We start from the raw sequence: 72,089 nt of genomic DNA, 5'->3' as shown, positions 1-72,089 counted from the left end.
ATTTAATGAATTACAAATACTCTCTAACTTTTTCTAACTTTCAATTCTCTGCAAGAATAATAATAACTAGGGGCTCTGCCCCCTGCTCGCTTCGCTCGCCAACCCCTGTGTTTGGTTAATCCGATATACAATCTTAAAAGCTTTTTTTTTCTTTGGAATTCTTTCAATTTCATTATTTGCACTTTTACTTTAAAGCTTCATTAAAAACAATATTTGGAATTACCTTTTCTTCAAGATCGCATTGAATTTTGATTCCGTTTTTGGAGACACAACATAAAACTGTCCCTGTGATTTGTTAATTGTCGTAGCAAAAGCTATTCTCACGGGAAACTGTAAACATTTTAATACAAATGGCATATCAAGATCTCCTTTGGTGTCTAATGTTATTCGTGGAATATATACATTACCTCTCTCGTCGCCTGTTAAAATTTACCTCTCTTCTCCGTGATCATAAATATACACCTGACCGAATTGTGTTTTCTTTGAAATTAAACTTGTCGTTGCTTTAACTGTTGCGGGACCACAGATTCTCATGGCGTATGGTCCATTATTGTGTAAATCTATGTTTTGTGCATTGAATGATGCAAAGGCAAAAAAACACTTTGTTTTCTGCTCTTTGCCTTTTATTTCTGACCTCGCTTTGTCCTGCTATTTTTTCAATTACACCTGGTCCTGATGATTATTTCCTTTTGTTTGCGCTAATGCAATCTTTACTATCTTTTTTTTGATACTCTAGCGACTGACATAATAAAGTGTCACAAAAATTTTACTTGAACAATCGTCGACTTCGTAACCCCAAACACAACTTTCTAGCACCCTCTCCAAACCCTCATCCCATGGGTTTCGCCCACACACCACCACATCAATCAATACCACGCTATCAGTCTTCCGTGTTGTACTCCGCCCTCCCTCAGTCAAACCTAACAGTCACTTAAAACAAAAAGGCTTCAACCTGGCTGGGACGCTACAATACTTTCGAATTTTACTGCTCTCATATTCTTTCCCTTTCTCTGCATGTGTATCGCGCCATCGTTTGTTTAAGCCTTTCGAATTCCACTGCTTTCATAATCTCTTATCTGCCTTTTGCTCTCTCCAACACTTTTGGGTCTCTCTTCTCCACACTGCTCTTTCTTCTTTGCTAAGTCATTGACGTTTCATCTAGAATGTATTGTTCTTATACACTTTATATGTGCTGAGAGCACAGGAACTGTGTGTGCCTCGTGCCTTTACACGACTGAGTGTTTTGCTGGCCGTGCTCTTATTTGATATTGTTTGCATCTTGCGGGTCATTTGAAGTGTCTTCTGAGAACTTCCGAGAAGATCAAGCCTTGCCGCCCTGCTTTTCCTTTTCAGGATTTTTTTTATAATAGAGCGATATCGGTAAGAGCAGTGTTTCAAAGCCCAAGTGATGTCTATTTATGTTCTCTGGTACAGTTTTGATTTCACTAGCATTACTTCATTAAGACACAGTTTCATTCTTTTCTGTTCTCAGAATCCAAGCCATTTTACTGAATGCTAATTGTGTATTGCACAGGAAAGGTCTTGTTACAATTAACTTATGTAATTTAGACAATTTGTTTAAGCAGAAAAGGGGTAATTTTATAAGACTGTTAAAATTTGAAAAAATGGAGTGTGAGAATATACTAGGCAAGTAAGCCTATATGTCTGTCTTTTTTTAATGGCTTTAGACGTGGCACCCAACAGTGACCACTGGCAAAAGCTTGGGCACACCCAGAGGTCTGCCAGGTCAGGGCCTTGGAAGATCCTGGTTAAAAGGGATTAACTGAAAATCTGCAGGGAGGCTGCTCTGAGAACTGTAGGAATGTCCTGCCTTGTTTACATCGCCTACTGGTTCACACCTGCAGGTCATGGGGCCTTCAGTCAATCCACCCCCTCATTACAACAGGGTCGAGAGCTAAGATGACCTAATTAAAAGCTCATTACATCACAAGTCAATTCCATTAGCATACCAAGCGCTGCCATTAATCTGTTACCACCAGGCTTTTGAATTCCATCTCTTTGCCCCCGAGGCTCCTTCTCAGAGGTGCTCAAAGATGCCTGACAACTATTTAATTGAAGCTGAATCTAATAAGACAAAATATATGCAGACATCAAATTATTAAACACTGACAAGCACAAAAGAGCCCAGAGTGAAAAAGTCTAACTCTAAAAGCCTTGAGCACACAGTCAATTACTTGTTTGATGCCCGTTTACATTTGAGAAGCACTAGAAACAAAGCCTGCCCAAGAAGAGTAGCCAATATGGTCACCTCTCCAGTCTAACTGAAAACTATGCCACGTTTTGAACTACTGTTGTCTGAATTTTATGTTGGTCTATATTAGAAACATTTGAGAATATCCTGAAAGATCTGCACACTGTGATCTACATCAGTCCACCAAGGTGCTGCAGTTCATGCGTAATTGCTCAAATTAAACTTGCTTTTGGAAGGTGTCCCCACAATCTCCAACTGGATTAAGCCAATGTGTCGTTACGTAACTTCTAGTCGGTGGGTATGTCAGATTTGCTGCCTTTGCTGATCGTAAGACCGGACAATTTACATGACTGAAAATCACTGGGCAAGTCACATTTAGCAATTGCTGCTACCACTCCAGCACAGTCCTGTTCATGCTTTTTTCTAATAGCTGTACGAGGGGTTAACAGGTACAGCAAGTTCAGCCGCATCCTTGTCCCTTTTCTTCTTTTTCCATTCTGTCGTGGTATGTAAAACATGAGATATCAGACAGACGAGCTTCTCTTCTGTTTGTGAGGTTCAAAATACCAGAGTTCATTATTCTTCATCAATGCATGACATGCATTGTACTTTTGTATGAACATGCATTGGTTGTGAGCTCTCATGCATACAGAGCCCACCCTACAACTAAAGACCTGTTTGATTTTATTGCAGACAGTCGCAGACAAGTTGGTCTCAGTCATTAGGAAGGTTATATTATGCAACTGGTTTGATGGGAGTACACCACCAAATGCCCCCAACTCACGAAGATTATATAAATGAAGTCTATAGCTGGACATGGATTTTCGAGTTAGAGCTTCATGAGGGGGCCACAGGAATCCTAAGTGAAATCTAGGAACTGCGTGTGTGTTTTTTTTTTAACATTGTACGCTAATTCAATGGGGGCTGAGCTGCGATTCAGTTATAAATGCTGCTCTGATACCATATGGATCAAGCCATACTATGGTGTGAGACTTGTTATCCCTGACAGTCATTGTCTTTGGCTTTCCCTTGCACATCTCTCCCAGGGCCTTGGCAGAGAACCAAACCCATACACAACTCCCACTTGATGTCCAATCCAAGACTTAGGCATGCAGGATTAACTGTTGACTGAAAACTATCCCTCTGTTGAAAGCAAAACATTACAGAAAGAACAGGAGGAAACATGCTGCGCATGTCCAGAAAGATTCACTGGAGAGACCTTTGATGAATTTGCAAAAAGTGAAAAGATTAAGAAAAAGTAAAATCAGTGTAATCTGAGCCGTCTGGGTAATCATGTCAGTGCTCCACCACTCAGCAATTTCAGTTGCTATTTGATCACAGCTTTATGTTGTATTCTACTTGGGTTCTGAATGTCTTGTGGTAGATTTGTCTGTCAGTATGAGAGGAGCTCTGGATAATACTAGGGCTTCACTTTCCTGCTCAATGACAGATTACAGGCTTATTTAGCTCACTAGGAGATTTTTTTTTCTTTCTTTAATGAGTGTATAATGAAATCAAGATGGAAACCTCCTTTGATTTTTTTTTTTTTTCCTTCTCAAAACAGCAAAGCACTAAAGAATATGTATGTTCACGAGTATGTCTTCCTGACCTATTAAAAAAGGCCGGTCACAGACTGGTAACTAAAATTTCAAAAGGCTACCAAAAGCCACAGTCCCTCAGTAACTGGTACAAATGGCAACTGGTGTCCTGGTAGCTAGGAAGAGAGCTGGGGAGGTGGTGAAAAAGAAAACTGAGCAGACATTAAAATGTCCAGTCCTGGCCCCATGGATTAATAATATGTTTGCAGAAACCTGCATAACAACAACCAGGACTCAAATATTAGATAAAGCATGAAGGGGCTATCATGCTGATAACAAAGAAAGAAGTTGTCATAATCCTGGTTTCTATTACTAGTCCTGGTTTCCCATAGTCAGTTTTCTTAATTTTATATGTTACAAATAAGAGACAAGAGAAGAATACTGAGATCCCAGGAAAAAAAAAAAACCTTTGTAATACCTGAAGGAAACAGTGAAAACTGTGCGCATAAAATGAACCCTGATGAAGATATTGTCATTGGCAAGACAGTTCCTTCTTGGCTCTAAAATCTGTACTAACCCCTACTCTCTGTTCTGTTTTCTTTTCTGGTATACTTTTGGTGGTGACTTGCGCCACCACCATCTACTCAAAGCACTGTGATGTTCCAACAATGATGGATGGATTAAAAGCCGAAGTCTGTATGACCATCAGCATCAAGTGACTCCGTGAGAACCGTAACTACAAAGAGGACTATTTCATTTATGTGAGGTAGAATGCCCAGAGGGGACTGAGTGGTCCCGTGGCCTGGAACCCCTGCAGATTTTATTTTTTTCTCCAGCCGTCTGGAGTTTTTTTTCTGTTTTTTCTGTCCACCCTGGCCATCGGACCTTACTCCTTTTCTATGTTAACTAATGTTGTCTTATTTTAATTTCTTATTTTGTCTTTTATTTTTCTTTTCTTCATTATGTAAAGCACTTTGAGCTACTTTTTGTATGAAAATGTGCTATATAAATAAATGTTGTTGTTGTTGTTGTTGGTGGTGGAGGAAATCAATCAAACTGTAATAGTAACTCTCGGTTTCCTCATTCTGCTACTCTGTGTGGTTGCAGCAATTCCTACAAAGCACACACCAAGTCCTTGCAGGTGACAATGTATTTTAAACATATGTCAGCTTCTACTGTCCCTGTAGTCCCTATGAAAGACTATGCTGATGAAGTTTGTTACCTTCCTGTGTCTTTTCCCTCACTCTCATTCTCTTTTGTGATGGTGGTCTCTTCTGAGTATTTCTATCTTAGCAGATGGTCAGTAATTTGTGAGTGTGAAATAGTAGTGGGACACTGCCTTGTTGCTTACAAGAAAACTGATAGGCCTATCAAGAATTCTGGTTGAAGACTCAATCCCTTTCCTATAAAAGCTGACTGAAGTTATGACACTATGAAATCACTGAGTTGTGATGGTAAGGAAGTTGAAGTACTAAGGATAAGATGATGGTTCTCAGGCACTGAAATGTTCTTTGCAGGGCTAAAGGATCAATTATTTTTGATCATATCTCATAGTTGGCCTGGGAAAGCTTGCCAAACCCTCATAATGCGTTGGAAAAGAAATTTTGTTCTAGTTATATGTTCTTTTTTTTTAGTCCCACTTATCCAGCATAGAGTCTTACAGAGGTAAAGTCAAACTGGGTAGCAGTAAGCAGAAGACAAGACTTGGATGCCAGACTATTGCAGGGTACAATCACACACCCTATTACAGTAACTAACATAACAAAATATTACAAAATGTGGAAACTGATAACATATAATTATACTGGATAATGGATATTATTCTTATGGCAGGCTATATATCTAGCAATAGGCAGAAATTGCTCTTCAGAAACAGACTGGTTTATTCATCTTCAATTTATGAAAAATATTTTAATTACACTTGATTGTCACATAGTGATTATTCAGTTCTAAGTGGCATCAAATGGTGCTCGGGTGAGTACGTAGTCTTAAAGTAGTGCTCATAGACACTTAAAGAATAAAGTAGAAGGCCCAAAAAGAAGGAGCCAAACAAGTTCAAGAAGGGGTCAAATATGTTGTCTTTTTTAGAAAAGGGTGCAGCCTTCTGAGAGGGTCTGCTGTGACGAGATGAATATAACTGCTCACCTTCTGTCCCAAATTTACATCCTACACAAAGGTTACACTGCTTCATTATACTTATTACATAATAAGACGAACTATATTGTATTAGAAAGAAAATTTCCGTTTCATGTAGGGAAAGATCTCCCCATTGTATGGCTTGTCAGCTTCTTCATCTTACAGAATGTCTCTCACTACTGTAGTAAACACTGTCCTTATAGTTTATGAAATATCTTGTCTTTACAGTAATAGGCAGGACCTCTTCAGTATATGATGAATCTGCCTCTTCGGCAGTAGAAAGATTGTCTGAAGTAGGTGGTGAATCTATTCAATTAAAAGTGGAAGAACCTCACCAGTGTATGGTGCGTGTGTGTCTATTTATGAAGTAGTGACCAGGATCTCTTGGCTGTATAAAGTGGCTGTCCCAACAACAGCAGACAGGACCTCCCTTATTTTCAGTGAATCATCCATCTTGTAGAGGACAGAATCTCCCAGGCGTACAGTACAGTGTATGTTTTCACTCAGAGTTTATGGATTTAACCGGTCCACAGCTGTGAGACAGAGCAGGGTTTGGACTGCTGGTCCCTAATGTGCTGGACCTCTTCTGTGTATAAAATAGCTGTGCCTAGAAGTCAGAAGCACTTGATGGTAAGGAATGGCTATCTCAACGGTCCCAGGCATGACCAACCCAATTATAAGGAACATCCTTCCCAACAGAAGTGGTTAGAAAATATCTCACCTTACACAATGGTTGTCCACACAGTAGTAAATATTGGTGTATTGAATTTCAGGTCTCCAGACAACACCATTTATTTATATAGCACAGTTTCATACAAATGATGTAGTTTAAAGTGCTTCACAACATGTCAAAGAAGTAATTACATTGAAAAGTTAAACAAATTAAATTTAGATCAGAATGATAATGTATAAATAGTATAAAAAGAATAAATGAATAATGCACACTTACGATACATAATTAAAAGAAACAGAGTCCTTAAAATACAGAATTTTTTTTTCACTTACTAAGAGACAGTCTAGTGATAAGGTCAGATGGCCAGGGTGGACCAAAAAAAAAAAAACAAAATTGCAGGGGTCAAGTCAAGTCAAGCAACATTTATTGTCATTTCAACCATATAATACAGTACATAGGACCACAGTGCTGACTAGAACACTTGAGTACAAAAAAAAAATACAAATAACAATGTAAAGTGCAAGTATGTGCAAACATTACACGACAGTGCAAAGACAAACAGTGATACTAACAAGACAGTGCAGCACCGACCAAAAAACATTTATGCAGAGGCGGCCTTTAGGGGTGGCGACTAGGGCAATTGCCCCAGGCCCCACACCTGAGGGGCGCCCCGCGATAGGAGATTCTTTTGTCATCGTCAGCTCATCATACAAATATGCGGGGCCTCTGCAAGACATTCAAATCCATTATAGACTGAAATAAAAAGTACGTGGTGGATTTCTTCGGAATAAGGCACCATGTTTTTTAACAATAATAAGGCGTACAGAATTATAGGCGGACAAGCCCATGAGCGTGGTGGTATGGTATTTAGCCTACACTTATGGCTCTCGACCCCGCATATGACACTCGTCCAAGGCCCGCCTACTCCTAAGGCCACCTCTAATTTACGATATCTAAGGGCACAATAAAGTAGCAGGTTTTGCCAAATATGACAATATCTTAATAGAAAGAATGGATGTAAGCAAGACACTGGAAGTAAAAACAAAGTAACAGTATAATAATAATAAATACATATGATAATAAGTATAAAGACATGACCTAGTTGAGTGGGAAGGTGTATATGTGTTTTCAGTCAAGTCCCTTAGTGTTTGGGAGTCTTATGGCTTGAGGGAAGAAACTATTACACATTCTAATAGTGAAGACCCGAATGCTTTGGTACATTTTTTCACTCAGCAGGAGGGTAAATAGTTTATGTGAGGTGTGTGTTGGATCCTCCACAATGTTGGTAGCTTTGCAGATGCAGTATGTGGTGTACATATCCAGGATGGAGGGAAGAGAGACTCCAATGATCTTCTCAGCTGTCCTCACTATGCGTTGCAATGTCTTGCAATCCATGACAGTGCAATTCCCAAAAAAGACAGTTTTTCAGCTGCTCAGGATACTCTCAATAGTCCCTCTATAGAAGGTGATGAGGATGGGTGGTGGGAGATGAACCTTCTTCAGCCTTCACAGGAAGTAAAGATGCTGCTGGGGTTTATTGGATGTGCAGCTAGTGTTGACAGACCAAGTAAGGTTCTCCGGCAGGTGAACAGCAAACAATTCGGTGCTCTTGACAAGCTCCATGCTTGAGCCATCAATATACAGCAGAGAGTGGTTGCTTCCAGTAATTCTAAAGTCAACTAATATTTTCTTTGTTTTATCTATGTTCAGAGACAGGTTGTTAGCTTTGCACCAGCCCGTTAACTGCTATATCTCCTCTCGGTACACTTACCTGTTGTTCCTGCTAAAGAAGCCCACCAGAGTTGTGTAGTGAGCGAACTGGACAATGTGGTTCCAGCTGTGCATTGCTGCAGAGTCGTTAGTCAGTAAAACAAACAGCAATGGACTAAGCACACAACATTGTGGAGCACCAGTGCTCAGTGTGGTGCTGGAGATGCTGTTACCAATTCAGTCAAGAAATCTATTATCCAACTGTAGAGGGAGGTGTTCATGCCCAGCAAGTACAGTCAAGTACTGAGTAATGAGTGTATTAGTTGCATGTAAGTGTCTTTCTTGTACAGGTGAGACAAGAGCCAGATGGAGGGTGATGGCCATAACGTCATCAATGAAATGGTTTCAATGGTATGAGAACTGCAGGGGTGAATGGCGAAGCAGGGTCTTGATTTGCCTCATGAAGAGCCTCTCGAAACACTTCATGATGATGTGTGTGAGTGCAATGGGATGATAGCCATTGAGGCAGGACACTGAGAACTTCCTCAGCACAGAAACAATGGTAGTAGTTTTGAGGCATGTTAGAACAACACTTTGATGATTTCTAGTCCCACTTATCCAGCATGGAGACTTATGAAGATGTCAGTGAGAACATCTGCCAATTGATCAGCACATTCTCTGAGTACTCTGCCAGGAATATTATCTGGTCCAGCAGACTTCTGTGGGTTGATTCTGCTTAGGGCTTTCCTCACGTCAGCCATTGTCAGACACAGTACTTGGTCATTGGGAAGAGGGATAGTCTTCCTCACCACCACATTGTTCTGTGCCTCAAACAGTTCATAGAAGTTTTTGAGTGCATCTGGAGGGAAAGCGTCACAGTCGCCATCACAGGCGAGTGGTGTTGTCCTATAACTGGTGATAGCCTGGATGCATTCCCACATGCGGCGTACGTCACCATTGTCCTGAAAGTGGCTGCAGATTCTCTGGGCATGTACATGCTTTGCTACTCTTATGGCCCAGGATAGTTTGGCCCTCATTGTTCTCAGGGCTGCCTTGTCACCTGCTCTGAAATCAGAATTCTGGGTCATCGGTAGTGTGCTCAAAACAATCTTGAAAAGCAGAAATGGCTCCTGCTGCCCAGGTTTTCACCTCCCTCAGAACCGGTTTGGATCACTTGACGAGTGGTCTTTATGCTGGAATTAGCATAACAGAGAGGTGGTCTGAATAGCCCAGGTGAGGCCAGGGTTCCATCCGGTATGTGTCAGGAATGTTTGTGTAAACAAGATCCAGCGAGTTCGCCCCTCTCATTGCAAAGGCCATATACTGAAGGAATTTAGGAAGCTTTGACTTGAGATCTGCATGATTGAAATCTCCAGCAATGATAAATTGTCAGCCTGGGTGTGTAATTTTCTGTTCACTGATAGCACTGTATACTTCACAGAGTGCTTCTTTAGCATTTGTGCTGTGAGGGAATGTAAACTCCAAATATAAATACAGTGGGAAATAAAAAATGGCTGCATTCAACAGTCAAAAAGTCCACCACTGGTGAGCAGTAGCTAGACACTAACACTGACTTCTTGCACCATTCTGTTGATGTAAACAAACACACCACCGCAAACCTCACTGCGCTGAGTAGCCATCCTATCAGCATGAAAAACAGCTCACCCCTCCAGCTGAATCGCGGCATCCGGGATGCTATCGCAAAGCCACGTCTCCATAAAAACAAAGATGCAACAGTGTTTAAACTCACGCAGGGTAGTCTGCCAAAGTCGGATGTAATCCAGTTTATTGTCCTGGTAGCAAACATTTGTGAGTAGAATGAATGGGAGACCAGGCCAGTTACTGCTTGCTTTTAGACTTGCACGGACTCCCGCCTGCTTTCCGCATCCTTATGCACCACTTTTGTGTACTCCTCTTCCAGCCCTCAGTATCAAGCGACACCAAGGGCTGAAGGCCTGGTTCTCGCAACAGTCCAAGGTTGCGTAGCTTCTCCAACAGGTCATTCTTTGGGCTGAATATTGGACGATTTCAGTACAGCAAAAGAGTCTGATGATAAAGGACACAAGCACTGGATGTTCTGATGTCTAATTAAAACAGAAGGTCAGGCTAAGGGACAAAAAGTACAAAACAGCACCATTTTGTGTCCAGGGAGGCTGATGCAAGCTACTGCGCTGCCGCAGTTCTCTGAGCTTGAATCTTGGGTTCCAGACCAAAAGAACACCCAGCCCCGACTGAGCATTCTGCCTAACATAAATGTTCCTAAGTACTTCGTTATTGTATTTTTTTTTAGACTTCAACTTAGAGGTTTCAGTACAGTGGGTCTTCTAACAAGTGGGCATAATCCACTTTCATTCAGACATCACAGTTGGCTGCACACAACTTTGATCAGTTGGAGAGGGCGTAGAATGCCACCACAAAACAATCAGAAAAGAAAGTAAGACTTCATCAGTGTTTTGGAGCATCCATTCTTAATGTGGTAAATAGTACAGTAATCCCTCCTCGATCGCAGGGGTTGCATTCCAGAACACCCAGCGATAGGTGAAAATCCACAAAGTAGAAACCATATGTTTCTGTGGTTATTTTTATATATTTTAATCCCTTATAAATTCTCCCACACTGTTTATAAATATTCTCCGCACAGTTATACAGTAAACCCTCGTTTATTGCGGTTAATCCGTTCCAGACTCTACCGCGATAAAAGAATTTCCACGAAGTAGGATTCTTTATTTATAAATCTAATATTTTCGCAGTTAGAGCATAGAAAACCTGTTTACGACCTTCTAAATGCGTTTTTTAACATTATTAGAGCCCTCTAGACATGAAATAACACCCTTTAGTCAAAAGTTTAAACTGTGCTCCATGACAAGACAGAGATGACATTTCTTTCTCACAATTAAAAGAATGCAAACATATCTTCCTCTTCAAAGGAGCGCCATCAGGAGCAGACAATGTCAGAGAGAGAGAAAAGCAAACAATCAAAAATCAATACGGGCTGTTAGAGCTTTTAAGTGTGCGAAGCACCGCGAGGGAAGCGTATCGTATGTCATTGAGGAGTTTTATTTAATATGTAATACGTGCTCTGATTGGGTAGCTTCTCAGCCATCTGCCAATAGCATCCCTTGTATGAAATCAACTGGGCAAACAAACTGAGGAAGCATGTACCATAAATTAAAAGACCCATTGTCCACAGAAATCTGCAAACCAGCGAAAAATCCATGATATATATTTAGATATGCTTACTTTTAAAATCCGCGATGGAGTGAAGCCACTAAAGTCGAAGCACGAAATAGCGAGGGATCACTGTATATCTAAAATGCATGGAATATATTTCCTTTAGAAGTGAGAGGAAGACCTTTCCCAGTGTGTATTGTGTATGTTCCTACATTCCTGGGACATATTTTCATTGTATTCAGGGTCTGTTCCAAGTAAACATGACCTCCCTGGTGTTTTTAATTTTTTCCCTATAACAGTAGAGAAAACTTTCCTGCCTTACAGAGTATCTGTCACTTCAGTAGTACAGAAACCTTGTTAATGAGGTGTTTTCATCCTAAAATTGTGGAGAGAATTGTGACATGCCAGTCCTTCATATTCAGGACCTCTCCACCATAATGTTGCTAACTATAGAAGATAGGCCATCCAAGCAATACTGGGCAAACCTCTGCAGTATATGAAAATGCTGAGTAAGCACTATGGAGAAAAATCACTCTGGTGTATAAAATGACTTTCCCCACAGATTTTCTAAATCTTGTTTACTGATCTGACACCTCAATGACAAGTTAAGTACCAAAAAGCATAATGGAGGCTCTTGCCAATTCCACATAGCCTGCCTTCATGTAAATTAAATGTCATTATGGTCATCTCTTTTATAACAAAGCACCAGTTGAAAATATTAAGGCTGTATCTCACGTTGGAATGCCAGGGCTGACTGATAAATTCTACAGTTATGCATTACTCAAGGACACAAAGGTAATAATTCTTTCAGCGTAATACAGTATGTCCATTCACAATTAGGCCATCTGATGCCCTTTGTAAGAATGAATGCAATTTTCCTTGTTGGACTATTTCACCTGCACTCCAGCAAAAGTAAAGTACATTTTCTAAGCTAAAACCTGCTATTCAATTCTTAGACTGTTTGTGTCCAGGACAAAATACAAATGGATATCCTTGTCAATGGATGTCAGAGGGTGCCAGCTCTGTGTCTAAAGTAAGTTTAGCCATCATGGGGCTGGCTATGAAAGGCAGATACGAGCATTAGAATCAGCAAAGCAGGTGAGCATCTCTCACAATATTTTCACGATGCTGCTTCTTTAAATAAAATGTCCTTCTGGCTCTTTTAGAAGAAGTAAAACTTTTAAAAGAAAAATTGGCTTATCTTGGTAGGAAATAAAAATGATGGATTACAAGTTAGTTGGTCATTCAACTCACCATGTGTATGTTGTATTTCATTATAAATCATCTACCTCCTGCAGGGGTGTTGAATTTAGCTCTATTAAGCTTTATTTGATTGTATAGAATGTTAATTGCTTTTAATAAAATCAATAATAAATAAATAATATACCACCTTATAATCCCTAACAAATTACATAAGTTCCAAATTCAACATGGATCAATCAATGATACTTTGATTTATTTTTTTTGCAAAAAAGTTTTGAAAGAACATTTTAAGAAGAAAACACCTATGTCTTTTTTTATTCTCAACATTTTTGAGCAAAGAAACAAACTTTTAAATCACCAGCGGAAAGGCCTGATATGGTCACTTGCCAATAAACCATTCTTCTTCCGTATCATACACTTAATGGATAGTTTTACTTCTGTCATATCAGCATTGATGGATTTTATGTAATAAATTGGATATTCTTACCCTTAATGAAAGCTTAAAATGTGTTTGCTTCTGTCCAGTGAATATTGATTTTAGCTTTGGTATTTATACATTGAGACCATGGAGCATAAATGTGCTGTCTTCAAGAATGTCAGGGTATTGAATAAGTTGGGGTGTCTCAGTTCAATCCTGGAGGGCCACAGTGACTTCAGGTTTTCATTTTGACCATTTCCCCAATTAGTGACCACTTTTTTGATGCTATTTAACTTGTTTTCCTTTAATTTTAATTGACTTGCTATTTAAGACTCGGACCTACGACCCTTTAATTGTTCCTTTTTTCTTAATCAGCAGCCAAACAATAATGAGATACAAAACAAGTCAGCACATGACCAACTGACCCGTGCCCATCATAAAAAAACTGAAAAAAAAGAAATCTGAAAGTCTCCGTAATGTTGATCTGTTCACGTCCACGAAACATTCTGATGATGCTCTTCAAAACGAGAAAATCAACATGTTTGGAAATGTCTTCAGTGGCAGAAGGAGAGCACCAACAAGCCATAGAATTAAATAATGTGTCCAACTAACAACAATAATTGGCTTCTGATTAAAAAACTACTTGGAGTAAAAGTTTTGGCGTCTGAGGGCATCTGTTGCCTTGTTTCACATCTCATTTTTGTTTGGCTGCCATTTAAGGAAGAAAATTAGCAATTCATTGGATTGAGTCTTGAAAAACAAGGCTATTAAAATGAAGGTAAATGAAGTCAATTAACTGGTCACTAATAAAGAAAGAGGCAGGAAGAAAAACCTGCAGCCACTGCGGACATCCAGAATCAGAGTTGGACACCCTTGGAATAAGTTGATTGATGCCTTGGGTCAAATATTTTTATCTTCTGATTGAAAACACATTGGCCCCCTTATAATTTTTTCTCATAGAGTTCAACAAATTCAGGAGTGTAACAGCATTTTCAATTTCAGTCCACATCATCTGACAGGGACTCTATTAAAGGTCTTTTTAGCTCATCCACCGATCTCAGTTGTTTGTCTGGACCATTTTTAAAATATGGACTGCGGTTCAAATTCCAGGTGTGGAACGAGTCCTAGCAAACAAAATAGTTGATTCGTAATACACATAGTCTGCAATTGATTTTGACCCAACAAGCAATCCTGTAGGGTTGTATAGAAGGACAGAACCGATTGGAAACACATAATGTTGGAAGCAGAACTGTCACTATGGCAGGATTGTGGATTAAAGAACAAGGCAGAGGTAAAAAGGAGAGCCTGGAGAACGCTGGTCGGCTGCCCGTTCTACAAAAAAAAAGCCTTGAAAATTCTAAGCTGTTTCCTGTAGAAAATTCACAAATCTTTCAATTTGCACTGATATTTCTATCCAGGTTCATATGATGGTATATGCAGTATCACAAATGAGGTTATTCATTTATTGTTCCTAGCATTTTGCAAATTATTTCTGTTTACTGTTTCTTGATGTAACCCACAACTTTGTATTTCATGTATTCATCCTTTATTTGCTATTTAATGTTTTTGTAGTGGATTCTATCCAGCGTTATCTATTGAGCCTTTACTGTGCTTCTACTCTTGTTCTACCATTTTTCAATATTGAGCACTAGGGAAGGGGTTCTGTAAATAAAATATTGGATTATTATTATTTTTATTAACTCTTTCAGGGCAGATGTCGACTTTTGTCAAAAGGAGGAGTTGACAATGGTAATCAACTGTAAACAGTGACATAGCCAACCATTATGTATTAGTTGGACTCTCGTTACTAGAAGGAAAGTTAGCTTCATTGGTTTTGACCGAGATTTCCTGCGCTCCCATGAGTAGCAAGGCACAAACAATGGCAAAAATGGCACTGACATCTGGCGAGTGTGGGAGGACTGCTACTTAACAATGATAAGAGGTAGAAACCAGAATGCAATGTACTGTGACCGTGACCGCTGCTGCTGCCCCAGCCACACAAAGACAGCCTGGCAGCAAGCCTGCCGCACATTCTTGGCAAACTGGCAGCCACAGCATGCAGCAACAGATGTTTAATGTTGAATATCTCTGTTAAACTATTGCTTTTCAGAAAACTATGTTTTTAGGAAAAAATATTTAGCCTTCAAAGAGTTAATAGTAACTTTATTTTACTGTTCAAATAATGTTTGATTGTCCTATAAACACCCTTATCCCAACAGCAGGGATGCAGCAAAAAACATTGGCATCATTTAAGCTTTGCCATTACAGACAGACAGCCACACAAACTAACTGAAACCATAAGCAGTTGTTCTAAAAATTGAAATTGGACGTAAGATATAAAAAGTATGCTCTGCAGAACAAAAGTGCTTGGATTCAGCTGGGCTGAGGTTTTGGGGAAGATCAAAAAATAAAGTGAGAGACATGAGTAGCAAAGAGTTATACGTGTAACTATATGCTGTGTCACTGTATTAGACAGATGCAATGTCGCCACACTGTAAACACAACTGATGTTTGGCCTCAGTCTACAATACCTATTTTGTCTCCTTCTTGCTTGTGGCTGGTCTAGAAAATGCTGTTCTCCTCTACAAACAAGATGCACGGTTTTGTTGTAACTTCTTAAGACTGTTCTGCGAAAATCTTTTATCAGTAGAAGGAAATAATCTCACCAGTTGGGTCCTGCAAAATTGATCAGTCAAATTGTTAAAGTCCGAATAAAACCTTTCATCACTTATGAAAAACAGTGAGCAATGAGAAATGGGGAATGGCAAATCTGGGCAAATGAGGTGAAGGTCGGTAGTGGGGTCACAGTTATTTAAAGAGCCTGAGATGCTTTCCAAAAGAAGCACCTTGAATTGTTAGGCTTTCATTAAGGTGTTGAGTGAAGGGCCTCGTTGGTCATACTTCCCAAGCCTCTCAGATAACACAGTGCTGGCTGAGAGGCCGTAATAGCAGAGAGAGACAGAACTGTGCACATGGAGAAGGCAGAGGCTTCTTTCACTGCTGCTGCAATGAATGACTTCTGACAAGGCATTTCTGATCTCATGATAAGGCCACCCCCAAAGCTCTACAAGGCTAATCTTTCTCTGCCGGACTGCCTGAGACACATAGTGAGGGACATTAAACAGAAGGCATCCAAAAATGTTATCAAAACACAAACAAATCAACACAAAAGATAAACTATTTGCTCTTTTTATCTCCCGCCTCTTTATTGATCTTTTTTTATTTAACCCCTTGCTGTGCAAGATGCACATGTATCTTGCAAACTTTCTATCTGACATGTATCTATCTAGAAAGATATTTGCACAACACCTACATTTTGTAATTCTATCTCTCAAGTTCACACCATATTCATCATGTAAACTGAGATTTACTTGTCACCTGGAAACATCCACTGGTGTCTCCAGAATTATGTGTGTGACCCTGAGTTCAGGAGAGGAATCTGTCAGGAATTCTGTTGAAATTTGTTAACCAGAAGAATGGAGTGCACATTTGAAAGGTTTCAACATAAATCCCATATGCCTCTGTGGTCCCTCTTTGGGTTTTAAACACTAAATCTAGTAATAAAGTATCCCTTTTGAGCAGCTCCAAAGAGTTCCTACCAATCTACTAGCTGTTTGTTGTATATTTTAGGTAGTGATTTGGTTTTCATATATAACACCTGCTAAATCAGAAGCTGTAAATACCTCTTCCAGGCCTTGATGTAAGCCTTATAGACTCCCTCCAACCTGCCCAGAAAATCCTATAGCCTACCTTTCAAAGGCTCATGCTGACATGACTGTCACGTTACTCAGTTCCTGTCATCTCTTCATTCCCCTTTGATGTGAAGCCCCCTACCACGTGCCCACCACACGTCTAACTCCCCTTTTTCAGGAAATTGTTCAATTCATCACAGGCAGTGGAGATAAATAAAACAGAGCAGGTCTTGGCTCTGTCAAAATCTGAGCTGGGAAGTCTCCTTTTAGCCTAGGAAGCTGATAAGGACAAAGCTGAGTTCCATCAGCTGCCACTATGCCCCAGGTCTGCCAGACATAGTATGGTCTGTTCATCCCATAATCACTTAAAAATCTTTTGTCCAAAGAGCTCTGTTGTCTGGGAAGTGGTGGCTTACTCTGACAAATGAGTATGGGTTGGCCATCAATGTCATTTTACTGTTGGGAAATCTAAAAGTATATTTGAAGGAAAAATCTGGACTTTTACACTGTATGGGAGATTAACCTTTTCAGCTGACAGATCGCAGGTTATAGGCCTTAGTCTGAAAGTGTCATCAACCTGAAAAAGAGTCCAGTGCGTGCTGAAAGGTGAAGCTGGATTTAGAGAATTTTTCTTATTTAGAAAATGCAGCTTTTGAATCCCATAGGAAAATAACCTTGAGCTTAGTGATAATGATGACTCTGTAACATTTTCTGTGTGTTTTGAGAAACTCTAAAATGTCATGGCACTAAGCTAAGAGAGATTAAAACAAGTAAGTCAGGTGTTCCATGTGTAAGAGAAGGGAGGGGGAGAGCACCTGTCTTTTATAAGCCATTTTTCAAAAAGACTTTTAGGTCATTTTAGTTCAAAAGGGTTTTTGTGACACATTAGTAAAGACCTCAATTCAGTTGCAGAAATGGACACTTACAAGAAGCCTTTCTGTCTGCTGCTTTAGAAAATTGAAACAGACGCTTAATTGGAGCTTTCTCTTACCTACAGAAAACATGGAAAAGAGCTATGTCTCTGGCATTTCATTTTTCTATTATGAATTTATATTTTGTAACTTAGAAGCTAGACCATTTGGGGTATCTTGCTAATATGAAGAATTAACCAAGACTGTACAATTATTTGTATTGCTCATATTTTCTGCTATTGGCTTGATGCAAATAAATATCGTTTTTAAGTGAAAGCTTAAATCGATGCTTCTATTGGATTACTATTAATGTAGCCAAGAAGCTAGATTGTTTATTCCTTCTCTAGCTGCAGTCCCCTAAGGGCACAAGAGTATATTCTTGTGAAATCCTTCATTGGTGGTAAACTTGGTTTGAAAGTAAAGACAGTCTCAGTGAGCAAACAACCTATGGTTGAATATGTGGGATACAATAAGGACAGTGAGACAGATAAGAGATTACAGATAACAAATGTATGGCTGGTTTTGACATTACTTCCTAACCCCATTAAGAAAAGAACCTAAGAGGTTAGTTGTAGCTATTTGTGTTTTGTGGCACAGAAGATCTGATATAATTATAAAATATATACAAATGGAAAAACAATATAATTTTAATATAACCTAAAAACCTCAGAATAAATCTAGAAATACCAGTGTAATAAAGGAGACAAAAGCACATAAAGGTTTGGGGTTTTGCCGGCCCTGTATACTGTAAATGTTGCAAAAAAAATTAATCTTTTCCGTAATTTTTCAGGTCAGCATTCACACAATGTACAACAGACAGGTGAAGAGGGACCGGAAATTGCAGAGTAGGATGCTGGGAAGGAACCGAGGTGCAGTATGGGAGTCATGACATCATCTTTGGTGGACTGGGGAAAAAGCGAAAGTGAAGGTGCTTGGTTTAGGGAAAGTCGCGTGGATTATGGCGACGTTATTTCTCTTCTGCGAAAACAAAAGAAAGAACGGTTAGTACCTAGTCTTCGTCCCCTGACATGGTATGTTACGCTGCTTATTGGGTCTCTCCGTGGCTCCCTATGCGTGTGTGTGTGACACCAGAAAAAACACCTCATTTTTTGTTTCCCCCTGTTTAATAGCATTCCACTTCTATGCAAAAAATAGGACCAGAAAAGTTCTGTATAAGACTGTATGGTAAGGGGTGTAAAATGAAACATAGAGGTCTCTAATTCCATTTCAGTTGCCTTTCCAAGTATAACTGAATGCGCTAAAGTCTGGTGTTCTCAAGTACATGTACCCCTGCTTTATCTTTTTGTGGCCAGCAGCCTATTCCCATGTAGCACAACGGTCCATATTTGACTTTGCTTCAACAATGTGAGGAAAGTGTTTTTATTTTGTCTTATCAGTATATTTCCCTTGGCAGAGTCTTTTCTTTTGTAATTTCATTTGTATTTGATTTCATCTTTATTCTCTCCATATTTTATAGTGTTCAATTTCTTGCCCCCACAAAGAGCTTGAACTTTAGTTAACAACTTCCTTTTGACTCTCACTTTATTTCTTGCTGTAATTCTTCTTAAGCACAAAACTCCACACGGAATAATGGCCACCATCAAACAATGTGCTTTCTTTCTGTTGCTTAGTTTACCACACAAATATTTAGGTTAGGTCAACATATTTTTCAAAATAAAATTAGGAAAGAAACAATTTAATGTGTCTCAATGGTTCTTTGAAATAAAACAAATCTTTGCATTTATGCAGATGTGCATAACTGTTGGTATAAATTAGAACAATCAGAAACTATACAAATTAAAGGAGGTCATTGACTCTATTAAGTTCTAATGTTAGTTAGCAGCTACGCTGTGCCAACAACTTAACATAAAATGCACAAAAGTCAAATTGATAGTCATGGAGAACCAGAGTGTTTAAAAGCAGCATTAGGTGCAAGGCAGGAACCAGCCCTGAATGTCATTAATTAAATTAACCAGCACATCGTTGGGAAGGTGGAAGGAAAAGCCAGAGCACTCAGACATACATTAGGGGAACATGCTAATTGCACATACTGCTGAATAAATTAGGCAGCAATGCTAACTACTGCACCACACGACTGTCCCAATATCTCATTCATATAGTTTTTATCACTTCAACTGCTTTACTCAGAAGCTTGTTTCAGATTCCCAAGATTTTTTATGTAAATAACTACCTCTTGAATGCACGTGCTGTTTATTTTCCAGTGATGTCCTCAAGTATATGACTCACTATTTGAATTAAAGATTTTCAGATGGATTAACTTTCTTCATGCCTTTGAGAATTCTGAAGATCTGGATCAGGCCTTAACTAGTCTTCTAGACCACATGAGAGTAGAAGCTCTGCAGTTGAGTGTTGCATGGTTTTATCTTCAATACTAAGTCCATCAAATCAGTACCATCTAACCTGAATTAACATTCATTCATTGAGCTTATGCATATTCATACAGTGTGGGTTCAACTGACTGTGTGTGTTCAAATGACTGCATAAAGAATACTTATGTTTTGTGTAGTCTTGTAGAATGAAGGTTTGCTGATACATGCCAGGCATGTGACTCTTTGCACACTCATGCATTCTCCATTTTCCCAAACTTGCAAAAAAATAAGGTGTATAATTAGACCATTACAACCAGACCCTCCACCAGGGGCACCTGTAATAGACATTTACTTCAAATTAAAACAAAAAATATATCACCAGTTCAGAAAGAAGCATGCAGTTTTAAATGTTGCTTATTGAACATTCGCTTTCTTGTCAGTAAAGCTGTTTTGGTAAATGAAAGGAAATGGGGAAAAAAGTACAAAATCTGATCTGTGTCTTCTCACTGAAACCTGGCTTAGTAAATGTGACACTGTTCCCCTAGCTGAGGCGTCACCAGATGGATACTCGTTCCTTCATAAGTCTAGAGATTCTGGTCGAGGAGGAGGCCTTGGAATAATTCATTGTAACAAAATGCAAATCACATGTAAAAATTTAGGCGACTTTACATCCTTTGAGGTATTCTTTTTAAACATTACAACAGATTCCAAAACAATTATAGTGCTAGTCTACAGACCACCAAGGCCATATTCATTGTTCATGACTGAATTTAGCAACCTTCTATCTGATTTGGCTATAAATTATGATCACGTAGTGCTGATGGGGGATTTTAATGTACACATTGATGTGGAAACTGACACTTTTAGCAAATATTTTATTTATTTGTTAAATTCAGTACGATTTTGTCAGATTGTCAAAGGTCCAACTCATAATCATAACTACACATTAGATTTAATTATAACTTACAAAGTTGAAATTCAAAATTTAAACATTACTCCATTAAATGTAGTTATTTCCGATCACTACTTAATTACATTTGATTTAGTCCTGCCCTTGCCAACGCACTCACAGATTAAAACAAAGACAGTGAGACATCTAGATTGTAATTCTGCTTCAAAATTTATAGATACCTTGAGTAAGTCAAATGTAATTGTGGAAAACCATTTAGATCAGTTAACATCAAATGTAAACATGGAAAACAATTTAGATCAGCTAACAACACATTATAATGTGACCTTGAGAGATGCTCTGGACACAGTGGCTCCCCTTAAAACAAAAGTGATCAAAGCACATAGAAACTCTCCCTGGTTTAATGAAAACACTCGCGCTCTTATATTAGAGTGTCAAAAAACTGGAGCACAGATGGAGAACAACAAAGCTACATGTCTTTCAAATTAAAGCTCGCTCAGAATAGTATTCTACAATAATAGATAGAAATAATAAAAATCCTCGGGTACTGTTCACAACAGTGGCTAAATTAACAAATGGAAATTCAGATCTACATTGCAAAATACCAACAGATATTAGCAGTACAGACTTTATGAACTTCTTCAATGAGAAAATTAAAAATATAAGATCTCAGCATCACAGTACAAACCAAATACTAGCTTAGCAGACCCTGCCTCACATTGCATTCAGCACTTTAGTAATTTTAATCCTGTAACTGAGCAGGAAGTCTTAACTTTAATTACTAAAATGAAGCCCACTACTTGTTCCCTAGATCCAGTGCCAACAAAACTAGTAAAAAGTGCAATGGATGTTCTTGCAGCGCCTATTCTAACCGTTATCAATAGTTCATTACTGCATGGCACCGTACCTGATGCACTAAAAGTGTCAGTCATTAAACCTTTACTTAAAAAGTCAGACCTAGACCCACACACACTAAATAATTATAGGCCTATTTCAAATTTACCATTTCTCTCTAAAATACTAGAAAAAGTAGTCGCCAGTCAGCTTCAGTCACACCTTACGCATTACAATTTATTTGAGAAATTCCAGTCTGGTTTCGCACTGGTCATAGTACAGAAACAACACTAATGCGGGTTGTAAATGACATTCTGATATCCTCTGATGAAGGAAACTCCACTGTAATTATGTTGTTAGACTTAAGTGCAGCATTTGACACCATTGACCATTCTATTTTACTGCACAGGCTAGAAAGCGATGTTGGGCTTACAGGCCCGTGCTCTTGGTTCAGTTCTTATTTATCAAATCGATTCCAGTATGTACAGAAATGTGCTGACAGTACTCCATCATTATACACAGAAGTTCAATATGGTGTCCGCAGGCTCAGTACTGGGACCTTTACTGTTTTCACTTTACATGCTTCCACTGGGATCTCTCATTAGGAAACATAATGTTAATTTTCACTGTATGCAGATGACACCCAGTTATACCTTTCATTTAAATCAAATGAAGTTTCTCCGATGTTGTCTTTAATTAGTTGTGTTAGTGAATTAAAGGAGTGGATGAATGAGAACTACTTGTCTTTAAATACAGATAAAACAGAGATGTTAATTGTTGGAGGGAATGACGCTGATCACAGCAATATTTTGTCATCATTTAACTCAGTTGGAATCCCATTTAATTTTACTGAATCAGCCCACAATCTAGGAGTTATCTTTGACTCTAGCATGTCATTTAAAAGAGCATATTACAAAGTTGTCCAAAACATGTTTCTTCCATCTTAAAAATGTTAGGAAATTAAGGCGCTTTCTAAATAAACAGGATTCTGAGAAATTAATTCATGCATTTATCTCTAGTAGGATTGACTACTGCAATGCGGTGTTCACTGGCTGTTCAAACTGTTCTCTATACAGCCTCCAGTTAATCCAAAATGCTGCTGCAAGAATTATTACAAGAACAAGAAAATATGAACACATAACTCCAGTTCTTAAATCCTTACACTGGCACCCGGTTAAGGTTAGGGCAGATTTCAAAATCCTCCTTTTAACATATAAAGCATTAAATGGCCAAGGTCCAGCTTACTTGTCTGAACTTATCATGACTTACAAACCTGAGCGCACATTAAGATCTCAAGATGCCGGTCTGCTTATGATTCCAAGGATTAATAAAATAACAGTGGGAGGTCGAGCTTTTAGTTACAGGGCCCCTAAACTGTGGAATGGTCTGCCTGCTACTATAAGAGATGCCCCTTCGGTCTCAGCTTTTAAATCCCAGCTGAAGACTCACTACTACAGTTTAGCATATCCTGACTAGAGCTGCTGATTAACTGTACAGACTGCATCTCTGTTGTTAGTCATTAGCACTAAAACATAAGTAACATGATAGTTATAATTTGATACTAACCCTCACCTATTCTGTTTCTCTTCTGGTACTCAAATGTGGCACTTGGTGCCACGCCCCACCTGCCAAGTTGTTTGCCTGCCTATGGTAAAGTCATCCCTGATGGAGGATCACAGGAATCATGGGGTAAAGGGGTCCTTTCATCAGATTGCTGGCTCAGAGCTGCTTCAGCTGTGGAATGGCCAAATGGGGGAGGCAGCTTGATGGCTGAGGTCTAAACAAATCCAAATCATATTATGTGATATCATCTACTGTTAAATTCTGCTCCATAATTCTAATATTTTTATTTTTATACTGTATTGAGGATTTGTTCTGTTTTGTGTATTGTATTGTATTGACCCCTTCTTTTGACACCCACTGCACGCCCAACCTACCTGGAAAGGGGTCTCTCTTTGAACTGCCTTTCCTGAGGTTTCTTCCATTTTTCCCTACAAGGTTTTTTGGGAGTTTTTCCTTGTCTTCTTAGAGAGTCAAGGCTGGGGGGCTGTCAAGAGGCAGGGCCTGTTAAAGCCCATTGTGGCACTTCTTGTGTGATTTTGGGCTAAATAAAAATAAACTGTATTGTATTGTATTTACCAGTGAGAAGGGAAGCTACGCCGGACATAATCACACAGGTCAATTTAGAATCTCTGTGTTTTTTCCTCGGGTTCTCTGATCTTCACTAAAGAGACACATTTGTCTCCTTGTACAAAAAAAAATATTAAAGTTAAAATTACCTGTCCTAAATATTCACATTTCCTTTAAAATATGTATTAAAAGAGAAAAGAAATTGATTAAACATGCATGCATTCTCTCACGACTGAAGCAGTGTCTCCCTGAAGTTAGTGACATACCCTATTATTATCTGTTCCGAAGGTGTTTGTTGGACTTCTGACCTTCTGTTTCTACAGAGGGGTGTCTACGGGTCTCCTCAGTGTCATGGAGTTTGCTCATTGAAAAGAAAAAAAAAACCCACAATCTGCTGTACAGATCTGACAATTAAAAAAAGAGTTGTCACCTGCACCCTTGTAACGTCAAGCCTGCTTGCCCATCCAAATTACTGATTAGATGATAACAGGGTGAGCATTATGCCTAAATCATGAGAGCTTAGAACATAGCTTTGATCACCAGTTTCCTATGGTTTTCTTCTTTTTTTCTGTTTGCTTAGAGAACAGCAGTAACAGCTGCTTTAAAAAAGGAAATTACAGCCGCTGCATAAGAGTCACCCCATCCTCTCAAGTTTCCATTTCCAGCTGTGCCCTCCAGTACGCGATAAGCCTGAAGAGCTTTTAAACATCCCGTTTCAGATTGTACGCTTATGGGATATGACCAAGTTATTTTTGGTTTGTTTTCCGCCAAAGCTTTCAAATGAAGCAACTAGGAAGCTGTGTAGCCTGCTGGTTAAACACAAAGTCTTGAAACTAGATGGTTCAAAGTTCACTTCCCAAGTGCTAGCGTGATAGTGATAGGATCCCTGAACCTTCCTGGGCTTTCAACTTCACATTAATTGTAGAGAAAAGCCAAGCAAACTGACACCTTTTATTGGCTAACTAAAAAGATTACACTATGCAAGCTTTCGAAAGGCAACTCAGGCCCCTTCTTCAGGCAAGATGTAATCAAAATAAGTATAAAAATTCAGTCAAAGCTCCAATATCAATCAAAAGCATTTTTGACAGCTACAGTATACAGTATATTTGCCTATTATTAGTGTGGAGATTACAGATTGTCCCAGCTATTGAAAAGTTGGGTTAATGAACAGTTTTATAGCCAGGTGCAAATCTGACACGTCTATCACTTTCTAAGGTCTTTCACAATCACATAAGATGGCCTGACTCGGTGGCAATGGCCGACAACAATCTTCCAACCCAGCAAATAATCCTTTACAACAAGCACAACCAAATGTGATTGAGCAGACAAATGCTGGATGGATAGATAGATAGATAGATAGATAGATAGATAGATAGATAGATAGATAGATAGATAGATAGATAGATAGATTCTAGCAAAAGTCATCAATGAGCAAGATGGAAGTACATTAGAAAATTGAATAAACTCATCTAGTTAAAAATGAATATTCATTATAAAAGATGCAATTGATAAAAAACAAAAATGCAAGCAGGCTGAAGTCATGTCTAAAGATCAACCGAGACACAAAAAGGAAGTGGTCTTACCCAAATATATTCAGAAAAAGAAAACTGAAGTAATTAAGATATTTTTGATATTCCTAACCCAGTTATCCAGGGCAGGGTTACAGAGGAGCTGGAACCCATCCCAGCAATCAGGATTTATCTTTGATGACTTCATCTTGGGGTGGCATGGTGGCACAGTGGTAATTTTTATGTTTTCAAAATTTATGTAAAACATAAGTTATCAATACAGGGACTTCACAATTTCAGGTTGGGAACTTACTGGGTCTTCTCCCCATACTTTCATATGTGCTGCCAGGTACTGTTGTTTCATTAACTGAACAAGAATCTAATGTACATTATAAATTAAAATTTGCAACTAACATTGGTGCTGCATGACTCTGGGTATGACATGATTGTCCCACCGGTGCTCCTACACTGTTTTTTATAGTCCACATACCTGAGTATGCTGGTCCCCTTTCAACTGAAGTAGATGCTAAACACTCTGATCAGAGTTTATCCTGGGTGGTCGTTGGGTTTTCTAATATTTTCATGGTTTTCTAACATACATTTCTAACATCAGATTACAAACAGAAATCAAGGAATCAAACACAGTGTGAGAATGTGGACAAAGATTACAGGAGAATGAGACATCAAAAAAGGGAAGATGTGCATGCTCCTAGAAGACTTTTTAGTGTGCTCTTGTGTGCTTTCCTCTTTCATTCCTACCCACGCTCACCGGATCTTCAGCCAGGAGGTAAGTTGAGGCAAGTCACTGCAAATCTGTTCAAGAGAGTGGGGAGCCCTACACATACAATTGATTTTCATTTTGCTCAATGAGTCACGTCATCTGACATTTAGTTGTTTATTTCATTCATAGTTTATGTGTTGTGTCTTCATTTGTTGACTTCCTCATATAAACCAAACCTCAAGGTTGACGTCTTTTTTACTGCAAGTTTGTCAAGTGTTAGGCGTTGCCGTCAGTGCATATATCCGATCAGCGCACACCGGCAGTCTGGCTTACCGGCTTGATGCTTGCTGTCTTGCTTACTAGGAAACTGTTCAGCTGAAGTGGGCTTAACAGCTGAGTGACTGCTTCCGGAAGTATCTGGCAAGTGTGGCCTTGGTTCCAGGTCAAAGCAAACCTGACCTAGAATGAAGAGTGGAGGAACTTAAGGGGTTGGCTGGGGGTTAGGGCCTCAGAGAGGAAATGGGTCAAGCAACTGAAGGAATAGATGCCTTCCCTATTCAGTTGTAACACACATGGCTGCTGCCTGCCCTTTGACATCACAGCCAAAACAGCATCAAGATGTTTTGCTGTCCACTGCATAATTGGCCCTGGCAGTTAACAATTTAATTTAAAGGTCATGTATCTTTTTATCTGTTACATTTTCTTGCAATTTTCTGTGATAATTGTGTGTTATGTTTTGTTCAGTCATACAATTAATGTCTTTAAATTTAAAACAACCAACTACTCTTTTATATTTTGCTGATATGTGGTCTGCTGTTTCCCAGTTCCAGTAGAGTGAATTCAAATCTCAGCCAAGTCACTGTCTGTCTGTGGTTTGAAGTGACTGCCATCCCTTCTACTGTTTGTTCTAGTTGTGCTCCAAATACTACCTGTGTTCTACAACCTTTTAATGGACTAAGCAGGTACAGAAAATGGATGTATATATAGACAGATCTCTAAAAGAATATATTATCCACCCAGTATTTTACTATAAGACTCCACATAGTCCAATTCATCATTAGAGTACACAATATTAATAGTTTGACTGACTCCAGAGTAACAAGGCAGGACAGGTATTGCTGTTTCATAGACATATGGCTCAAGGTTCAATACCCACCCTGATAATTGTCCACATGGTGTGTTCATTTTTATTTGAGTCAAAGTTTGTTTTCTCTGGCATCCTAAAGACAATCACATTAGTTAGCTGGTGACTGTAAACTAGGCTGATGGAATGACATCTCGTCCAGAGGTTGTTTCTGCCTTGCATCTACTACAGCATTGACAGGGTCAAACACCCTCCAGGCTCAGAAAATAAATGAACAGCTACATTTTAAGTCTTCGGTAATTTCAATAAAGTCATTATTTTGGACTTCAACAACAATTCTGTTGTTTTAAATTAGTATATAGACTACCGCTTGGTTTCACAAGTTTAAGCACTTAGCAGCAGGGCTGAAACTAGTACAGCCATCATGTTAGGTGACTTTACCAGTGCAACAAACATTTAATCCCTAAATCTATGCCTTTCATCACATTTGCAAAATATTCTGTTGTTTTTTCAGATGGCCCATGTAGACTGGTATAAGCCCTATGAACCAGTAACTCGTGAAGTAGGCACCATTAGCCAGCATCATCAGGCTGTTTCTGCCCCCACAATGAATAATGTACGCTAGCCATCTGCCTGTATGAATTACACCACTGGGCAGTCCCAACTTCAGATTTACATTAGTGGTTTAAGGGGCTATACATAATACAGCTAGAACTTTCAATGTCTTTACTAGGTCTTTCACACATACAGTTGAAGTGAGAAGTTTAGGGTGAATTCTTTAAAACTCACTTTATAACCACACCTCAGATTTTATACTAACAAAGTATACATTTGGCATATCGTTTAAGAAATCTACTTTGCAAAAGTAATTTTTCCAACAATGTTCACAGACAGAATATTTCATTTCTTATTGACTATATCACAATTCCAGTGGGTCAGAACTTTACATTATATTACAACACATTACATATGTTAACCTTTGGTAACATTGCCTTGAAATTGTTTAACCTGAGCCAAATGTTTTGTGTAGCCCTCCACAAGCTTCTTACAATAAGGGATTTTGGCCCATTCCTCCAAACAGAGCTGGTGTAACTGAGACAGATTTGTAGGCATCCTTTTTTGCACACACTTTTTTAGTTCTGCCCACAAATTTTCAATCGGATTGAGGTCAGGCCTTTGTGAAGGCCATTCCAATACCTTGATCTTATTGTCCTTAAGCCATTTTACCACAACTTTGGAGGTATGCTTGGGTTCATTGTCCATTTGGAAGAACCATTTGTGACTGGGCTTCAACTTCCTTGCTGAGCTCTTGAAATGTTTCTGCAGTATATGTACTGTGACAGATTGGTGCCGCTATCGTCCCCTTGAACCCTCGGATCAAACGTCAGACACCAGGTAAAAGTCTAAAGTTTGGATTTATTTTAATAATAATGTGCACAAAGCACGCTGCTCTCCACAATTCTCATACATAATAAATAAAATCATAATAACAATAATCCTCCTCTCTCCCAGATGCGTTGACACCCTGCCACCCAGCTCAGCTCATCCATCTGGGATTTCCCAGAGTCCTTTATAGCCCATGACCCGGATGTGCTTCTGAACCCTCAGTCCATGTGATTTCCTAGCAATTCCGGGTCAGATCAAAACTCTTCTTTTTCATCCCGGAAGCATGTCATTTCCTCTGTACATGTGACTAGGACATACTTCCGGGTTATAGGGCAAATATAAGTCTTTGAGCCTCCCTGCAGTGTTCCCTTGCAGCCCCCATGGTATCCAGCAGGGCTGTGAAGGAAAACTCCAATATCCATGATGCCCTGCTGGAATTCGGGGCACCTCCATGCTGCCGGAAGGGCTCCATGTAGCGGCGTGGGGGTATTGGCCGGGATGAACAGCCGGCCATTGTCCACAGTACATAATTTTCCTTCTTTATAATGGCATCTATTTTGTGAACTCCACCAGTTCCCCCTGTAGCAGAGCACCCCCAATACATGATGCTCTCTACTCCATCCCATCCACAGTTGGGATGATGTCCTTTGGCTTGCAAGCCTTACTCTTTTTCTGCCAAACATAACAATGGTCATCGTGGCCAAAGAGTTTGATCTTGGATTCATCAGACCAGAGAACATTTCTCCAAAATTAAGATCTTTGTCCCCAAGTGCCATTGTCTACCTGTTTTCTCCAGCATGTACACAAGATCCTTTGCTGTTGTTCTGGGACTTATTTGCACTTTTCATGCCAAAGTACATTATTCCTTAGGAGACAGAATGAATCTCCTTTCTAAGCTGTGTGATCCATGGTATTTATAATTGTGTATTATTGTTTGTACAGAAGAACATGGAAGTTTCAGACATTTGGAAATTGTTCCCAAGGATAAATCAGATTTGTGGAGGTCCACATTTTTTTTTCTGAGGTCTTTGCTGATTTCTGTTGATTTTCCCATTATGTCAAGGAAAGAGGCAATGAGTTCGATGGTAGGCCTTAACATACATTCACATGTTGACTCCAATTAGGCTAAATGGCTATCAGAAGCTAATTGTCTAATTGCCTAACGGTCGACATAATTTTTGGGAATTTTCCAAGCTGTTTAAAGGCACAGTTAAAAAGGTGTATGTAAACTTGCAACCTACTGGAATTGTGATATAGTCCATAAAAAGTGAAATAATCTGTTTTCCCTTTCCCTTTCACTTTTTCCCTGCACAAAGTCTTAAATGATATGCCATATTTACAGTTTGTTAGTCTAAAATCTGTGTAGGGATTATAAAGTGAGTTTTAAAGAATTCACCCTAAGTGTACGTAAACTTAAATTGTAATTCTACAGGTGGTATAATTGCTAATCATTACTATCATTATTACTACATTGTTATCAGTACCAAAACCTTTAAATTGATTCTAAAATGTACTGAACCCCATAACATAAATACTGCAAACACACTGGGCTGCATTTCCATACAGGCATGAAGCTGTCCCCACAAAATGCTTCCAGATTTGTGCTCTCTATTGCCACCTAGTGGGCAATGCATGCTGACACTACTTTTTACTTAAGAGGGCTGTAGTTGAGGAGTTGGTTCAAATCCTGCCCACAGATTTTCTTTTGCCTTGGACAACTCTTTGTGTATCAGCTGTTACGTGTGGGGTCCATAAGGGTCTTTATGGCAAAAGAAATGATCATAAAAAGCAGTTTTTCTTTGTAGTGATTGTCTGGGATTTTTCATAGGGTAAATGGCTTTCACAGATCAAAACATAACTGTTATAATTTTGGGTGTGTATGCCCACAGAATTAATATGTTTCAGTTTTGAAAGTCATGTTTTTAAACATATGATTTATTTATTGTTTGAAATCACTGTGTCATGATTTAGTTTTCTATGCAGATGTTGCCATTTAGTTCATGGTAGCCTGGGTGCAGATAATTTATTTATTAGCCTGTCCTGTTTCCTGCTCATTGTGCATAATATCACTATGGCGTGTCCATTTAGAATGGCTTCATGGGATCCATGGTGCTCTAGTTTTGGGATTTAAACATTAGAGAAAAAAAAACTAACATGTTTTGAATTTACAATCGGCTTTTCTAATAGTCTCTCTGGTATTTTCACCTTTTACCTACCACACATTTGATTTTTGCCTTCTCCTTGCCTTTACCATTTGTTTTTTCTTTAGCAGAAGTGTTTTTTGGTTCAAGGAATTATTCTAGTTTGGAATTTTCACCATTCCATCCCTGGTCAGACTCTTAATTCTTGTGTGTGTGTGTGTCCTACACATTCCTAAAAGTAAGCAGGAACTGTGACACCAAATAACAAAAGACTGGCAGTAAATCAATGAGACAAAACAAATTCAAAGTCAACAGACACGTGGAAATTGAAACCCTAAGCAACTCCTTAAAGTAAACTGCTTGAGAAACTAAAGTCTCTCACTAGAGTCTCCTTCTTCTACTCTAACAGAGAGCAGTCCAGGAGTGAGCCTGTGGTTCATCCTCACAATGGAAGCCAAGACTGTGTTAACACATCCCATGTTATCTCCATAAACCCTTGTGATGCCCAGGGTGCATATAGCCGCCCCAACCCAACACAGACAGGCAGAGAGATGAGTTTTGAACACAACGCCCTGTATATTTACAGTTCACAGCTCACACAGTAAACCAGCGCCAACACAGTCCCTTTTGCCGCCAGTCCTTCCTCCACTATTCTTCAGGTTTTGTCCTCTTCCTCCTGGGTGTGGCGGAAGTGTGGCCAAATAGGGCCCTGAAAGCGTCCATGTGCCCTCTGGCAGTAACCTTGGGCCCCAGCAGGGTTGAACTTCTATGCTCATGACCCGTGGCCCCGCTGGTAACCAAAGGGGCTGAAATGGTCTTAAAAATACACTCTCACCCGGTCCTTTCATGCTCCAGGTGTTCCAGCCGGATAAGGGCTCCACTGTCTGCCACACCCCCTAGAGATGCCTGGCATTACAGCAGTTAAGCTTCCAAATCACAGCATTTAATGATGCCATAACCATGAGACTCAACAAAGAAAACAACAATAACAAATTAGAAATACTAAGATTTCCTCCCTTTATTACCTGCCATTTTGTGACAATTGTGTAGACAGCGTTTAAATATGGGACTTCAGAGCTCTGAGTTCACACTGTACTTTGTTTCCTCAGCCCTGAGTGATGACGTCACCTCATGTTGACTTCACATAATCTCCTTGGAGCTCCCAAACGTTTACTAATACAAAAACACTTTACTTGCTCGACACAAGTGCAGGCTTTACTTATCCCACTGAGGCGCATGCAGGAGTTGAGGATAAACGATCATAATGCCTCGGCTGCCGAGTCATACTTTAATCGACTTGAGTTTCACAGAGCAGGCCTCTCCGCCATCACCCTCCCAGCTTGTGTGATTAGACTCCTTTCATGAGACAAATGTAACTTTTCTGAATGCTCTAAATCTGTTTAGGCACATTTAATAGTGTCAATTATTTCGAGGCCAGGCAGGGGCTTCAAGTTTCTTTAGTCACGGACCTTAATAACATTCAGCTGAATGAGAAGCAGATGTTGACCTGCTTGGTCTCTTTGAAAGGAGAAAAAAAGATATTTGAGCAGCTCTGCTTCTAATTTACAGACCTTTTCAACATTTGGAATTTTTTGTAATTAAACATAAACCTCCATGTCCTGCTTCCACCTGTCAAATATGGAGATGATGAACACGGTAATGGGTTCCAACAGCACAGAGCAGATTTCGGTTACTGCAAACCAGGTCTCTTATGCCATTGAATCAACTTTTGTAATACTTTACTTAAAGTTCAAATTGTTCTCTTTTCAATCTATAGATAATTCAAAAAGATGTAAAATTTTAAACAAAGACAAGAAATACGATTACATTACCTGAGTTTTTTCACTGGGTTATTATTAGACTCTCTTCCACCATTTAATACTGTGAGTCACCTAATTTCCTGTTTTTGTGCTGAATATACTAAGACTCATATGCTGTACTAGGATTTACTCTGTAATAATCAGATTCATACTGGAGTCTTCCGAATCTTGGAATGATGGGTGTCCTATCTGTCTTAGTTCAGTCTTAACCTACGTCCACAACGCTACTATGTTTTTGTTCAAAAATGCAGACATTTTTGTTAGTTTTCCCCTTTCATACACTATCCTGGTGTTTCTAACCCTCTAAAAACAGAGAATTTTGAAAAACCAGACGCTAATTGCATTCTGATTTGTTTGTACGTATTACGTAGCCCTTCCTTGATTGAATCCCACTCATTACCCCTCATGGAAGAAAGTCATATTCCAATACAGTGGACTTAGAAGAGTTGGAGCTTGTTGTGTGTCTTACCTGTAAGTATCTACAGTAAATGACACTTTGTACAGTTTGAATGTGGTATACTGTACATGCAGAAAAGGCAAATGATTAACTGGTTATTACAGTATTGTGATAAATCCTGTGACCACCTACAATCTTTTAATTTGGGTAGTAGTATCTTTAACATCTTCTACAACTCTGTGATGGCCAGGGTGATTTTCTATGCTATGGTGTGTTGGGCTGGTAACATCACTTCAAGAGAGGCCCATCAAATCAAGAAGCTAATTAAAAGGCAGACTCGGTTATAGGATACACTCTGTCTCCCTGGAGGTCGTGGCAAGGCAGAAAATGAAAACAAAACTGAGAGCCATTATGAACAATGCTACAAATACTCTCTCTGACACACTAACACTAAGGACTTTCAGACAGCAAACCATTCAGCAGACGTGTGTGAAGAAACGCAACTGGGGCTCCTCTATGCCAACAGCAATACTTCACTGTGATTGGGACAGCCAAGTCAGAAGTTTTTCTTTCTTTTTAGCCATTTTGCTGTGTGTTCAAACTATAATGTTTGTGTATAAATATTTATTTTATTTATTGAGATTCTATAAAAAGCCAGATTTCCCCATGGGGACAAATAAAGTTCTATCTATCTATCACCATCCCTTCAAGAATTTTACACTGATGCACACAAGCCAAGTGTCGGCACACATCAACAATATAGGCATTTCAGGTGTGGACGGAGATACTTTCCCAAATGTCGTGAAATTGCTAGTGTGGGTGGAGATCATTTTTATTTAAAAACACCATTTTAGAACATAGTAGTGTGAATGTAGACTTGACTGTTGTTTCTTTTCTCATAGCCCACAACCACTAGACAGCGTGCTTCATTGTTTCTGGCTTCCTTGTTTGTCTCATTTGTATTGCTGCTAATATGGTCTTTTTTTCTCCAGTCTCCCTAAACAAATAACTTCAATGGGTGTGGAAGAATTTACAAAACTGTGTTCTTTCTCTGCAGTTTCCCAAGCTGCCCTTCAAATCTTGCCCAACAGTTGGTTTGGATTTTAATGAAAGTGTCATTCTTTTACTTTTGTATGAGGTGGCATGCCTGTTCATCTTCCAGTATTCTGAAGGAGACATCAGTGTAGACTTTTGAGTCAATATTTCACTCTAATATGAGTTCTTTTAGCATTCAGGGAGGAAAGTGGGTGTGAATTTATCAGGACCATGCCCTTACTTAAATCCACGTGGAGTCAGCACCGTTGCCCCTTCAATATTTGAACAGGAAAGTGACAATGAATTTTTGAGTCTCCTATCTTTTTTCAATAAGATATTGTATATTATGAGTGGATATGTGTCCAGTACTGATTTTAAGGTGACCATTCCACTTTAATTTGAAGTAATGGGACTTCTACAGTGCTTGAGAGGGATGTCTTTAATTCATGTTGTACATCACATCTGTCAATGCATTTAGTATTTTAAGATTTTTGAATGCCTACACTTCACTTTGTGTGAGTTTCTCCTATGTCTGATTGTCTTCACTGTCCCTGCAATATAACATTTTGGGGATTATGGAGGTTGATGCCTTAGGGGAGTGTTTGTATTTCACTCTTTATTTCATTGATCAAGTCCCTTCAAAGTTTTGAGAGGTAAATGGTCCTGGATTTTTCAGGAGCATTTTATATTTCAGTCAAGTACAGTAAAACACCTCATCTTTTGGGTTTGTGGGAGAACACAATAAATATTGGTTTAACTTCCTTTTAGGTACGGATTGGACAAATACTTAACTTTCAAGAACTGTGATTCATTTTGGTCAATTTAAACCTCCTCATAGGACGTCGCTTCACAACTGACAGGTGAAACTACATCAGCATTAGACTTCCAAATAGCACGGGCATTGGTTGTATATTGCTAACATTTTTAGGTGGGCCTGGATATCAAATTGACTTAGATCTGACACAGCTTTCCTTCTGGTTTATTATAATAAATATTTGCTTAATGATGGAATTTGATTTACCTTTGCTTGACTCCAATCTAGCTTTTTTAAACTTGTTCCTCTATAATCTAGTTCAGGGTTGTGAGGGCTAGAGTCTATTTTGGATGGGTCAGATGCTAAGCAGAAATAAACTTTGGATTTGCTGAAAGTCCATGCCTGACTCATGTATATACGGTATACCCAATTAGAATTGGGCCAATTTAGAATCTCCAGTTAACCTAACATGCACATCATTTGGAGACTAAAGATAACCAAAGTACTTAAAGAACATGCAAGCTTTACAAAGAATCTGAAGTCAGTCTTCTGTCAGCATGTCTTGCCACTGTGCCATGAGAAACTTGTTTTCAAGTTTTCAAGTTGCAGAGTTTACATGGTTTTCCTGTGTCTGGGTGTTTTTTTTTTTCTCTGGACATTTTGGTTTTCCTCCAGTATAGTAATGATAATAATAATAATAGTACATTTTATTTATATGGCGCCTTTCCCATGCTCAAGGCACTTTACAGAGGTTAAGAAAGAACGACAGGGTATACAGTATATATAGCATTGTACTAAACCAAATAAATACATAGAGAATTGTAAGATAGTGAATTCAGACAACATAATTGATGTTCTAAATGATGTATGTTAGCTTCAGTGGCAGATCCCGGCTGACCCAGTGTAAGTGTTCGTGTGGGTGTGAGGATCTCCTGATAGACTCTGTACAAGGTTAGTTCCTGACTTGAACCTGATGCTGTCAGGAGAGGGTCAAGACCCTTGCAAACCTGAAGTGGATAAAACAGGGTTGAGAATCTTATGTATTTTTTTTAGTAAGGGTTACATTATGTTTTGGCACCATCACCACCACTTTAGGTGTTAGATAGGGTAGCTACTGTGGGGATAAAGGTCCACACTAGCAGGTCGAAGTTATTTGTGCTTAAACGTGCATAGAACAAACTTGATACTACCTGCTGTTATTTACCGGGATGAAATGCTGGCGGTGAGTTTTTTGGTGTCCCAACTCGACTTTAACCACTGCTTGACCTCCCTCATGTGTAAGAAAATAGTGTCAAATGTAATTCCTTTTCTATGAGAGCATTTTTCTCTCATAGTAAAGGCCTAAGTGCACTGTGGGCTACAATATCAGCATATGCCTTATTATGGTAACAGTGTAAGAGGCAGCAAGACTGCAAGCTGGTTTCTTCTGTAATTCATAAGTGACTTGAAATGGCCTGTAGTGATAGCAATATAGAAAATATCTAGCATTCAAATGTTACCTTCTTTTCTTTGGAAGAATCGTTCTTGCTTTCTGTCTATGTGGCATATTCCATCCATCCATTTTCTAACCCGCTGAATCCGAATACAGGGTCACGGGGGTCTGCTGGAGCCAATCCCAGCCAACACAGGGCAGGAACCAATCCTGGGCAGGGTGCCAACCCACCACAGGACACACACCCGGGCCAATGTAGAATCGCCAATCCACCTAACCTGCATGTCTTTGGATTGTGGGAGGAAACTGGAGCGCCCGGAGGAAACCCACGCAGACACGGGGAGAACATGCAAACTCCACGCAGGGAGGACCCGGGAAGCGAACCCGGGTCTCCTAACTGCGAGGCAGCAGCACTACCACTGCGCCACCGTGTCACCCTGTGTGGCATATTGTAATAGCTAATTATTATTAACACTATTACTGACCAACAGCTAAAAATTCTCTTCAGTGGAGCTGAGTAAAAGATACAGTTCAGAAATGGTACTAAACACATTTGCTCTATCCTCTGATTGCTAAATGGAGAGTCTCTCTGGGTAAGCAGCCCGATGCTTAAGAGGCTCAGTGAGATCACGGTGCAAATCTTCAAGAGGGATTATCCCTCTCTTCACTATACCACCTAAGGACAGCTCCCAACCCCCATACCGCCACCCCCAGAAGGCGTATCTGGCAAAGCGACAGGTACAATAATTGGCTCATTAGCCCGGGCAGGTCTTTGAAGGGGCTTGTGTCTAAACAAACAGAGCAGTGTTGAGGAGATGGGTTTATGACATCAGACAGAATAAGAGAGATAATGAGACTTGGAACAGCTCCCATGGGGGATGGGGCAGAGGGGGGTTAAGGGGGTTGTGGCTCTCTAATTACCAGACACAGAGGTTGTCTCTGAGTAAAACCAGGGAATGGCTCTGGTCAAGTGACCACCTATTGAGTTTCAACATAGCAGAGCCTTAATTGCCTTGGCTATTGACCTACAGGATCTGGAATTGGAGATACACAAACACATTTAACTCACAAAATTGAAAGCCTGCCAGCCACTTTACCAGTCCCATAGATTACATATCAAATTCAGTGTGGGGCAAGACCACGTCAGACAGGCATACAATAGCTGAAGCCAGGTGGCTATTAGGTAGAATTTTTTTATTAAAAAGTCAACACTGATATTATGACATTCAGCTCAATTCTTTTTGCCTTTAGTTGCAGTCTCATTAGCTCATGAGCTTTTGCGACTGCTTGACTACAGTGTTTGCTGCACATATCATGTTAAGGGCAGCATCGTAGCACATTTGTTAAAGGTGCTGTTTCACAGCTCTAGGGGCCTGGATTCAAAGGTTAATTCCTTTTTCTCTGTATGGAGTTTGCACATTCTCCCAGAATGTAAATCAGTTCATGAAACAGAACAATTAACCAAAAAAGTAATTGTTTGGGACACACTTAGACATCTTTATTTTTCCACTGTGAAAAACATAACTAGGCTACAAAGTCTATGTCTCACTGGATTATGGAACAAGAATTTACCCATGTTCCCCATGTGTGTGTCTCCCTGGATATCCCAGCTTCATTTCACATCTCACAAACATCTCTCACATCTCTCTCTGGCCTGATATGTACTTATTAGCATGTGCTTGTATGTGCTCAGTGATGGTTAGATTCTGTCTTCTAGTGGGTAATGCTGGGAGAGACTCCAGCAACTGCAACTCTGCCCTAGAATAAGCACAATGAGTAAGTGACAACACAGTACCTTTACAAACAGTGTTCATCACTAATAAGAGACCAAGTAATATAATACTGTTGTTTATGGGAAACTACACACATTGATTAATATAATCTCAGGCTTGACAATGTACTTCAGTAAATTATATACCATATATAAGGCCATGAGTCACAAATCCCTCAATGGCTTGCACTGCAGTACATTATGTGCTTACTATTAAAGTATCCCATGTGGCTTTAACATGGCAACATATGCTCACCCATGGATATTCCCAAAATATTGCAGAATACTTTATTAGTTTTATAAAACTTTACTAAAGTATCGGTGTGAGCATATTGCAGGTTAGCAGCAGACATGTGGCTTGATCCATTACAGTTTCACATTTTGAACACATAAATTATGAAATGAAGTAGGTTACTTTTGAGTCTTATGTAGCTTTCCTGAAATGCTGGTAGCTAAGATAAGGCCTGTCAAAGGCAGAGCTGTAGAGTCGTAAAGGCATTCTTCATCATCTTCATCACTGGTTTAACAGACATTTTATGGGTATTGGCCAGGTAGCTATTTGTCCTCCATATCTTTTCTCTGTACTCTCCATGTTCCTGAGTATTATTTGGGGTCAGACCCATCCTTTTCATATAATCTAACCCCACCTCCAACCATGTCTTCTATGGCCTTTCTCTGGGTCTCATCTCCTTCACCTCCGTCTTGATGCACCTCATTACCCAATCATTCTCTGCCTTCTGCTTCCCATGCCCAAGCCAACTCTATTTTTCCTCAGCCAAAGGCATATCATGTCTTTCTCTTAACTCTGCATTCATCTTCTCCTCACTCCACAAAACTTCACACATCTATCTGATCCTGTCTCTATTATTTCATGTTATTTTTTCATCAGACACGTCTCAATCATATCTCTCACAGCTTTTATAATCTTTACCCATCAGTTCCAGGGAGACTTCATTAGAAGTCACAATGGGGCAAATTCCCATTTCCTCCATGTACTTCTAACCCTAGCTGTCAATGTTGTGCCTGCACATCCTATCTGTACTCAAAGGTGTTCTTAAACCCCTGATTAAAAGATTATTTAACCAATGTCCATACAGGCTCCAGCCTAATGGAGACAGAATGGCCACTTGACTTGTGCAGTTTAATCAAATTCGTCTTTAGGAATGCTGCACATCGTGGTGATAATGGCTAGGCAGTTTAACAAAGGCTAGTCCACATTGAGATTATGGTGGAAGGACTGATAACTGGGCATTTGAGCTTGGAGCCTGGTAAGGTTCCATTGTGGGTAACCTCAATAAGCCCTGCAGCATCATTAGTGGACAAGGAGAGTGCCTTCAACATACATGAATGACTATGAGCTGACTTTGAATGTTCTGGGCAAGAGAATAGGTAAGTGGGCCTTGGGGTGAAGATAAATTGGAGAATGAAGCATTCAGCCAGGAGCCAGCCTCACACAAATGTATATGTACAGTACATGCATATACTCATTCTGTCATACGATCTGCAGCTAATGTTGGGACCTGTGTTCAGTTTTGACTTCCAGATGTGACTCTGTGCACTGTGCATTTAGTTTTATTTATTGCTATTAACTAGACATTTGTCCTTTTTACACTTAACATTTTCTTACTTAGATGAAGAACGTTAGTGTGTTTATGTGGTTAGGTGAATCTGCCTTCTACATTAAGGACTTAGGCTTTATTCCTGACTTTGTCCCAGTTTGCATATTTCTCCCTTGGTTTGTGGTTTATTTCAGTTTTCTCTAAAAGATGAGCACAATAGGATACAAATTAAGCATGAACTGTCATAGCATATATGAATATGGATTTCTTTTGAAGGAGACCACAGAACAGAAAAAATCCCACACTGAACCTGAAAGAATGTGTATATTTTATGCAAACAGTGAAGGGGAAACTCACTAAACCTAAACCCCTGCAGTTGTGAAGTACCATCTAACCACTGAATCACCGTGTTATAAAAATGGATATCAACAAACTTACATACAGTATTTTAGTAACATAAACTAAGCATTCAAATCCAGGAAGGAGTTCCCGCAATTGCCTAGTAACTATGGCACTGGATTTTAAATATCAAGTTTTCCTGTTTAGTCTGTCTCTGACTTGATGTGTCATTTAAGCCTTCTGTGCTAGGAATGTAAAGAGCACATGTAAAGAGTTGGACCACAGCTCCCTACTTTAAAAATGCTTTTGGATGATGAGCACCTTATAAAGGTGATATATAAAATAAAGGTTGATAGCCTGTGTGGAGTTTGCTTGTTCTCTATGGGTTTCCTTCCACAGGTTAAATACACGCCTTACCAGTAGAGGTGGATTTATAAATGACTGCTGTGATAGATATCTTAGTGGAAGGAGAGATTTGGAGGTTATTGGGATCAGGATAATGGCTGTGGCTTTGGCACAATGAAGGTCTTTGGCAATAAGACACAGAAGATGGTTATGGCAACAACCCCATTGGTTAAAAAAATTGGAACACCAACAATGGACAAGCAAACCATGCTGTTGCAATCTAAACCTTGCAGTGTGGTAACCAGAACTTTCAGAATGCACAGTTTTTACACTTGATGAGCAGGCAGCTGTGCAGAATGGTATGAGCCACCAACAATTTCCTTTTACTCTACAAAATCCTTTATGGCCACAACTGATGGCAAATTACACCATAGCTCTTGCATATACCCAATGAATTTAATTTATTTTGAGGTCTTGAGGTACAACCATATCCAGAATTGTACCACATTTATGTACAATAGGGTCAGCCTTATTTAACACATCAGAAGTAAATTTAATAAACAGACAGAAGTGCAGCAGTGCCAGTATACATGGTGCTCTTTTTTCTTACTATTTACTTTGCTACTTTAAATTCCTTTACAGTATCTTAAGATTTTTGTACTGTGAAATTTCATTTAAAGTAAAATTTTGAAAGTGATATGTCCAGATCTTATTTGATGGCAGTGCATGGCCTGATCAATAAAGGAACAAAAAGGGAACAAAAAGTAAGGACACCCTAAAATGGAGAGCTGTCCTGTTCAGTGCCCATAATCAAGAGTAAACCAGAATGGAAATTAAACTTAATTATACAAAAATAATGAGCTGAATTAAATGAATCATTTATTTTTTGAAGAGTGTTTTACCATCACAGGGTTGTGCGACATTATTGCATTATACACAATCCAGGAACATTTTCTGGACAGGAATGCCTGATGTTCTCACAAACACATCCACCCTTACTCAAATTAGACAATTTAAAGTCACCAGTTTATTGAACAAATCCGAATTTGAAATGTATGTGAAAATTTGACTTCATTAAGAAAAACTCTGAAGAAAGTGACAGGGATGAAAGTTAAACTCAGGTCCCTGGAGCATTGATTCAGCAGAGCTAACTACTATACCACCATGCCACCCCTAAATTAATTAAGTAAATTTGAAATAAATAATGTTAAGGATGTCTTAACAAGTAATCTAACTTCATGACAACGAGCAGACTTAGGCATAGCTGGGTTCCTGTTAGATTGCCATCTATGGCTGACTCTCCTTTTACCCACACTCCAAATACTGACCTGATGGGCCCGTCTAAAGTGCCATCTGTGTAACTGTGTTGGAGTGCCCCACAATAAGCTCATTACTGTCTTACTCTTGTAACTGATGAAATCAATTCCAGTGATTCTGACAGGGACAACTGCATAGGATAATCGTTTGTTGGTGATCAATTTTTTGGATGAGAATCTGTGCAGAGCAGCATGATGGCACTTCAAGCGTGTGAACCCCTGACTGGTGATGGGTCAACTGTTTGTAGTTTGTTTATTTAATACGTTTTTCTATCTACTGTGAGCAAAAATTCACATCATCAGGATTTTTGGAACTGTTGTTCATTTACATTTGGTGTGATAATTGTTATGGGTGGACAAGTCTGTTGTTACAAACCTGAATTCAAATTGTGCTGAAGCACTTAACATAGTAATTTGGCCTGGAGCACTTATGATCCTGATTAGGCTGAATTCCTGCCCTGAGCCAAAGGGCACCCCTTGCTGCACCTCCCCGCCTCTCTCGTCTTTCCTAATGATCCAACTTCAGACCTAGGGTTGTATTCTTCCTCTGGAGTGAATTTGAACGCAGCAGGATAATCTCTGTTTATACAAAATACAGCTGCAATGTCCTCTCAATCCTCAGCACTGCTCAGCGTGGTGTTTAGATCACCTGCTTTTTAAGGGCCTGGCCTTTAAAATGAAACATGAAGAATTTGGGGGGACTATGAAGGTGAGTCTTCCTTAGCAGAGTAAAACAGCTCCAACCAGAGCGCCCAGACAAATGAAGCAAAACATTATGATTCTGAAACAATATCCAAGCACATAAGAGCCACTGTACATGCCATTAGTGAGAATAAAGCCTCTAGAAACCTGAAGTAAATTATTATAGTGTCAAAGTTGATATCATTTATTACATAATTAATTATTAATTAACACACAAAAATCACTAACCATTTGTCATAATTAGACACTGTGTTTTAGCTGCTAATCTATTGGACTGTGAGCCAGAATGATGCAAATTCAAAAACCAATCCAAATTCATAGTGGAAAGTTAAGCCAGTCACAGGGGACACTCTTTAGAATTATGAATATCTGGACAGATGGATGACTGATTGACAGGCACAATGAGGAAGTTATTAAAATAAATGGGTAACACTTCAGGACAGCTAATTCATTGCTGGTACGTCTAATTTGTAGGCAATTACTACTAAAACATACTTATAAACCCCAAAATGTGCATTAATGTGTAAATAACATTCTTCCTTAAGAATGGGTTTATAACATATAATAATGTGTAATTTCTGTTTCCACTGTAGGGTCAGAATCTATACCAGAAGCAAATCTCATAAGAAACAAAACCAAAGTGGATGGAATGCCAGTCTGCCACAGGGAACTCTCAATCAAACAAAGTCAATTTAGAGTCACCAATCACCTGGAATTGCCTCATGCTGGGGATGTGGGAATAGGCTAACAGAAATAAATGGATGGCACTGGCAGGGACAGAATCTGAACACAAGTCCTTGGTACTGTGAGGTTGCTGAGCTAACTTCTTGCAGTAAACAATACCAGATGGTCTTTGAAGAAATGTTATATTTGATGCTATTATGTGGTGTTTAACGTGGTCATTTCCCCATAAAAAGTACAGAATAAATACATAATTTTGAAATGTAATGAAAAATGTAAGAATGGATGGATGAACAAGGATAAAACTAGGTAATAGGAGAGTTTACAGATGTTACAGATTGATATTGAAATAAATCAGAATGTTCTACCATAAACTTGTGTACCTCGGATAACTGGGCCAAAAAGAACAGTAATAGGGAAGAAATTGTAGGTTACATAATATGTTGATATCATCTGGGTGGCTGATCAGTGCAAGAATTTCATCCATGCACCACTCTTTTGGAAGTTTATGTATACAGCAATTAAACACACCAGGGGCCTCATGTATAAATGGTGCATACACACAAAAATGTTGCGTTTGCCCGTTTCCATGCTCCTATTGTGATGTATAAAACCTAAATTTGACGTAAAGCTATGCACATTTTCACACCAGCTAAATCCTTGGCGTACACAAGTTCACCGACTCGGTTTTGCAAACTGGTGGCACCCAGCGTCAAAGCAGTGCTACTGTTCCTGTGTGGTTTCGCCACGGCTTTATCAAATACACTGAAATTAATCGCATATTGTTTATTAGTTTAAGGCATCTGGTTGTAATTAACCAGTAACAATATAATGGTCCATGGAATGGCCAAACTATTCCAAACACCATAGCTGCCTTAGCGTTGTTACTCTCACTGCACCTTCTTTCAGCTGCTCCTATTAGGAGTTGCCACAGCAGATCATCTTTTTCCATATTACTCTCACTGCACCACTCGGAGTATTTATATCACTGTATCTGAGTGTGGAATCACAGCTCTACAGAAGCCGATCAGAAAGAGAATGCTTCAGAGCCTTTCCTGTACGGACCTCACGGTTCCGAAACAGTTTCATCTCAAGAACTATAAACGCACTCAATCAGTCCATCAAGTGCTCCTTGTAGAACTGTTAGTACTTATAAGTACAATTACCTCACTGTAAACTTGCGATACACTTATAATATTGCACAATCTGAGCCACTTTATAATGCGTGTATTTATATATGATGACAATATTATTTTTAACATGAAATGCAGGAAAATATGTTTATTACATTATACAGATAAAATGTTAACATCATTTAAATAATTTATATTGTTAATAATTAAACATGTGAGGACATGGTGGACAATGGTAGCAACGACCTGGCGCCCATTCAGGGATTGTTCCTGCCTCGCGCTGTATGCTTGCTGGGGCTGGCGTGACACTGGAAGAATAGATGAATAGAATAATTAAACATGAACTACAAAGATATTTCAATGTTCCTTAAAAGTTTTGAAGAATCAGCGTTCTAAGCTTACAGATGGCTTAACATCTATTACAGAGCTGATTGTGTGGCGATTGGTTACTTGGAGAAAGAAAAGGAAGGACAGGATTTGGGGGTTAGTACGTTTGAAAGAGACAGTACTGCTGCAATAAATTATTTCATTGAAGGTTGCGCATAGCACAGCAAGCATCTTGTGTGAGGCAGGAACAATCTCTGGATGGGGCGCCAGTTCATCACAATCGCTGTGCCACCGTGCTCCCATGTTTAATAACGTTCTTTAACTCCTATCATCATGAAAATTATATCAAGTATGCACCTCAGTATTTTAATTATTCAGAGAGCTGTAATATCACGAATGTAATGGATTCTGTGCCCTGTCAGAGGTAGAGAAAGTCGGTTTAAGAAGCAAGTAGTGATTCACACACATAGAGCACATAGAAGAACACAAACAAAACAAAGCATTTAATGTGCTACTTTAGTTACAATGGTATTTGAGAAACTAGTAAATTAAATGATTTAAAGATGAAGTTTATGATATTCTACTTTAATGACAAAATAAATTACTTGATTAAAGTGGAAATTTTGAGATTAAGTTTGACATTTTGAGCTTTTTTCCCACTGTGTCCCTATTTTTTATTTCTCTGTATACTAATAAGCTTTCATATGACACTCCGATGTTGGGCTACGACTTGCCTGTTCATGGCGACTTTGATATCTGACAGCTTCTTTTTTATTTTGGGCACTGTGCGACTTTGTGAACATGAACTTTTGAGTTTCTCCAACACTCTATGTCACTCGATCAACTTCCTTTCGTTGTTTATACCACTGTTTAAACCAACAAATAGTAAGGGTTTCGTTGCCTCCACTTGGTATTCGCTGAAATTCTTCTATTTTCCCCCATGCTTTTGCCATTGCCTTTTCACAGAACCACTTCTTCAAACAATCACTAACAATACTCCTAAGTTTAAAAGCATGTTTGGGAACATAATAACATGATATTATTCAATAGCAATGCATTAGCAAATAACTAAATTAAGTCAAAAGATTAATACAAAAATGTGTTACTCTCTATGGAAATTCAATGAATTAATATCCTGCACAATTGAAGCTAACAGGTAATAAACTGTCCATGTAGCCAACCTTGATGGTGTATCTATAGAACATCAAACTTACCTTTATAAGAATGTTATATAACAAATGCACAACATGCAACTGGTCTTGAACCAATACCTTATGCCATTCAATTGAAAAAACTAAATATCTGGAGGGGTGCTGCAGGTACCCAAAAAGCCAAAGCTAATCTTCATTTTTATATGGAATGGTGATGTCATTGCACTCGTCAATGCAGCACATTTTGTCTGTTATATGGATGGTGTTTCAGTTGTGATAGAGTACTAGTGAAATTTCTTTGTTTGTTATTTTACCATGATAGTTTTTCATTTATGGAGTTGTGGGAAGCAGAAGTCTATCCTCTCAGCACTGTGCTTATGGTGATAACACCAATCCCATTTGGTACATACTCACTCATATAAAACCAGTTTAGAGTCAACAATCAATCTGATTTGTGCATTTTTAATGGCTGAAATAATAAAGTCATGGGGACCATGATAGAACCCAACTCTACTCAGACAGTGACCAAGCCAGGATTTGAACTCAGCTCTCCAGAGCCAATAAAATCAGCTCAACTGTATTACCGTGCAGTAATATTTCCATGAATATTTGTTCAAATAATATTGAATTCGTCCTTACATTTTCTGGGGTCATCTTTTTTTCTCAACATAATGGCAAAAGCAGGACTAGTCAGAAATCACCATTGACAGACACGGTTCCACCATAGGACACTGTCAAATATACAACATCAATCTATAATTGCCATTCAACTTGATCACATGTTTTTTGAGTATGAGATGATTTCTGCATGGACATAAGAAGAACATGCAAACTTTATGTACTGTAGAAGGCATTCCATCAAAGAATTAAATTAGTTTCCAACCATCATGTTTCACAACAAACGTTTTAAAATTATCCATATTTGGTACTGTATTAGGGAGTTAATAGGAAAATTACAGGAAAGTAATGCGTTGAAATGAAAGAGTCAGGCTTTCTGCCCTAGACTTTAGGTAATGGGATCATAGAAACATGATTAAGAAGTACATCAGCAATCTGATTTTTTTTTTATTAAAATGAAGTTCTGTATTTCAGTATAGTCTTGTTTATCATGGTGAGGTGTGGAATGGTGTTTGGATATACTGTATTAAGTAAGAATTTCACTGTAGTCTGCACACACTACAACACAACTGCTACAAATTGAGTGTTTTTGATTGTAGTGAGGCTGTTGTAAAAAGGCAAAACACACACAGAAACTTTACTTAATAAACATGCATTGTACAATTTACAGTTTTCCATATTCTATTTCAAGAAAAAGAAAATAGTCAGAATTAATCAATTCCTCCTTTGAATAGAACGTTTTGTGATAAGCTGTAGCACAAAGCAGTTTCCAAGCAATTAACAATATTACCAGTGAAGAACCAACCACAAATTGAAATTAACCAGGCTTGTCTTTTAAAAGTGTTTTCTAAGTACCGTAATTGCAAGCACAAAGAGCTTTACAAAATGATTAACTGTACTCTGTTCCAAGACAAATGCTCTGAAAACTTTGAATTCATCATTCTCTCCATTTACTGCCTTACTTTGAAGCTGGTGCCTATTCTAGCAGTATTCCAGTGTGGATGGTACACAATCACCAGACATAATGTTTATTTTATTAATCTAATTTTACATTTATGCCTATAGAGCCATAATAAAAATGAGTATTGCTACTAGAGGTGTGCATCTCTACTGTATTTACAGCTGTCTTGTTTTCTTTTCTCCTTTTCTCTTTTACTGATATCTCTCTCCAATATTTTGCAATGGATTTTAAACATTGAAATTAAATCAAACAGATGGGAAGCTGCAAAAGTGGCTAATTTCAAAAGTTTTTCAATATTTTCTTAGCTAAGATCACCTTTGCCTCATCAATTCCCAAATGTATTATTTTAGACATCTGTTAAAATGTGAGTCTTTTTTGTCTTCTCTGTTGAAATTGTTTTTAGCCAATTAAAAGCATCAGTATGCTATACTTGCATCTCTTATTCATTTCATTAAGCCTTTGTGATCAGTACATTGTCATCAGGTGCCGGTGCCAATGCGAGAACCATCACCCCATGGTTCTGTTGTCTTATGATTCAGATAAAGTTTCTGACACGTCGTTCTATTTTTCTCTTCTTCTTGATGTATTCATATTGTGATTTTAAATGTGCCAGTGTGTAGAGTGTGCTTCCCTTAGTTAAAGTATATTGGTGGAAGCATAGAAAAGGAGATGTCAGGTGTGTTTAGGTAGTCTATAACGGGGCATTTGATAATTGTTACATACTGCACTGTATAACACATCCACAATAGATCAGGTGAGATTAGTACAAGCCATGTAAGGTTTCAAATAATGCATATTTGTAAGGTTAACTAATTACTCACCTTTTACAGGCAATTTAACTCTTTAAAAAGGTAATCGTAATTTTATTTTGTGCCTAAATTGTTAATGAATTTTAGTAAAACAATTTTGCATAATTCACAAAACTAAACATTCAATAACAAAGTACAATATGTCAATAAAAGAAAAGTAAGGAAACAATGGAAACAAGAACAGGACCCCTGACTGGCACCCACCCGGTATTACCACACTTGGGTAAGACCTGAACAAGAGGAAAGAAAATATTTAAACCAATGATGCCTATGAAATGAGTGAGAAGCAGACAATGAACTTTTGAAATGTGAAGTCTAAGAAAGTGAGTGGTGACAAGGGTCAGAAAGGTCTACGGAACAAATGCATCATGAGTTTCCATTTAGCAGTGTTTGGGGTGGGCAACCCATTAATCATTGGATGTTCACAGAGGCTGACTAGGGAAATGAGGGGGATTTGCCAATTTTCCCAATTCATGATTTTTTTATTTATATAGTAGTATATGATTTCCCTATGTCCAAGGTTAAGGATTGGCCCCTGCCCTGCAGCCAGGGTAAAAACAGGTCCCAGCCAGTGCAACTGTGATACTGAATTAATCAGGCAAAGAAAATAGATGAATGAATGGATATTTGCTTTCTGGCTATTAATTTGTGTATTTCATACAATAACATCCTGACAATTTTGAGGATCATTCATGCGCACACGGCAGTCCATTAGTATACCAGTCACCACTGTTGTTGCATAAATTCAGCACCTTGAATCATGAATCAGCAGCAATGCTGATAATTAATTAAAACAATTAATAAGATGAAACAACAGGGATGCAAAATAATGTACGTTGGATAGGGATCTCTGCTTCAGTTTTCAGTGTTACACCAGAAATACAAAGAGATCTGTACTATTTATGAATGAGGTGCGCATATCGGCAAAAGTCAACATTAAGCATTTCCCTTTCCCTGTTGTGATTCGGCATTTTGATAGAAATAAGGATAATAGAAGATAGGTATATGCAAGAACATATTTTTAATTTATAGATAGATAAATACATATCAATAGATATAAAGACAAAAGACAATAACAAACAACACAAAAAATAAAATGACATTTGATAAATAGGACTTTTTCTCTTCTACAGAAAAGGACATGTAACTTAGAAATTCTCTCTTGGCTTATATAGATCTTTTTCTGTCCTATTGAGAAAGGTATATAACTTATGAATTCTGGTCTTTCTATTCATGTGGTTAAGGTTGAAAAATTCTTTAGCTAGATATGAAGCTTCTAAGATATTAAGCCTACATTATGGTGTTCATTTGCTAACAGCTAGTCTACACTGGCTTATCCACCCCTCTCACTCAGTTTGTACATGTGAGAGATGATGGTCTGCACTTCCTTACAGGATTTAGGAAGAAACTTATAACAGTTAGAATTTATCCGTTCACAAGGTTATTACATTTCAGCTAAAATGACACAGATACCATAATACATTATCAGGCATTGTTCTAACTACTAAATTACAATTAATAGTTCTAGGAATCAAATCAGGTATACAGTAATCCCTCGTTATATCGCGCTTCGAGTTTCGCGGCTTCAGTCTATCGCGGATTTTAAATGTAAGCATATCTAAATATATATCACAGATTTTTCGCTGGTTCGCGGATTTCTGCGGACAGTGGGTCTTTTAATTTAAAGTACATGCTTCCTTAGTTTGTTTGCCCAGTTGATTTCATACAAGGGACGCTATTGGCAGATGGCTGAGAAGCTACCTAATCAGAGCACGTATTACATATTAACTAAAACTCCTCAATGATATACGATGTGCTTCCCCAAGCGGATTGTTTGCTTTTCTCTGTCTTTCTCTGACATTCTCTGCGCCTGACGGAGGGGGTGTGAGCAGGGGGGCTGTTTGCCTAGAGGATATGGACGCTCCTCTAAGAAAAGAAAGCACGTATTGATTTTTTGATTGTTTGCTTTAATCTCGCGCGCTCTCTCTCTCTGACGTTCTCTGCGCCTGACGGAGGGGCTGTTTGCACAGAGGCTGTTTGTTTAGAAGATACGGAGGCTACTCTAAAAAATGCTGAAAGACTTACCTTCACATTGCTCCCTTCTTTGCGGCTGCTTTATCCGCGGTGCCCATACTTAAAATCCCAACAGCACGTATTGATTTTTTGATTGTTTGTTTTTCTGTCACACTCGCTCTCTCTATCTCTCTGACATTCTCTGCTCCTGACGGTGCTCGTTTGAAGAGGAAGATATGTTTGCATTCTTTTAATTGTGAGAAAGAACTGTCATCTCTGTCTTGTCATGGAGCACAGTTTAAACTTTTGACTAAAGGGTGTTATTTCATGTCTAGAGGGCTCTAATAATGTTAACAGTGTGGGTGAGTTTATAAGGGCTTAAAATATATAAAAATAACCATACAAACATATCGTTTCTACTTCGCGGATTTTCATCTATCGCGGGGGGTTCTGGAACGCAACCCCCGCGATCGAGGAGGGATTACTGTAGTCATGGTTCAGTGTAACCAACTCTTTGTTCCTATCCTGGTTAGATCACTGCATACATGTCGGAGAACTTTCAGCATATATTTCTTCCTTTAGCTTTTTGATGCTCAAACATACCCTGTTGGTCTTCTTGTTGGTAGCAATATCACATCTGCTGGACAACTGGTGATTAATCAGCTACCATATTCAACAAGATGAACATGTGGCTCTACATAGGGTCTTCCTTTGCTCAGGCACTTCTTGCTATTTTAGCAAGTTTTGGACTAGTGGCGCCCCTTAACTAACTTTTATGGACTGTCTTCTATTTTTTCCAGTCCAGCACCCTTGGAGTAAACAGTTGGAGTACCCTTTGGAGTAAAAGGAATTGCTCTGTCTTTTGTAACCAGTGCCTATGCCTATACCCTATAGCTTTAGGAGGCTTTTAACAGACATTATGACTGACATCTTAAACAGATTCCAAAAATAACAAAATTCTAAAAAAATGGCATAATCAGTATACAATGCAATATACATGGGTACCGACATGTCATAAACATTGAGGGGGATAAACAATTATAGGCTACAACATACAGTATATGATAATCCAAAAACAATAATAATAATCAAAATCCTCAAACTGGCAAAGCATAGGAGACACAGATGTGGAAAAGTAAAAATAATTACCAGCTACAATTGTAGGCTTTCAATGCATTGCTAAAGGCTGATTTAATTTTCTCAAATGTGCTTACATTAAAACTTGCATTATAATTTTGTATATACTGTCCTCAGTTGTTTATCACCATCAGTGACTTGATGATTGCACTCTTAAAAGAGTCACATTAAAAGAGTTCTGTATAACTGGAAAAACTGATGTTGTAAATTGATTTGACAGTTTGACTTTATTTGCGTACATTAGCAAGGGTACATAAACAGGAATCATAAGTAAATGTTTAGAGCTAATCATTATACTTTGATTTCATTGAATTATGTAATGATATTAGGCTAGGCAGTTCAGTTCAAGGGCCTAAGTATAATTTATATCTTTATAGTTTATGGGGCTGCATATTGAAAATAAATCGGCACTGCCACCATTATCACTGTAAGCTACTGTACCTGGCAGATTGGCAGGAGAGCTACCCAAATCTATAGTTGTTTAACTCAGCTTTCAATGATAAATTATTTTTTCCATTATGTGATGCTGATTTGATTGATTTTTCAAAATGGGAAATGCAAAACAAAAAAAAAAAGCTTGCAAATACAGTCCAAATGTAAAAATGTGTATTTTTCTAAGAGAGTCCTGTAGACACATTCAGCAGTGATGAATTCACTTAAAGTGCCTTTGAGCACTTGCCATCGTTAGCTAACCTTTTTGGTTCTCGGATACCCGCAGTATGAAGGGGCACTGAGAACTGTGTTATGCAAAATGTTAACCTTTAAAATGGAAACATTCTCACAATTTTAAAAGGTAATTCATAAATAAGGCACTGGATGTGTATGTAACTTTTCAAGTTACAATTACAATATTTTGTAAAATATAAAAAAAAAAAGTTACATGAAAATGACCAAAGTGCCAAACACCTCTGTGCCTCACCCCACATGCCAACCCTGCATAAATTTACAAAAAAATGAACAGTGAATAAAGCTGTATGTTAGAATACATATTAAAGTAGATAAAATGAATCATACACAATCTGCAAACAAATACCACACTGTTTTGTACTTCTGACAAGCTTCACCCACAATTGCCACTTAAAATGGTGATTTCATCACATGGATGAAGGTTATGTGCCATTAACCAACTTACAATACTGCTTTGGGGCAACACTTCTTCTCTAATTAGCCGAGAGCATAGAGGACAGCGGCACACCATTTTGTGAAGCAAAGCTAAAATAAAATAAAACCGCATCACAATGACCTTTTTCTGAATTCACATTTGAACATTTTGTAGTGAGCACTATATAGTTTAGCCCAGTAATTGGCTTGTTTACATACAAAGCCTAAAAATACGGATTACTTTATTTTCATTTTGTAACAAACCACAAATATGTCTCTAAAATGAAAAATGCAAACTGGGAACAAGAGTTTCTTGCCATTCTTCTCTCAATATCATGGGGTCAGCAGACACCATCACCCTCCCCAGCATCACTGAAACCAAGGAAAGTGCCAGCGCCTGATCGCTAAGCTGGTCAGAGAACTGAGTTATTTCCCTTCTTTGCCAGACAGGCTCCTGCCACTCAAGCACCTAACATAACCAAGCCTGTGAAGGGTTGTTTTGTAGCTACTAAAGGGCTACTCACAAACCCAGTAATGAACACTGAGTGATTAGTTACACCTTAACATTCTTTTTAGAATTATTTTCAGGAAATCCCGAGTAATTTTGATTTTTAAGTTTTCAGGAGGTTACATGGCATTAACGTTGACATCTTTGACACCTTGGCTTTATTCTTTTAGAAGAATGTTTACTGAAGCCATGACTTTAAATATTCATTTTAGTTTATTATTTTAATTCACTTGCCAGGAGGTTGAAGCTCTCGATGGTTTATTAAGTTAAGGATTACAAGAGAGTGCATATAAATTAACTCAGTGTCATTTTCACCTGCTATATATGTTCATCATTGAGCAGAGGCTCTTAAAAAATGCGGAACAACAGAACGAAAAAAGTTGAACGAGTTAGAGGTTCTTATCCTCCCCAGTTCATTTGGCTGATTTTCACAAAAAGTTTAAATATATGCCAGGTGGAATTTCTGACGGGCGGCACGGTGGCGCAGTGGTAGCGCTGCTGCCTCGCAGTTAGGAGACCCGGGTTCGCTTCCTGGGTCCTCCCTGCGTGGAGTTTGCATGTTCTCCCCGTGTCTGCGTGGGTTTCCTCCGGGCGCTCCGGTTTCCTCCCACAATCCAAAGACATGCAGGTTAGGTGGATTGGCGATTCTAAATTGGCCCTAGTGTGTGCTTGGTGTGTGGGTGGGTGTGTTTGTGTGTGTCCTGCGGTGGGTTGGCACCCTGCCCAGGATTGGTTCCTGCCTTGTGCCCTGTGTTGGCTGGGATTGGCTCCAGCAGACCCCCGTGACCCTGTATTCGGTTTCAGCGGGTTAGAAAATGGATGGATGGATGGAATTTCTGACAGAGCAAACAACCATCATTTTACAGAGCACCATGAAGTCACTCCCAAGATGCTTAGCAATTAGGGAGACAAAAGACATTCACTTATATGTAACTTTTACAGGCAGTCTGAGTGACATGCTTGAAGTCACAAAATGACTAGGTGGAACTTGACGTGACAAGTCTGCAGTGCCTTGGAAATTAGACACATCAACAGTGAGGTAACAGGTGCAAGATGTGAAATACCTGGGTAAACTGCATGGCTATCAACCAAAATAAGTAATTTCTAATTAAGAAACTGGTGATAATCACTATACTGAATACAAGATGTAAAGAAACATGTCACATTTCATTTTGAAATAACAGCAGATGATTTGATCAAAAATTTTTCTATATACTCTTAACTTTATATTATATTTTTTATTGGTATCTGTGGTCTGTTCATCTGATAAATTTTACAGCATAAGCCGAAGGTTTTCTATGCAGTAAATCAATAGGACAATCTTAATATTAATGTGCCAGTAAGAGGAGAGCTTTTTGCTTGCTAAAACAGATTAACAAGCAACGAAGGAAATCCACTTAATAAACAAACAAAGTACTGATAATATTAATTGTATTTCTAACTACATTGAGAAACACTCTTCCTCCACAATGAAATTCAACCAGCTTCCCAATTAATTACCAGGTTATGTTTTAGACAACCGCGAATATTTTACAATAAGAGGAAATCTAATTTTCTTAATGAACAACAGCAACAGGAAAAGGAAAACGTTAGGTTATCCATTCACGTTTTCCACTGCAAAAATGTATAGTATTCCATCCAATTGTGAGATATTAATCTGTCCTTTTATTAACATCAGGTTTGTGTATGTTTTAATAATATAAACTGTTATTAACTTTGGCTATTTAAGGGCATAATGGGAACAAAGAAGTCTGTCAAACAGGAGACTGTTCAGTCCGTCAAGCTCACTTGATTATCTAATAGCTATGTTGTCCCCATTTCTCATCCAAATAAATTTTAAAAGGTTGTTAAACTAAAGTACTTTTGGGGTCACCATAGTACACAAACAAGGGCATGAAGAGAAAAACTTCCCCACTGTAATTTAAGGGTTTTTTTGGGATCTGTCAGACATTTGAGCCTTTATTAACAGTGATGGAGGTGCACCATCTGGTGTTTCTCTGCATCTCCAACCAGACTCTCATGCCATCTTCCTGTTTAATGTGTGACAGATAGATAGATAGATAGATAGATAGATAGATAGATAGATAGATAGATAGATAGATAGATAGATAGATAGATAGATAGATAGATAGATAGATAGATAGATAGATAGATAGATAGATAGATAGATAGATAGATAGATAGATAGATAGATAGATAGATAGATAGATAGATAGATAGATACTTTATTAATCCCAAGGGGAAATTCACATAATCCAGCAGCAGTATACTGATACAAAGAAACAATATTAAATGAAATAGTAATAAAAATGAAAAAAATTTAAAAAATTAAAATAAAATTAATGTTAGTATTTACTCCCCAGGGTGGAATTGAAGAGTCGCATAGTGTGGGTGTGGAATGATCTCCTCAGTCTGTCAGTGGAGCAGGACAGTGACAAAAGTCTGTCGCTGAAGCTGCTCCTCTGTCTGGAGATGACACTGTTCAGTGGATGCAGTGGATTATTCATGATTGACAGGAGTTTGCTTAGTGCCCGTCGCTCTGCCACAGATGTTAAACTGTAGGGCTTGCTCACACCCTTGTACCCTCAGAACTCTCGTCAGACACCAGATAAAAAAGTCCAATTATTATTTATTATAATAATAATGTGCACAAAGCACCCTCCTCTCCACAATACTCAAACAAATATACAATAATCAATAAACCAATCCTCCACTCCCAGACGCTTAGCCACCCTGCCTTCCAACTCAACTCGTCTGTCTGGGATTTGCCACAGTCCTTTATACGCCTTGACCCGGATGCGTTTCACCCTCTCTGTCCATGTGACCTGGAACACTTCCGGGTCAGACAAAAATCATTTTTTTCTTCACCCAGGAAGCACATCGTTCCCTTTGTCCACGTGACTATGACGTACTTCCTGGGCACAAGGCAAATAGTCTCTGGGCCTCCCTGCAGTGACTCCTGGCGGCCACCATGGTATCCAGCAGGGCTGTGCATTAAAAGTCCATTGTCCATAATTCTCTGCTGGCATTCGGGGCACCTCTATGCTGCAAGGAGGGCTCCATCTGGTGGCCTGGAGGTATTGAACGGCCGGCCATGTACCACAAATGCTATCTGTTGCTGGTTCATTCAATGCTGAGTTATAAGGAGTTACACTCTATGAATATTACATTCAGACATTTGGCTAATATGGGTAATAACACCCTGAAGATGATCACCAGTCATGGTGTGTCTACTTTGTTTGAGAGTTACCCTCCACACAATAATACATTCTTCTCAATTCTGGTTTTTTTTGTACTATGGTTTTTCTCTTATATTCCAAACATATGTGTCTTTGGTTACATGACACTTCTAAATCAGACAGTAAATGTGCTGTAAAACTCTGGTACTGTAAAGGGTTGGTTTCTCTCCTGGACCCGGCTCTGCCTGTACAAGAGCCACCCTCTGCCACTCTAAATCGGACAAAGTAAATACAGAATATGGTTGGATGGGTGTTATCATTAAAGTAATAACTTCACAGTTGTTTTCATCTGCAAAAAAAATCAGCATAATCAATAACAAATATTCTTAAAAATATATATTAGTGAGTGATAGTATGGTCCAGCAGTTTAAATTGCTGCTCGGGTTAGATTCTTGTCACTGTGTGTGTAGTGTATTTTGCACATTCTCCTATTTTTAATTTAATTTTCTTTGATTATTTCCCCAAATTGTACTTGAAATAACACTTGGCAAAATTGATCAGAAATTGCATATAGTGGCCTTGTGTTTATTGGACTTGTGTTCATCTAAGACTTGGTACCGGTGTCTAACACAACTGGATGAGCCTGCCATTTCTTTCAGGCTTATCAATTGAAAGACTAACGTGTTTTGGTTAGTTTTCGTTTATTTATCTAACAGTCTCTGTCTCCACCTTGTGGCTATTTTGGTCATTACTATGTGCTCCAGTTTGAATGTATGGTGTATGTACAGTATTTCATAGACCCACAATCTGCTTTTTAACTGCTGTCTTCTGAATTTTTGCCAAGTGTCAGAAACCTGAATGTACATTAAACCAGAGGGCTATCTTTACTGAGCCAGAAATCTGTTGCTTTGAATGCAAGAGAAATCGTATAAGGAGAGGGTGAAATGACAGTTAATAAAACCCAGTTAACGCTGAGCTCATTCTTGAGAAATTACTGCAAGTGTCTCAAAATAATTAGATTAAATCTGAAGGGATGAATTAACTCTGCATGTGCTTACTTTGAACAACACTAAATATAAATTACTGTTAGAAATATGGCCACATGCATTTATTAAGGCAGGTGCCTCACATGTATTGGAGCTCTGAGTCTGGGCTGGTCACTGTCTCTCTGTTTTGCTGAGTTATCCTCAAGGTATGCTATTTGCTTCACACACCCCACAAACACAGAGGTAAAGTTAACAAACGTGTATGTGACTGACCACCATATCCTCCAGGGCTGCTTCCTGTCTTATGCCTGATGCTGCCTGGATAGGCTCCTGTACCCACAGCCCTTAATAATCGAGTAAAAAATTGAATGACTACTTTTAACAAGTTATAAGATTTATTATACACACCAGCATTCTTGTAAGAACTGCCTCACAGCTAAGAGGTCCAGGTTTTTGTAACTGCTTTGCTGCCCCTGCCATTGTTTTCTGTAGACTGCAGTAGTTTCTGATGGATCTGCATGTCAGGTTAACTGGTGATTCTGAATCCACCTAAAGTATGGAATAGACATAACAAGATACATTCAAATCTGTAATGTTCAGGATCAAAACACACCTTGTAAATATTTCCTTTAAACGTCATTGTAACCATTGATTCATTTTCATATTTAGAATAAAGGACACAGGCAGCTGGTGCTAATATCCTTGTGGCATTAAACACAAGGGGGGCCAGCTCTGGATGACAACCCAGACTGTGTATTGCATAATATAACAGCATTCTCTTAATACAACACAGGGATGCAAGCGCCGGAGTATTTGAGCATATGGCAGGAAACACTCCTGGACCGAATGCCTTTCCAGTACAATACAACAACTACTATTATATTATACTCCCCGAATGCTAACAATATTACAACTGTACAGTACAATAATGTATTGTTAATTTAAGTAAAACAGCTTAATGCCCTACTTATGTAACTTAAGACTACACGTCCAATCGCACTTGCGTGCCAACTGGAAACGCTACATTTACAAAAGCGGTGCTACCTAAAGCGCTGACTTTACGTCACGTGTATGTCTTCTCGCCCCGCCCAATTATGTCTACGCCCCACCCTCTGGGCTTGGCCCCACTCGGCCACCGTCTCGCTCCGCTGTTGTGGTGGTTGTTCGTCCGGATATGGCTGATGTATTTTTAGTGATGCTGTACGAGAATTCGCCGGGGATTTCGATTCTCGTGGTGTCGCTCTGCTTTGTTATCACTGTCGCCGTGGTGCTCAGCTGGTAATATTTCAATGGTTTTGACGCATATTATTTATGTTTCTTTTTTATGCCGTTTTTGAATGATAAAGGGGAAGTGGGTATAGATGTTGAAAGAGTAACGGATACAAGACGCTGTAGAGTCCAGGGTGACCTCAGAAAAGACCAAATGCATCTCAGGCTAGCTAAACGAAACTGTTCGAAGTTAACCCGTGTAGACCAACATTTCACTTTCGGTAGAGAAATAAGCACCCTTCAGTGTTGGGACTTTTATGTTTATAAGCGAAAACATACTGACGTGAAACATTTGCACCTGTAATTTGAGTCTGAAAGTTTGGCAGTGGCCACTTACTGTTATTTTTATTGTCGAACGCATTTAGTTTTTGTATTGTTTTGACTACTGTGTTGAAGTAGCAGGAAAGATTACATTGGTCCAGTAAAAGCGGCAAAGATCACGTTTTGATTAAGTTTTGTCTTTAATTCCAAACTTTCGGGGCATGTCAGAAAAGTAAAACACAAGCCTTTGTGCAATTCTGTGTCAAACGTGTAAGTGTAAAACTAACGTGCAATTTAAAAAAGTTAGTGGGTCTAAAAAAGGTGATTTGGTTAATCTACCCGCTTGTTTGCGTTTCTCAGAGTGGAAGCAAATTACCTGCATGAACGAATACTCCATCCATAAATGATCATTTTTATTTTGTTATTTACCCTGCGTTGTTTGTAGTAATGACCAAGAAAATCTTTTAGTCTTATTTTATATGGAGATATAAAGGTCTGGACATGATAGGTTTCTATGGGGAGAAACTGAGCAAACATCAAACAATGTTAAAACAGCCATGAAAACAATGTCAGTGTACTCGTGCCACATAATCCTTATGTGTGATATCCAGTCATATGCTCACAGCGTCCCAATCACTTATTTAGCAAAACATTTTGTTAAATAAACCACTTTTGGAAAATTCTCTCATGAATAGATGGGGAATGTAGCAAGCAAGGGCAAGCTTTTCAATTGAAAACATTTAGCTCATATGGTGGACTAATTAATTTAAAAAATGACCCATTTAACTTCCACCTGTTTTTGTCTGTCTATTAGACAACTTTATAAGTTATGCAGCAGTTGTATATATCAGGGAGGCAAGTTATTCATCCAGATATGACTAATGGATCTCCACTGAGATGAACTTTTTCACTCTGCAACATGTCTTGGGGCCCAAATCATTGAGTGGATTGTGAACTATCTTATCGAATCAGTGTGCGCTGCTGACTGATTTGGATTGAGTACAGTAGCTACTTTCACTCTATATGGTATATGGGTGTATTATACTATGTACATGTGAGCAATTATCTTGTAGTTCTTATGACCCAGTTCACTTTTGAAAGGTAGCATATATAAAATAGTTTATTTGCTTCAATGAATGTCCTGGTTCACTGTAGTTGTGTGTTTATGGATATGTGGAGTGTGCCTTGGATAGATTTCATACAAAGGCTTGACATTTATCAGTTTAAAAATGTGCACAAAGTTTTGTAAATCGCATTAATGTGTTTTGCTGTGTAGGAATTCTTTGGCAGAGAACAATTAAAAGTTGAGTCTTTGTAGGATGAATACATTTATGATTCTTTGGTTCAGTGGGTCCACATGAGTTTGGCATACCCTGTGACGTCCTCATCACTGGAGAGTCCTGCAGTATCTTTTGGAGAGAATGAAATAAATATCTGCTCTGTCTAGATTTTATACTTTCCAACCTGCTTAATCTGAATTCATGGTGCTGGATTATAACAAGTAGCAATGGGTGTAATGCAAGAGCAAACTCAAAACTTAATGGATTTTGAGCTGGGTCCTTTTTTTTTTTTTTTAAACCCTCAGATGGAATAAGCGGTTTCAGAAAATTAATGAATGATTGAAAAATGTATTGTATGTTAAAAATATACTGTATATGTGTATATTATATATATTTATTTATATATAAACGTGTACGCGTGGAAGTGAGTGAGTCTGTCTGTCCGGCCCGGCCCAGAAGTGAGAGGTGGAGTCGGGGTAAGGGCTCCACCTCCGAGGGTGCACAAGCAAGACCACCACATGGGCAAAACAAAACCTCCGAGGAAAGAGTCACTCGCTTAGCCGCTAATACAGAAGCGAGGTGAGCACGTCAAGAAAAATGAAACTTCTTAAGAAAGACAAAGTTGATTAGCCGCTAATGCACAAGTGATGCGAGGACGTCTGCCAAATGAATCCTCCTAGGAGAGAGATGCCTAGAGTACAGTAGTTCCTTTCAATTACCTGACAGCTCTGCGTGTCAATTTTTTTTCTGATGATTTCAATAGTTTCTAGGACCCCAGACTTTTTACAGCAGGGGCTTACACAGCTAATAGTATATAATATTTATCTTTCTGGCTCTCCACGTCTCTGGTGTGCTGTGACAAATCTCACTATCGTATCGTGATGAGTTATTCAGTAGGTCAAAATATAAACACTTTGGATTACCTTCTGAAGAAAAGCTGTTTACACAGTAAATCTTCAAACTTCACAATTTGAAAGTGTCCAGTTTGCTTGTTCTTTTACTTTTTAATTATAAAGCGTGACAGCCCATAAAAGCAAATAATTTACGTGAAAGTTAGGTGATGCGTTCTAAGCTACTTGGGATTTTTTTTAGAGATGATCAGATTTTAAGCTACTGAAAATGTTTATCCAAAAATAGAAAAAATTGCACATTTAGCTGTGATTGAAACTTTAAACAGCGTGCCTTGTTCTGTGGAGCATGAGTGATTGATACACAGCACATCACACAGGATTGTTAGGTGTGGATGACACCTTCAGACAAGTTTTCTTTTCAGCTACAATCCACAAAGCAAAAGCAAATGGACAAAAATGGGGGTGACAAACTGAATCAAGGCACAAGGTAATACTGTAGAATTTTGTTTAACTCAAAAGATAATGAGGACCCATAAGACTTTCTAGCTAATGAAGGGACAAAACACAGTGCTCACAGTTTTTTTTTAATGTTTCTATTCATTTAAAAAAAAACTTATCAGCTTTTTATTTGTGATAAACATACTTAAGAATCTCATAAGATATGCTTTCTAAAAAAGGAACTTTTGACACTTCATTGTTGCAAGTGCCCCCCTTGGCAGAAACTGTAAGTCATTTGGGAAAGCTCTTGTATTCAGAAATACCCCCTCGTTTAACAAAGCAAGCCTATAATGCACATGAATGTATTCCACAGTTTTGGAAAAATTGCTTCAACTGCAGAAATGCCATTTTTTTATATCACATGCTTGCATATGGAATTTGTTTGACAAATCAGACCTATGTTTGCACACACTGTACTCATTTCTTTTAAGCAGTAATTTCAGAACAGCTGCACATTTCATGAATAAGGGCTTAGGAAGTTTAAGCTAGCAGTTTTCTTCTATGTCGCAGAGACATGCATGTTAACTTAAATGATGACTAAATTTGGGCTGTCCATTCAGAGTTCAGCTCTGTGCAATCCTTTAATGATACAAAATAGATTCAGGTCACAGCTTGGTTTATGGTGAAGTAAAAACACTTAATTTCTTTTAAATTCTTTTAATTGTGTAATCAGTTTCAGAGTAATTCAAATTGGAGGAGAACCAATCTTGGCACATTACTTTTTGCAGGTTTGGATTTGGAGTTCCGGTTATCTTGCAGAGTTCTGATGATGGAATGTCACACTTGCAAATTCCTGAAAGGAGAATGGTACAAGTGAAAAACCCTTTTGCACTGGAAATAAATAGCGGCGGTTCATCTGTTTCAGGTGAGTGTTCAGCAGGCTGTGTGCTATATCATTTGGTTTTACAAACATGTCTGACATTTTTAAAACCATGAACCAAACTAATTTATATATATTCATTATGTAGATCTTTACAGGGTGATAACTGACTCAGATTTATCCTGTGCAGTTATTGTACACTGCAGCTAAATTATTCCTCTTAGAAATGTATGTGCAATCTAATTATTCAGGTTATTTTACTTATTTTTAATTTTAATGCATGACAGTGTGATAATGCAACATACCAGGTTATTAGACTCGTGCCACACATTGAGGATGTTTAACAACCAAGATGTATTCACTCATTTTAATTCCAATGAATGTACGTTCAGTTTCAAAGATGTTCTTAGTAATTGTTGCTTGTATATGGTTTATTACAATACATCTAATTGAGAGACCTGAAGTATTCTAAAGTAGTGTTATTTTATAATTTGTGTGTATGTAAATTTTTTCCTTGAAAATTTCAACATTTTTGCTTCTTGTTCATTATGGGTTTCCATTTAAAACCTGCATGTCACGAATTTTGAGATTACTGTTCCCCATTTTAAAGAATTTTTTTTTCAGCTACCACTACAACCAACATTGGGTAAGTTAAAAAATATACAAAAATGATCATTTTTGGGTGGAGTATTTCTTTAAGCACTTACCATAATAGTAGAGAGAGTGTTACTGTTGGTTCTTCAAAAAGACCTGTTTTAATTATGTTGCATTACTCACTTTTCCTTTGTAAGAGGATTGTTAATTGTTTCAGTAATTCATAATTATGTTTTATGTTATATTTGTATATGTTTTAGTGAAAATGACTGACCTGCTCAGTTGCACTCTAATTATCCATCCATCCATCCATCCATCCATTCTCTTCCGCTTATCCGAGGTCGGGTCGCGGGGGCAGCAGCTTAAGCAGAGAGGCCCAGACTTCCCTCTCCCCGGCCACTTCTTCCAGCTCTTCCGGGAGAATCCCAAATGCGTTCCCAGGCCAGCCGGAGACATAGTCCCTCCAGCGTGTCCTGGGTCTTCCCCGGGCCTCCTCCCGTTGGACGTGCCCGAACACCTCACCAGGAGGCGCCCAGGAGGCATCCTGATCAGATGCCCGAGCCACCTCATCTGACTCCTCTCGATGCGGAGGAGCAGCGGCTCTACTCTGAGCCCCTCCCGGATGACTGAGCTTCTCACCCTATCTTTAAGGGAAAGCCCAGACACCCTGCGGAGGAAACTCATTTCAGCCGCTTGTATTCGCGATCTCGTTCTTTCGGTCACTACCCATAGCTCATGACCATAGGTGAGGGTAGGAAGGTAGATCGACTGGTAAATTGAGAGCTTTGCCTTACGGCTCAGCTCCTTTTTCACCACGACAGACCGATGCAGAGCCCGCATTACTGCGGATGCCGCACCGATCCGCCTGTCGATCTCACGCTCCATTCTTCCCTCACTCGTGAACAAGACCCCGAGATACTTGAACTCCTCCACTTGGGGCAGGATCTCTTCCCCCAACCCTGAGAGGGCACTCCACCCTTTTCCGGCTGAGGACCATGCTCTCGGATTTGGAGGTGCTGATTCTCATCCCAGCCGCTTCACACTCAGCTGCGAACCGATCCAGAGAGAGCTGAAGATCACGGCCTGATGAAGCAAACAGGACAACATCATCTGCAAAAGCAGTGACCCAATCCTGAGTCCACCAAACCGACCCCTTCAACACCCTGGTTGCGCCTAGAAATTCTGTCCATAAAAGTTATGAACAGAATCGGTGACAAAGGGCAGCCCTGGCGGAGTCCAACTCTCACTGGAAACGGGCTCGACTTACTGCCGCAATGCGGACCAAGCTCTGACACCGTTGTACAGAGACCGAACAGCTCTTATCAGGGGTCCGTACCCCATACTCCCGAGCACCCCCACAGGATTCCCGAGGGACACGGTCGAATGCCTTTCCAAGTCCACAAAACACATGTAGACCGGTCGGGCAAACTCCCATGCACCCTCCAGGACTCTGCTAAGGGTGAAGAGCTGGTCCACTGTTCCACCAGGACTAAAACCACACTGTTCCTCCTGAATCCGAGGTTCACTATCCGACGGACCCTCCTCTCCAGAACCCCGAATAGACTTTTCCAGGGAGGCTGAGGAGTGTGATCCCTCTATAGTTGGAACACACCCTCCGTCCCCTTTTAAAGAGGGGACCACCACCCGGTCTGCCAATCCAGAGGCACTGTCCCGATGTCCATGCGATGTTGCAGAGACGTGTCAACCAAGACAGTCCTACAACATCCAGAGCCTTAAGGAACTCCGGCGATCTCATCCACCCCGGGCCCTGCCACCAAGGAGTTTTTGACCACCTCGGTGACTTCAGTCCCAGAGATGGGAGAGCCCACCTCAGAGTCCCCAGGCTCTGCTTCCTCATTGGAAGGCATGTTAGTGGGATTGAGGAGGTCTTCAAGTACTCCTCCCACCGACCCTAACGCCCGAAGTCGAGGTCAGCAGCGCACCATCCCCACCATATACGGTGTTGACACTGCACTGCTTCCCTCCTGAGACGCCGGACGGTGGACCAGAATCTCCTCGAAGCCGTCCAAAGTCGCTCTCCATGGCTCTCCAAACTCCTCCCATGCCCGAAGTTTTGCCTCAGCAACAACCGCAGCGCTCGCTTGGCCTGCCGGTACCTATCAGCTGCCTCCAGAGACCCACAGGACAAAAAGTCCTATAGGACTCCTTCTTCAGCTTGACGGCATCCCTCACCGCCGTGTCCACCAACGGGTTCGGGATTGCCGCCACGACAGGCACCACCACCTTGCGGCCACAGCTCCGTCAGCCGCCTCAACAATAGAGGCACGGAACATGGCCCATTCGACTCAATGTCCCCACCTCCCTCGGGACGGGTTGAAGTTCTGCCGGAGGTGGGAGTTGAAGCTACTTCTGACAGGGGACTCTGCCAGCCGCTCCCAGCAGACCCTCACAACACGCTTGGGCCTACCAGGTCTGACCGCATCTTCCCCACCATCGGCCAACTCACCACCAGGTGGTGATCAGTTGACAGCTCCGCCCCTCTCTTCACCCGAAAGTGTCCAAGACATATGGCCGCAAGTCCACGACCACCACAAAGTCGATCATCGACCTGAGGCCTAGGGTGTCCTGGTGCCAAGTGCACATATGAACACCCTTATGCTTGAACATGGTGTTCGTTATGGACAATCCGTGACGAGCACAGAAGTCCAATAACAAAACACCGCTCGGGTTCAGATCGGGGCCATTCCTCCCAATCACGCCCTTCCAGGTCTCACTGTCATTGCCCACGTGAGCATTGAAGTCTCCCAGCAAAACGAGGGAATCCCCAGAAGGTATGCCCTCTAGCAACCCCTCCAGAGACTCCAAAAGGGTGGATACTCCAAACTGCTGTTCGGGCGATACGCACAAACAACAGTCAGGACCCTTCCCCACCCGGCGGAGGGAGGCCACCCTCTCGCCCACCGGGTAAACCCCAATGCACAGGCTCCAGTGGGGGCAATAAGTATGCCCACACCTGCTCGGCGCCTCTCACCGGGGGCAACTCCAGAGTGGTAGAGAGTCCAGCCCCTCTCAAGGAGATTGGTTCCAGAGTCCAAGCTGTGCGTCGAGGTGAGTCCGACTATATCTAGCCGAACCTCTCACCTCGCAAGCACTAGCTCAGGCTCCTTCCCTTCAGAGAGGTGACATTCCACGTCCCAAGAGCCAGTTTCTGTAGCCGAGGATCAGACCGCCAAGGTCCCCGCCTTCGGCCACCACCCAACTCACATTGCACCCAACCTCCATGGCCCCTCCCATAGGTGGTGAGCCCATGGGGAGGAGGACCTAATTATGTGCATTATATTTGTTGTCATGAAGAACACTAATAAAATGCTCTGCTTTATCCGACCTTCTGTCATTATGGTTTAAAAAAAAAAACACATAAAATGGACTAGGACTGCTGGTAAACTGTAATGCCAACACTAAATATGCTCTAAGAATAAAGAGATTTAAAAAAAAAAAAATAATAATTACCCTAAAATTAAACATTTTTTGAAGTGAAAATGATTAAAAGTCCAGCCTATAAAAAATTATTTGGGATATAGTGTCACAAGGCCTAGTAAGTATTATAATCTTCCTAAACTTCCTCTTTAAGTTAATAGCAAAAAATCTCTGTGGCGTTGGACATTGTTGCCTATTTTGTAATTTTATTTTATCATTTAGGAGGCGTCAGGCTTAATCCCAACTGTCTGGAGAACTGCCTTTTGTCTTGCTACTGGGGCTGCACAGTTCAAGGTTTCCAGAAGGCACTTTCCGATCATGAGCAAAAGTTCCGGATTAGTACACCTCAGCAGTTCGAAGAGGCTGTACTTTCAGACTTCCAGCACAGTACCACTTTTTTGTATCCTCTATGTTATCTGGTATTGGATTACTTCAGGTTGATTGACAAAGTGCACTATCTATAATTGATTATTTAGTTGATCAAGAACTCTTATGCTATAATCTATACAGCATAGATTTGTTTTTCAGCAACTGTGGCATGTTTTAAAATATTTAATCATGAATTCCTAGTTTTAATATAAGTAGTACTTTAATAACATGACTTAAGGACACAGTTTCACTCAGCGCTGCTATGATATACACAGAATAGGGAGAGAGGGAAAAACAGGACACACAAATAACCTTTATTTCAGAGAGAACCTTCCCTAAGGCGTCTTGCAAGTTCAAAGTTACATTATAATTATTTACATATTGTCTGTGACAGTAAATAATTGGATCCAGAAGCAGTTGTCCGGTACACATGAAATCAAGCATGGCCAGGTATGGAAATCATTAGGTTTGTATGTTTATGTTCACAACCAACACGCAAGGGACACTCATCTGGCTTGTCATAAAGAAGCCTTAACTGTAGAGTACTGCATCATTATTAGCGCATGATACTTATACTGTTGCTACAGCTTACTGAGAGTGCCTCAACAGTATGTTTATCAGTTATGTAAATAATTGAGTACGTTGAGTGTAAGTTAAAGACCAAGGGCTTCATGTATACCGCAGTGCGTAGAATTCACACTAAAATATGTCGTACAAACAAAAGTAGGAATGTATGTATGCACAAAAAAATCCAGATGCATAAATCTGTATGTATGGCAAGTTCCACGCTCTTTCTCTTTACAAATACCAATGAACATGAAATTTAATGCACATGCACCCACCTACAGTCCCACCCCAACTCCTACCAGAATTTTGCTTTTTTTAATATGCAAATCAATATAAATATCCCCTTCTCTTCAGTGTTTGGTTAAAACACAATGGAAAAAGCACATGAAAAAAGAAGAATTTCAGCCAATGTGAAGTGGAGACAAGGAAAAAAGTACTATTTGTTGGCTTACGCAGTGGTATAAGCAACAAAAGCGTGGCAGAGATACTCAAACGTTCAAGTTCAGAAAGTTGCACAGTGCTCAAAAGAAAAAAAGAAGTAGTCAGATATCACAGTTGATGTGAAAAGGTGATTAGCAGCCCACCATCTGTTTATTCTGTTTCAGACAATATTACAAAAGCTGACCCCCATGCGATGCATAGGCGGTGATGGTGCTGCTGTGTCAAGAACATCTTTAGATGCTGGCTGCACACACACCTCTGCCTTGGAAACCCCCGGGAGGCCATCTGGCTGTGCACTGACGGACAATGTTCAGGAGTCACAAAATGCAATGGTGGATGCTATAAGAGATGTGGCCAATGAACTAAGGAATAAAAGGGCTGTACAAGGTGATATTGACCACAAATTAAATGAGTTGGTTAAAAATAAATGCTGCATCTGATTACCTATTTTTACATTCTGCTAATTACTTTCAAACAAAGTTGTAACACTGGCTGATCATTTGGTGGCTTAGTGTCTTGTTCATCATAGCACATCTGTTCAGGAACATGCTTAGACACTGCAACAGACTTTCTGTGCACTATAAAGCAGCACATTAATAGAGTGGAAATGCTTTATATTTACATAAGCAAATTCATTCTCTGAAGGTGCTTTTATAGGGTAGGAACGGCACCCATTATCACAATGGACCATTTCTCTGCTCTTTATTTTGGGGTGACTCGCTATCCTTAAAAGAACTGCTTGCCTTTTGAGGCACTAGTTGGAAAAAACACTTGCGATTGCAGATTTGCCATTTTTATAGGTGCTTCAGCTATATATGATGTAATGCCAGCTCATTCTTTCAGTGACTCATCCCTGGCTGATGTAACTTGTCCAGTGCTGTTGCAATAGCATGTACATGCAGTGGACCACTCCGATTGGAAAACCGGATGTTGCTGCAAATTGCACTTTTATGTTTTCCAGTTCAACCACAGTGGAAGGTAAATCTTATCCATCTCAATGATAAGTGATAATACCATCCTATACAGCTGGCATGTGCGACCCAGTGAAACACCCAATCGTCATCAAGTTCCCGTTGAAAACCTTCAGTGACTTAAAACCTGAGAGTGGACAGAACTTGCAAAGGGACAGATAGAGCTGCCAGTTTGCAAAACTGCCAGATCTAAACACTAGTGTGGCGAATTGCTTGCATACTAAAATGACTTTAGCTGCAGGTGGAAGTCACATTTTACTTATGGTGCTAAGCAGAGTTGTGTTGTGGTGCAGCAGTCTATTAGCTAGCAAAAGCGCTATGAAGAAGCTGTCTGTTTTGGTTCTGCCTTTGTCCAGTCTGATAGCGGTCACGGGACATTGTATCTTTGATTGCCGGTACAACAAATAGTTCTGAGCAGGCATCATTCACAGTACCAACTGTGGTCATCGATGCTCTTGTAAAAAGAATGGAGATAAAGGGCATCAACTCAGAGAGGGAGAAGCAAGTTTGTTGTACCACGTGAACATCACTGAGAGAATAAAACTGAACAATTTAAAAAAAGCAATAACTTTTACAAGTAGCCAAAATTTGCAGTGGGTGTTACAGATTCAAATCAAATGTGTGTTTTTATTATATCATAGCAATAATAATAATAATTATAATAGCAGCTCACTACTCAAAACACAGGGCACCGGGATTCGAACCTGCAACCTTTCGGTTATAAGGCAGCAGCTCATACATCTGTACCATCCAGGAATAAGTGTGAGCTTTCTGTCGATTGACATTTGAGCTTGGGTTTGTAACTCATTGACAGAAACATGTAAATCAAATGTTTTGTTTTTTTTACTTTGGTTATATTTTTGAATAAAAGCACACGTTTATTTAATATTTGGACTAAAGTCTTCACACATTATACACTTCATGTCATTATTAGTATAACATGGAAAAAGTTTCTGCTTTAGGTATGTGTTCAGCATTTCTTGCCTCACATTTCTTTCCTTTCATCCTACACTTACCCAGATCTTTCTAGACACGTAACTCACATGAAATGCATGTATTCCAAATAACGATATACTGTATTATTCACCCTGTACAACTCCAGGCAGCTCACATGCAGATAAGGAGCCTTGGCTTGAGCTGGGAAAACTTTTTGCCCAAGTTGAGCCCCGATAAGGGGGGTGGGGGATCAGATAGCAGCCTATTTCTTAGAAGTATAATTTATCATCAGAGCTTCAGATCTGCTCTCCATCATGGTTTAAAGAAGCCATTAATTTTACTTTGAGAGTATTGCAGAGATTTAACTATCCATTGGGGTACTTCAACAAAAATGTAACATTTAAGAAATTTAAACACAACTAAACAATAGGACATCAATTGTCCACCAATATGTATGATTACATTCTGTTATTTTTTTCTATACGACTTACAAAAATATTAAATAAACAAAAATATATTAACTGACTCTTTGTTGAAATAACTAAAAGAAATTAAAATGCTCTTAGTTTCAAATTAGTTTAAGTCCACAAATGCTCCCAAATATTACGCCCCACATACATTTCTGACTTATTGCATTAGGCAAATGTGCAATACTGAAGTGAATTAGGCCTGTTCAGCAATGGATTAATGACCTTTGGGAATGACATTTTTTGCTTGATAGCTCTTCCAATTAATAAATGTGCACTTCAATTGGACCTCACGTCAAACTTAAACAACTAACAACACTTTGTTAACAATATATAGTCAAATGTAACAAGGGTGTTTCCTGCCTTGGGCATGATGCTGCTGGGATTGGAGTGAGCTGGTTCATTAAAGGAAAGATAGGTGAGTTCAGTTTGAGAAACTATAATTAGTCATGAGCAGAAAGATTGAATGATTGGTGCTAATGTCTCATTGTTCCAGCATCCTGAATACAAATCCTGCACCTTCCTTGTCTGAATGGAGTTTGTATGTTCTCCCTGTATCTGTATGGATTTTTCTCTAGGTACTCCATTTTTTCCTTTCTTATCTGAAAAACATGCTGGTAGGGATAATAACTCTAAACTGGGCCTTTAGGTGTTCATGAGTGTGTCTGGGGGTTGTTCCTGCTGACTGATACCAGCATAGTGTCTGGCCTTTATGAACCTGATGTGGACTATGTTGTTTTAAGGTTTTAATGTTCGTATTCATTTATGACATTGTTTTAGGTATATAGGAATTGGCCTGGTTCACAGCATGACCATTATAACATGGGGAATGTGTGAAAAAAATGTTATTACTCTTATAAATTCCTTTTTAAACTGGAGAGTGTCTGTATGCTTGAATATTTCTAAAATGTCCAATGTACTTTTATGCATTACATATATATAATTAGTTGTGTTTCAAAGAGTATGCATAATCTTACGCATGATTTGAGAGAAATTCCCCTAGTATATCACAAAAATTGAAAGTCTGGGTAGATCAGGTACCCAATGTGATTAATATGAACTTACCTTCGGTCTAAATGATTGAATGTTCTACACCTTAATTAAATTATTAGTATTGAAAAGGGAAACATTACAGAAATTGTATGCAAGCTGCCTGAAGGTTCCAGTATCAAAGACTTTGGGACTCTTCCACGAGCACGATATCCACTTGTGGCCCTACTGAGTCTGGCAGAGCCTGAAGACAGAGAAATTTATAGCATTGTAAGTATTTGTAATTTTTTAAACACAAGTTTTATTATGCTTGGCTCTATCAAGAGGTTTTTCCCATCTTTCAGTTTCTGATATTAGAAGTGATGACATAAAACCTGCCTTACCCAAGAAATGGCAGATAAATGTGAATAGCATGCCATTTATCAAAACTGTTTTGCTTGACTTTTGGTAAACACTGAACTGCAATCCTAAAACTTTCTGTTTGTTATCAGTAGGTCATTTTAGCCAGCTGATGTAGGTGTGTTAATTCAGTCATTGTTCTTGTTTTTATAACAGGTTTTTCTTCTTGTAGGTTGCCAGTGTTTCTGTAATCCATGCGTCTGATGAAAAGTACAAGATGACATCTAGGATATTATACCAGTATTTGCTAACAGCCCAAGGCAATGTCTTTGACCTTAAGGTATCATTGTATTTATTTTTTAAGCCATTTAACACATAGCAATATTTAGATTTATCTTTTGCTTCATAAATTTGCACAGACTTTTCAATACGCCTGTATGTTCTGACTCGAGATTTATATTTTTTTTTCATACAGCAACTCTTCATGTCTGCAGACAACCCAATCAGTGCATTAAACTCAGAGTTGGTCTCTCAAGATGATGAAGAGAAAAAGCAGGAGGAGAATGAAGCAGAGATGGCGGTAATTGCAACAATAGAGGAAGAAAGCCATGGGACAGCCAGACGAGATTGTATAGTTTGTCAGAATGCTTCCATAAATCGAGTTTTGCTGCCATGTCGACACACTTGCCTATGTGACAACTGTGCAGAAAGATTTTACCAGTGTCCCATGTGCCGCGCACATGTCTGGGAGTCCTTTGCCCTCTCTCAAAATGAAAGGCAATATCGTGACATGAGTCTGGATGACAGCTGAAGAAAAACTCCCCAATACAGAAAGAAGGAAAATATGTTATTACTATTGTAAAAAAGAAATGGCAGGACCCATTTTCTGTATTTATTGTGAACAGCATTTAACTAATGAAGGAGATGGTTTAAGTGAAGAAGAATATTAAATAATGTTTCTTAAAATGAGCTTTTAATTTACAAATAAGAAATACTGTATTTCAATAAGTATACAACGTTCTTTATAGAATATTAAAATTGTGACAGTTTGTTTACTAGATTTTTAACAATACATATTGCATATTGAGGCAAACTGCCTTACAATTTAGATAAAATACATTCAGTTCTTTTATTTAGATATAACCCACTTCATCTGGATAAATAAAGCAATTGTGTATTGTGGCAGTTAGCTTTTCCTTGAGGGTAAGGTGGCAGT

The 72,089-nt window shown here is 39.2% G+C and overlaps 1 protein-coding gene across 1 annotated transcript; it reads left to right on the top strand.

Moving 5' to 3' along the window:
* Positions 1-57,929: 57,929 nt before the first annotated feature.
* Positions 57,930-71,708, top strand: cgrrf1 (cell growth regulator with ring finger domain 1). The gene is made up of 6 exons (XM_039741507.1): positions 57,930-58,060; positions 61,670-61,806; positions 66,016-66,193; positions 70,657-70,804; positions 71,106-71,213; positions 71,349-71,708. Exons 1-6 carry the CDS (start codon positions 57,957-57,959, stop codon positions 71,682-71,684), a joined length of 1,011 nt encoding a protein of 336 aa, XP_039597441.1. The 5' UTR covers positions 57,930-57,956; the 3' UTR covers positions 71,685-71,708.
* The last annotated feature ends 381 nt before the right edge of the window (positions 71,709-72,089 follow it).

The sequence above is a fragment of the Polypterus senegalus genome, chromosome 18, assembly GCF_016835505.1.
Source record: "Polypterus senegalus isolate Bchr_013 chromosome 18, ASM1683550v1, whole genome shotgun sequence".
NCBI classification, from domain to species: domain Eukaryota; kingdom Metazoa; phylum Chordata; class Cladistia; order Polypteriformes; family Polypteridae; genus Polypterus; species Polypterus senegalus.
Note: the sequence above shows the minus strand (reverse complement) of the source record. Positions and strands in the feature narration are given on the sequence as shown.

Excerpts from the sequence above, each read along its gene's own strand:
- cgrrf1 (XM_039741507.1), top strand. The coding sequence starts at position 57,957 with ATGGCTGATGTATTTTTAGTGATGCTGTACGAGAATTCGCCGGGGATT. Across the intron at positions 58,061-61,669 it reads GTCGCCGTGGTGCTCAGCTG|GTTTGGATTTGGAGTTCCGG; the intron begins GTAATATTTCAA and ends TACTTTTTGCAG. Across the intron at positions 61,807-66,015 it reads CGGCGGTTCATCTGTTTCAG|GAGGCGTCAGGCTTAATCCC; the intron begins GTGAGTGTTCAG and ends TTTATCATTTAG.